The 57,246-nt window shown below is 26.3% G+C and overlaps 2 protein-coding genes and 1 long non-coding RNA gene across 4 annotated transcripts in view; 1 reads left to right on the top strand and 2 right to left on the bottom strand.

The window, feature by feature from the left end:
• LOC135925699 (GATA zinc finger domain-containing protein 14-like) overlaps positions 1–14,862 on the bottom strand; it is a 17,398-nt gene extending 2,536 nt beyond the window's left edge. Inside the window, exons 1-5 of the mRNA XM_065461151.1 lie at positions 14,078–14,862; positions 13,153–13,205; positions 5,370–5,507; positions 4,732–4,816; positions 4,245–4,374 (exon numbers count right to left, since the gene is read on the bottom strand). Of these exons, the coding sequence (XP_065317223.1) occupies positions 4,245–4,374; positions 4,732–4,816; positions 5,370–5,507; positions 13,153–13,205; positions 14,078–14,644 (973 nt within the window). The 5' untranslated portion in view covers positions 14,645–14,862. The remainder of the gene's footprint in view (positions 1–4,244; positions 4,375–4,731; positions 4,817–5,369; positions 5,508–13,152; positions 13,206–14,077) is intronic.
• Positions 14,863–38,587: 23,725 nt separating this feature from the next.
• On the bottom strand, positions 38,588–39,436 carry LOC135927298 (uncharacterized). 2 transcript variants are annotated; one of them, XR_010572031.1, is made up of 4 exons: positions 39,318–39,436; positions 39,178–39,275; positions 39,056–39,136; positions 38,588–38,721 (listed from the first exon to the last, which is right to left on the bottom strand). It is a non-coding gene; the product is annotated as an uncharacterized LOC135927298 (long non-coding RNA). The 2 variants fall into 2 exon arrangements; XR_010572030.1 differs by having other exon boundaries at positions 38,606–39,136.
• Positions 39,437–41,974: 2,538 nt separating this feature from the next.
• On the top strand, positions 41,975–43,898 carry LOC135926117 (uncharacterized). Its single transcript, XM_065461813.1, has 2 exons — positions 41,975–42,049; positions 42,128–43,898. The coding sequence occupies exon 2, from the start codon at positions 42,144–42,146 to the stop codon at positions 43,245–43,247; it is 1,104 nt and encodes a 367-aa protein (XP_065317885.1). The 5' UTR covers positions 41,975–42,049; positions 42,128–42,143; the 3' UTR covers positions 43,248–43,898.
• Positions 43,899–57,246: the final 13,348 nt, after the last annotated feature.

The raw sequence follows: 57,246 nt of genomic DNA, 5'->3' as shown, positions 1-57,246 counted from the left end.
GCGCGACTGAAACATAAAAAATACAAAGAAAGATGGTTCTCAGTTATTCAGAGATTTAACAATAGAAAATAATCTTATAATTAACTACATAAATTTGTTTATTTGCTATCAATACTTTACATAAAAGAAATTAGCGATCTGTATAGGGCCTACGTTTTCAATCCCAGCCCGGCTCAAAATTTTTTTTTAAAAAAATTGCTCGGCCCGATCCCGAACAAATTTATTTATATCCCGAAAAGTCCGACCCCAAATAAAAATTATTAGTCCACTCAGTCCCAATTTAAATATAGAAAAATTTAAAATTTTTTTAATTTAAAAAAAAATATTATACAAATAACAAATATTGGCGCCTTGTTTCTTGAAAGAATTTTAAACTATATCAATTTATTTCACAAAGTTGAGTAATATCATATTTAAGAATTTAAGTCCGATCGGGCCAAACAGATATTATTTTTTAAATAGACCCGGTCCGGATTTGCAGATTTCTAAAAGATATGATTTAATTTTTATGCTATACAATAAAAGAAAACCTATGAGGATGAATGGCCACAATAAAATGGGAAGTATTTTATAGATTATTATAAAAAATTTTGATCCTTTCATTAAAATTATATAAGTTTTAAAAAATTCATAAAAGTCAGAAAACTTTTGAAATTAAAATTTTTTAAAAAATACCTTTAAATATTAAGCGAAAATTATCGTTTGAAATATATATGTTGTATTCCATATTAAATCAACCAAAAAAAGTCGATTCTCAACCCGACCCCCTTCGATTTTTTAAAAAATTTGTATGATGGTAGTATATACACTAACTAGTAAAAATATAAAATTTTAATTCTCAACTCAGCTTACTTTATGAGATATGGCCATCTTTAGAAACGCGGAAATTCCAAAATACACTATATTTAATTTTAAATATCTCAAAAAGTAATTAAGCTAAAGACATGATTTAAATTATTAAATAGTTCTAAAATAGCTCTTTAATATGACATAAAAAAATTTTTTGTGAAAAAAAGTATATTACCAAAAACCGGAAATGGCTATAAAATAAACATTGCTCTTTTTTTTCTTTTAAATTTTTTTTACAGATAGACATTATACTTCTTAATATTTGTACAAAATCCTAGATTGGGACGAGTATTGGGCCAAAAATTATTACACTTTAAATATAAGTAGTATGGCTTAAATCCTATATTATACTAAATGTATAGTAATTTAGGAAACAAATAAGAAAATTTGTTTGGGATCGGGCCGGATATATTTTTTTATAAATCTTTCTGGCCGTGTTAGAAAAATTAGGCCCTATGCAGATCACTAGTAGACATTGTGTCATATTTAGCACATAAGTTTTGCTATTTTATTTTAGAAGGAAAATAATTGTAAAAATATGTATAACTTTATTTAGCTAATTAATGGGAAATTAATATTTTAATAAACATATTAACGTTTGGCCATTAAAAATATATTTTCAAGATTGATTTCCATTCTTAAATATTCTACGTTGCTAACAAATATATATTTAATTCCCGGGATATTGATTCTCGCATAATTATATAAGTCAATAAGAGTTATTATAGGATTTTCATGAGGACGTTGCAGGCTTGCTCTAGCCGCCAGCCTCTTAATAATTCCCCCTAAACTATCGCAAGGAGTTTTGCCATGTGCAGTTGCAAAAAAATGTCATTCTGCCTTGATCCCAAAATCATTAAAATGGTTGTAGAGGTTTACAAAGTTTTTTTTGTTTTTATACTGGGTGACAGCTCCATCAGAAAAATAAAATATTATTGAAATCTTATCAAATCTTTCTTTCAAGAATAGAAATAATTTTATTTGAAATAAATGAAAGGAACAAGTATTGTGTTTGAGACAATCTGATATAATCACGTAACTTAAATGTTTGATGATATCGCCTTCGCGATAATAAATCATAAATGGATGAAGTGTTGCCTGATTATTAGTCCAATGGAAACCCTGAGCCTGATCTTGAACTACAAAAGCGTAGTTCTCTGCAAAATCGGATATTAGATATTCCCCATTCTTCAAATTCGATTTTAATGGCTTAAAAAATGAAGATTGTTCCGAGGAATTAAAATATTTAATTTTTCAATCAAATACTCCACAAATTAGTTGGCGGACTTTGTTAAAGTTTCGAGTGTAGTACAGTCAGCTGCCAACCATTGTTTAAATGTTATATAACCTAAGGCATTTTTATCAAACATAAGTGTAGTCCTTCTTTTTCCAAAGTGCCGGGACACATTTGGCATTTCCTCAAGTAACAGCAAGGCTGGGGTGGATTGCATAGACTTCGTGCAATGTAATGTTTATAATCTTTTAAGGGAGGAAATGGAAAGTTATGCTGGTTTGCAGTTAACTTATCTAATTTACCACCAATTATAATTAACTTAAAATTAATAGAAGGTAATGTTATAGGGATCGTAGAAGTAAAAGGTAAGATGGGATTTGTTGAATATTTTTTAAATTTTTTCCGGCAAGAACTATTTTGATTAATTGATAAGCTAGAATTCACTTGTATCATCCACTATAAAACACCTCTAAGATCGTAACGTACTGAATGAGATTTTATTCGAAATGGGTTACAGCACTTTACAGGAATTGTAGACATTTAAAATATTATTTTTTTAAATTAATAAATAAATTTAATTTTTAGAAAAATGGTTATGTAAAATTAATCAATAAAAATGACGACTGTTCCTGTTGGAATTTATTTTGAATATTGACTTTATGACAAATATAATTATTTTATTTTAATTAATTATAATTAGATTAAAATAATCTTTAAAATGAAAATATATTTCTGACGATCAAAATAATAATTAATTGTCTGGCAATGAAAAATAAACTTCATCATTCACAGAGTTGCCAGGTCAAATCTCGAATTTAAGAAGAAATTTTGGACGAATATAATCTTTAGGTTGGGGTGAAGAGATTATTGAGCTCACTTTTTATTATCATAGTTGTTACTTTATTACTTAATACAAAATCTTATTATTTATTCCTTATAATGCCTCCAAATTAAGGCGTTTTGCGTTATATTTAAAATAATACAATACAATTTGATGAATGTTGTTTTGAGTTTTTTAACATTTAAAAAATGTAAAATAATAAGATTTTTTAGGATTTTAGTTTTAATGCTATTATTCACCTTTATTGCCCACTTTTTTAAAAAATAATTACTCTATATTTGGTATAATATAGGATTTAAGCCATACTACTTATATTTAAAGTGTAATAACTATTGACCCCGTACTCGTCCCAATCTAGAATTATGCACAAATATTAAGTATAGTGTCTATCTGTAAAAAAAATTTAAAAGAAAAAAAAGAGCAATTCTTATTTTATAGCCATTTCCGGTTTTTGGTAATAGACTTTTTTTTACAAAAAAATTTCTTATGTCATATTAAAGAGCTATTTTAGAGCTATTTAATAAAATTTAAATCATAAATTACTTTTTGAGATATTTAAAATTAAATATAGTGTATTTTGGAATTTCTGCGTTTCTAAAGATGACCATATCTCATGAGGTAAGCTGAGTTGAGAATTAAAATTTTATATTTTTACTAGTTAGTGTATATACTACCATCATACAAATTTTTAAAAAAATCAAAGGGGGTCGGGTTGAATCTTCAGTTGATTTGATATACAACATATTTAAAATTTTTTCCATAATATATAAATTTATATTTAGGCAACGATATTAAAAATGGTTGAGCTTAGAGGATTATTTGTAATATTTTGATCTTGTAATAAAATTTGATCATTAAGCTTAATTTTGACTTGACATTAAAAGTTGGGGACCAATTAAATAATTATAAATAGAAAACAGCCTTAAGAAAACACATTTATAAGATTTTATATTCCAGACAGATACCTTTCTTCGCTTTAAATCGAGTCATAATTTTAGTATATACTTAAAATTTAAGGTATTTAATGACAATCTATTTAGAATCCATACATTCAGGACTCGATCAATTGAAAATGATAAAATTAATATAGAAAGAATTTTGTTTTTTCTCCAATAAATATTTCCTAAACATTTAAATAAATATGATTATTTATTTTTCATAAAGCTAGTGTGCAGCAGTAGGGAAGTTAACCCAATTTTAGGTGGTGTGTATATGAGAGGGGATTATTTCCTAGTCTTTAAGAGGCTGAATATATATAGTTTATATAAATCGATCCTAAATTTTACAATCATTAATTTAATATTATAGCATATTTTAAACTTGTTGATGTCAAGTCTAACAATTCCCGCCATGAAATATGTTTCATTTTATCTTGACACAAAGGCCTCATACCCGGATTTATGCCTAAGAAGTATTCCAGCACCGACTCTAAGGAATCTAACATTGGATGCTATTCAAATTATATAATTAATGCGATTTTTTCTTAATATTAGAAATCATCTAATGTTGTTAAATGGCTTGTTTGAACCAATTTTTTTTAAAAAAAACTCAATATTTCAAGAAATATATAATGCAGGCCTCGAGATATTGCTTATAGATCGACAAATATTTGGACATCTATTAATGAAATCTCGAGGCTTAGGCAATATTTTTCTGGTTAAAATATTAAGTTGGCTGTTTTTAAAAATCGGCTCAAATCGAGCCATTTAACAAAACAAAAATCATCTATATTTTGTTTAAAAGAATATAATTTAAAAATAATGAAATCAAGTAATAACTCATAAATATGATCATTTGCTAAACATACTTGGCCTATGACCCTAAGTAAATATTTCTTCTCGCCGGAGTCAAAGGAAAAGCTCGTTACTTCATAATGCCTGATTTCTGTCACCCTTTAATACCAATATTATTAAATTTAATAGGTAACTATTTTAAAAAAGGTTTATATTTTAATAACAAATATTATGATAATATTAATCATAATGTTAAAGTTAATGTTCATAGTTAAATATTAAGATAATATTAATGATAATGTTAAAGTTAATGTTCATAGTTTAACTTCGTCAGGGGACATATTATAAGATAATATATAACAAATATTGATAAAATCATCGTGAAAATATTTGCTTACTTTACTATACTATATCTTTCCAGTTTAAAATAGGATCATTTGATTGTTTATGAAAAAACATAACAAATAAAATAGTAGTTAGATTGAACCCATATAATATAAGATAAATGATTAAGAATCAAGATTCCAGCTTTAAAATATTATCATGGTATCTAACTACTAATCAATCAATGTAAATACTAAAGTTATTAAAAAAAATTTCAGGATATTTAATTTTTTTAAATTTGTTAAAAATGAGTAAACATTAGATTTCTTTCAATCACATAGCCAGTTTCAACTCCATTTCATTTATTAAATTTAAGATATTCTTTTACCCTTTACAATCGTAACGTGCCGAAACAACATAGTTTCCATCATAACTAGTGCTTTTTCTCATCAAAACATTTCCATATTCTTTTCCCAAGGTTAGAATCGCTTCAGAACCATCTCGCGACAAGTTCGGAAAATACCAACTTAAAAAAGAAGTAAAATAAATTATAAAAAATTCCAAGTACATATATTGGAGGAGGGGAGGAAATTCTACATAATTCAGATTTTCTCATTTAGACTGAGATATTTAAGTGAGGTGCAGAGAACTAAGAAAATATAGAGCATGAATTTCATTGGACTCATAAAATTTTTGACTTTATTCCTTAACACAAATAAGCATAATTATAAAGGATCCTGGATCTCGTATATATCGAACTAGGATCTTCTCTATTTGGATCCAGCCGATTCTATTTAAATAGCCGGTTCGGCTCACAGGTTTCTATTTTAAAATATTTGGTTTAAAAATTAATGTGAATTTACAATTTTCGTATTTTGCAGATACGGAGGTCGAAATTTTAGGCCGGGATTAAAAAACATTCATTTTCAAACATAGTCAGAAATTTTTTTGGGAAATTTTTGGAACAATCAAGATTTATATTGTTGATAATTTTTCACCCAGGCCCAAAATTTTAAAAATTTTGTTATTTTGAATAATTTTGGCTGTATTTTGCAAACTTTTTTAAAAGGAAATTGAAAATATGAGCAATGAATATTAAACGTTCCATTATATGATTTTTCAACATTTTCTAATTGTTTAATTAATAGAATTTAAATGGACCGACGACCCAGAATATATTTTTTTTAATTTTTAAGCCAGGCCTAGATTTTTAAATCATACCATTTTTTGAGGATTCTATCTTATAAAATATTAGCGATTTGAATGCACAAATCTTCGCTAGACAAAAAATGTTTTTAGAACGGCTTCAACAAGGTATTACAAACGTTTTTTAAAATATATTTTTATTTGGTTAAATAATCGGATAAATGAACATAGGTAAGGTATATGGTATAACTATATATAATATATATTTAATGAAATTTTCAGATAAAAAATTAGTCAACCCCTATAACCATTTATCCCTAACCTCCCCTACGTAATTTATAAATCATAAAAAATTTTCACTATAATAAAAATAATTATTTTTCTATATATAAAATATACTACTGAGCAATACAAATTAAGATAATTTCAAGATTCTCTTCTGTCAAATTTTATTAAGAAGAAATAATTTTTTTTAATGATTAAATACTTTTAAACGCTAACTTGGGTAACTGGCGCCATCAAATACCAATATTCAATAATATTGAATAATGACAACTAATAAATAGAAAATATTTAATAATAATATTTAAAATAGTTAGTCTGTTAAAAAGGTTCTAACTAATTCACAGACCTTTTTAAAGGTTCAGTTAAGGTTCTGGTAAAAAAAGTTAACGAGATTTATTTTGGGTTGGGAAAATATTAATAAGGATTAATACAATTTTAACGATTTCCTTAGGCTTGTGAATCCCTTATTTTAGTGTTGTAAACGGCTCGATTTAAGTCGATTTTTAAAAACGGCTAACTCAATATTTTAGCCAGAATAATATTGTTTTAGCCTCGAGATTTCGCTAATAGATGTCCAAACCTTTGTTCCATCTATGGGAGAAATCTTCAGGCTTAAGTAATATTTTTCAGAATAAAATATTGAATTGGCCGTTTTTAAAAATTGGCTCAAAACGAGCCGTTTACAACACTACCTGATTTATATCATGAAATCTGCCAACAAGGCCTATTCAAAAATAAACACAGATTGAATAGTGCACTTCAATTTACTATTCGCATTGAATCCGAATTAATCGAGTAATTTGTTTTTTATATTGTAAGTATGTTATTTAGTTTAAAATTCGGTTTCTTTACCGACTGTCTTTGAATTTAAAAATATTGGAGCACATTGATTTGAACAATATGATTAGAATTTTTACAGTTGTTTTTAAAGTTTTTATAATTGATTTTTAAAGTATTAATAAGTGTTTATGTTAAGAATTCTGCATCAAGATTACCAGCTTTTTGAAAGAATATTAATATTTCTAAAATAAATGATAAAATTTTACTTGAAATTAAAATATATTTAGCAGTAAAGTTGCTACAAGTGCAAATAATTTATTAAACCTTACTCTTCATAGAAATATGTTTTTAGATTATACAAAGTCTAAAAAATATATAAATGATTTTAGAGTACTTATTAACGATAATGAAAGAAAATTTTTCGAGTGTGTTGAAAAAAATAAAATGCTAATCACCATTCCTGTTAGTGTTTGTTCTTCAGAATGATCATTTTCAAAACTTGTGATCTACATGAAACAACAACGACTAAATTACATTATAAAAAATTTAACTAAGGAAAAGCAGTAACTTGATATAAAAGCCATAATGAGTATGTTTATTAATAAAAATAAAATTAGACGAAGAATATATTATACTAGTCGTTAGCTCTTCAAGAAAGACAAAGAATCAGAATTCTCCTGTGTTTGATGATGGATGAATAAGAGATTTCCGCTTTATTTGATGATGTATATATCAGAAATCAGCTACCTTATGAAATATGAATCCGACATTAATCTGTATTTTGATGAGAGTTAATTCCAAAATTTGCATTATTTTTTATAAAATATGATAATGAAGTATATATTTAATACCTTCACAAAACATTAAAAATATCGATATTTTGGGTTGGTATAAATAATCCTAAACCCAAAGATCTAGGCCCATCCACTTAGAGTGATAATTACCATCACAATCGAAAGGTGTTTTAATATTTTGTGCTAGTAAAAATCCCCACCCCCACCCCCACCCCAGATCTAGATTTGACTACTTAAAGTGATAGTTATTATTATAATCAAAAGACATTTAATTACCTTTTATTAGATTCCCATATCATTTTGTTTTTTGTTTTGATAAAAATATTCCTGATCCCCTCTAGACTAAGTCCAACCCATTAAGACCAAGAGTGAATACCATTATTTTAGTCAAAATATATTTCAATTAGCTTTTATTGATACCCATATCAAATTTTCATTTTTAATTCCCCTCCCCAACCAAGTCAAACCCATGACCAAGAGTGAATTTCAGTCAGAAGATATTTAAATTAGCTTTTATTTTATATCCATATTAATATTTTGCGTTGATTAAAATAAAAATATTACTAACTTCTTAGCTTAGACTTGCTCATAGGGGGGAGGGGGTTGACCTCCTGCTAGATAGATCTTTCGATTAGCTATCGATTGTTACATATATTGGGCTTATATACTTCATAAGGCCAAAAAAGATAACTTATAAATAAATAACAATAAAAGTTGAGAACCCATTAGGGCATGTGAAGGCATAGCCCTAAGCTGCTGCGACAAATGTTCAGTTATCGTATTTAGTGATAAGTTTGATTCCAAATTCGAGTATTATTAACTTTGTCACAAAATATGACAAAAAGATGTGACAAGCCTTTTATTATCTAAGAGTTACTATATCGTCTCAAAATAAATATATAATAAAAAATATTAATTGGTCATATATGCTTTATAATTGAATTCTATTTATACATATCAAAAATAATGTAATAAGAAAAATATTACTGAGAAAAATATCACAGGAAAAAACCCCACCAAATCTCAGAAATAAAAAATCCAGAAATACTAACTACAAGAAAATTGAAAAAACCGGCCCATCAATAAAATCAAATTTTTTTTCTCAAAGCCAACTTCTTTGAGGAGGGTAAGATAATGGTTAATTAGAGCCATATATGTAGGGTTAAAAAATAATGAAACAAATATTTTATAATAAAATATTAAGGTTAAGTATCCAAATTATAATTACAAAATTAGATATGGAATATCATAACTCTTTTCTGACTTTCTCCTATGTTAATCTACAGGGAATAAATAAATAAAAAAGTTATAAAAAATTAATTATAAAATTTTTACAATTATATTCATATTCTGTTGTAAATTAAACCTCTACTTTTATATAAAAAAAAATATACAAATTAAATTTTTAAAAATGTTATGCTACATCTTACGGAAATTTTCTTATTACTTTATTTTCTTATTATATATTATTACAAAAATTATTTAATATATATTAATTTTTTACATTCATTTATATATAAATTTTTATTTTTATATTATATGATTTTGGAAAATTTTATATCTTAAAAATTTATATTTATATGCCATTTAAATAAAAAAAATTCATAAATAATGTTAAAATTATTATAAATATAGCCTTATTAAAATGAATGTTTTATCATTGCAAATGGCGATTATTTTAAAGATGTTTTTTTTAATCGTTGAGCAGTCTATATTAATATAAGTCTATGCCTATGTTATTAGCGGCAATGTGTTTTTTCCAGAAATGTTTTCAACTTTAAATCATTTTTGAAGTCTTATTTTTAAATTTAAAAATCAAAACTAATATAAACTCTAAGTTCAAAGGTTCAATGGCAAAATTATATGAAATTGATAGAGTAGATATTCCAAAAACGGTGAAATACATTTCTGGTAAATTCTGATTCCTGAATTTTAAAAAAATGTGTTCAATTAATGGTTGAAAAAATAACATATTGCCGCTAACACCTATACCAATCTCATGACTATCATGGTGTAAAGATAAAGACCTTTTCTTACCTATTTTTTTGGTTTGATAAATTGTCTATGTATCAAGATCCAGGAATACTATAAACTCCCTCAAAGTATGCTAATTATGGTGTAATTAAATTTAGCTATTATTAACCTGAGAGTTGAATAAAATGTTAAAAATGGAAAATTTATTCACTCTGCCTACACTTAATTTATAATTTCGATGACTTTAAAAAATTTATAATTGATTAATTTTCGTAAAAGTCATTTAAATTTAAATTAATAAAAAAAATATATTTGAATTTAATTCAACACAATCCATTTTTACCAGTAACATGAGCTATAGATATTTAAAAATCTTTAAAAAAAACATCAAATAGGAATAAAAATACTTTAATCACTTTGAATATCCTTCATAGTTTCAACACAAATAGACAGCATTATTTATCAAGAAGATATTCCCCCTTCACTTTTTATTAATGTTTACCCAATAATGCTTGGAATACCCTCCCCCCCCCCCACTCCCAAATCATCATAACAATAAAGTATATAAAATAGTGAACAAGCTATAAGAAATAAACAAAAATATTTAATTAAATAAATTAATTGAATCACATGCGCAATAATATTTTGACTTATTTAAATAAATTATGAAGACTTGTGTAATTATTTTAAAAAGTTGGTGATTCTCCATACTTTTAAGAGCTTGAAAACCCCTATCCCATAATTACAACACTACGCCAAAATCAAGTGTTAAAAACAACAGGTTGGCTAACTATAAAATATTTAATTACAAACCTACTTGCTTTGTTCTTTTACTCTGTTTTACAGTACGTACGAATCGTTGGCATCAAGTTTTAGTGTGAATAAACAGTAACTAGTAATATTATACATCGAAATTAGACTTTATTCTATAGATTTTTCAAATGACTCTAAATTTGATTTGATATATGTAATAAGAGCCTTACCAGAAGTTCTCAACTAATTAGAACAGTAAAGCATTCTCAAATTTGAGGCTATGAAACTTTTTGAGAGCAATTGGCCTCGAACTAATACATAATATTAATGGTGCAATAAATGTTTTATAAATATTAAGAAATGTTATAAGAGATGTATATATCAGCAATAATATAATTAGTTATAAGTAAAAAATTACATAAGAATGACTGAAGAAATATTAATATGTTGGAATGTTCTGTATCGTTTTTGACCCTGATTTTATAAAGGTAGGCAATGATCAAAATATAAATAATTTGAAATTCTTATAACGTATATCGATGTTGGGATAGGATCTAATCCTAATATATCAAACAATAGCAGTTGTCATTAAAGCCAACACGTTATATAAATATATTTGGCCCAACATTGTGCTTTTTATCAGGGAATTATTCAACAACCCCTAAGCCAATGCAATTTTATCCCCCTCAAAAATGTTACTCCCTACCTGTTTATATTCTTTTATCTCCAACCGCTTTTTACCCCACCCCCCCCCCCTCCCACCTCTTACTAAATTAAAATTAGTATTAAAAAAAAGAAAATCCAAATAAAAAATAACCCTACCCCTCTCCGATTTAATTTAATGATGATAGCGTAGTCATAACTGCCTATGCTACCCCTTCCCCAGTTTTAATAGCGATCTTGCGTCATATCCTCGTTCTCCCTGGGGTAGCTAATTTTTTTATCATGCAGTTGAGGTGCAGGGTTTAAAATATAAACAAAACATTTATGATGTATATGTTAGCGTCAATTTTTTTCGGGAATGTGTAATTTTTACTTTAAGTCATATTTTGAGCGCTTTTTAAATTTAAAATTTGGGTTTACAGGAAATGTATTCCAGCATGTTTAGAATACCTATTTTATGTGGGCAGATAATTTTACCATTAACTTTGTCATTTATAATTTATATGAAAAATCTATGGAAGAACTAATATAAATTTTAGTAAGTTCAAAAGTTAATGACAAAATTATCTGAACGTGGGTTAGGTATTTCAAGCATGATAAAATACATTTTCGGTGATTTTCAAATTTAAAGAAACGCGCTCAAAAAATGATTTAAAGTTGAAAAAATATCACATTGCCGCTAACATATATATTATATGTTTATTTTTTACTCATGGTCATGGTCATGAATAATAAATAAATCATTTGCAAAAAAATTAACATACACCAAGGGTTAAAATTCCTTAAAAGAAGAAGTCACGTAAGTTTTTTTTTATTTTTGGATCAATAAAATTGGGTTGTAAAATCTTGATTCTATATCTATAATGCACTCAATAAATTGATTATTTAGATTAATGATTCAGTTGATATTATATATAATTTTTTTTTATTATTATCTATTTTAAGAATAATATAATATTGCATAAGTCATTTAAAGGGGCACTAAATAATATCAAAAAATGGGTACTTCTGTAGATTTATAAGAAAGCTAGTATAAGAGTGTTCGCAATTCACAAATTCATTTCGCCTATCAAAATTTGAGGAAAATTTAGAGAATTTTAAGAAATCTCTGCTATCAAAATTAATATTTAAAAATTAAAAGACCATAATTTTTTTCATAATGAAAGGTAAGTATGTTAAAATTAAACTCATATACAACTCAAAAGCATAGTTACAAAATAAAATCATCTGGGAGCTGGGTCTGCTTTTTAAGATGTGTCTGAATATTTAATTCTTTTTTTTTTCAATTAAGATCCTCATTAATATTACCCGGGTTGGGCCTAAAATTTTCTTTTCACATACCTGGCATGGGTCAAATTATTTTAAAATAAAACCAATTAGGATCCCAATGTAAGATCGCTTCAATTTACTAGTTAAAAAATCACATGATGATAGATTTAAACATTCATTTTATTTACCTTCTAAAACCATTTGCAAAATATATTTTTATGATAAATTTTAAATCCAGGTTAGGCCTGAAAATAGTATTTTTTTAAAAACCAAGGGATATAAAAGAAATGTACAAATCCAGACTCAGATTTCTTATTTATATAGAACTATTATTCTATTTAAGAAATAATAACCCATAAAAGTGATATATGATATAACACTATCCAAATTGTATATATAGTAATAAAAAAAAACTAGAGAAGATATAATTTTAAACATTAATTACATTTATAAGGATTTTAAAAAAATATATACATTTTAATATAATTTTAAAAATAAAATATTTACTTGGGAGACTCTGCAGCTATCCTTAAATCATGACAACTAGAAAATTTTTCTTTCTATATTTTTTTGAAAATTTTATTTAAACGGCTTAAAAAAAAGATATGATATATAAAATTAACTTCCATTAAAAAAATACATCCATAAAAATATAAAGGATTGGGCGAGATCTTCAATCTTTTACTGATAATCCCATTTTCAAAAAATAGATAATCCCTTCATCTGTATAAGATAAAAATTGAAATAAATATTAAATATATTACTGGCAATGTACGTAATCAGGCAATATGCGGAGTGTATTGCCTTAGTCAATATGCGTATTATCTTTAAAAATGTCTGATACATAAATGGTCTTATAAGTATTCTACTCATGGAATTTATTCTCGTCTTATTAGTCTTATTCTAAACAGTCGCTCGTTTAGATGTCTATATAGCTTCCTCTAAATAGCTTAAAAAAAAGAGGATATTAAGATTTATCATGTATCTGCTTTATTTGTACCAAAGGAATATATAAATAACAAAATTAATTTTCTTTCTTTTAAATAGGGTATCCTAGCTCAAAATCTGTTTAGTGGGCTAAACAGAAATATGTTTTAAAAAGAAGACGAAACAGGACACTGCCAAATCATTTAAAGTTCAAAATTCAGTTGTTATGTATTTTTAAACTTGATTGATATCGCCTAAAATGTATTGTAGTGTATGCGTAGTATACCTATCCTGTAAAATTTCAGATAATTTAGCCATTAATTTTTGAGTCATTTACAATTCACATTTTGCCAATCACGGATTGACTAAAATATTAATCTGAAAATACACGTGTTTCCCGATTACGGACATTGTCGATAACACACACAGAATATTATTTAATATAGTATTATAAATATATATATATGTAATTTATAAGGCCCATTCTTGTTTTCATAGATTTTACCTGATCGGATTTCAACATGCCACTCGTGCTTGAGGCCATATGGTCAGCGAATAGGTCACTGGCAACTTTATTGACGACTCTAGTGGATGAGGGCGAATATCTATTAGATGACATCGCCATATTATCAGACCCCAAGTTACAATAGTTGTTTGTCTTTCGAACCATATTTTTAGAAAATTGATTCTTGCCCACGAATATACCCGCTCTTATTATGTGATCCAAGTTATTTATCTCGCTATCCTCATCCAATAAAACGAAACTTTTATTATTATTATTGTTGGTTATCACTGCGGGATGACAATTTTTGGAAGAAATTTTAGGCGAAGAGTGAGATATTTTGGGTTCTTTCTCCGCTTTGCAATGACGAATAGGGGGTGACATGGAACCGTTTAGCACTATGGAGGACCTAGCACCCGGATAATTGTTGATTAAATGATTGGAACAATTGATGTCATTGGAATTGATCGAAGACATCGGATCGGCATGATTCAAAGTTTTGATCACATCGAATTTGCTTTGGAGTTTTTGTTGAAGTAACAATTTTCGCTGACAAAATGCGGCAGACATATTTTTTATTAAAATATTGTCAATTAAAGTTCCTTTTATTTTCAAACGAATTGGATAAGATTGGAGATGGGGCGATTATATCTGGAAGCATTTTTGTTCTATTGCTAAAATTAATGGATGTAATATAATTCTCCCTCTAAAAAAATATCTCAGAAATTTGAAATATGATGTCCTGAATACATTTTCGTTAAATATTTGATTTCTTAATTAAAAATAATTAAATATCCTTTTTTTATGAATAATTTTTTTAAAATATAAAATGCAAAAAGTGAATTGCGAAGTGTCATATCTCAAATGTGCTATCGAATGATATAATAATAAAGAGAAGATATTCATAAAAATAATAATAATTGTGTTTTATCGTTAATTGTTTAATTTATATTATAAAAGAGAAGTATTGTTGTCACACATTTTTTTCATCCATTTTTGGTTCACATGAAATAATTTTTAAAATATAATTATGAAGTAATATTTAAAAAAAAATTTTCTGAATAAAAAAAAATTAATAAAAAAAATGATATATTAGTTTCATCATTTTAATCCTTTACTTGATGGATCCAGTTAAACATTATTTATATTTTTTCCCTAAGCCTGTTTTAAAAAAGGATATTATTTTATAATAAGCTTGGTTTAAAAACGGCTAGCCCAATATTTGAGCCAAAAAATATTAGCAGGTCTAGAGATTCTGCTCATAGACGGCAGAGATGTTTATTAACAAAATCTCGAGGCTTGCGTAATATTATTTTGGCTAAGATCTAATTTAAAATTGGCAAAATCAAGCCTACCAACAACACCTATCTGGTGTTGTTTTATATGGATCAGTTACTGATTTTTTTGTTGATATATAGATCATAAGATAAAATTTATAACTTAATATTATTATTGCGTGAAATCGGTTTTTTCTTTAAGATGGCTAAAGAATCGAGAGTATTTATATTATAAGGAAGTGAGAAAGTAAGGTAGTGCCAGAAATGCTCTCTTTTCAATATCATAAACTTACTCGGGTTCTGGATATGCACATCTCTGAATATTCTATAGTATAAAAAATCTTTTTTTGTGAGTTGACATTATATCTAGGTTTCTAACATTGAAATTAATTTTATATATTCACTTCCCTTCATTTAATATAAGAAAAATAAACTTTTTTTTTCTCTATTTCAATTTTATTGTTGAAAAAATCATAAGTATAATTTTAAATAAACCATTGGGATTGGTATTATCTTCCTTTTGCTAAGACATTTTAATTAATTTTTCACAAATTTTTTTTTAACCTGACTCAAAAAAAAAACAATTTTAATAATATTTATTTATTTTTGTTTTATCATTTCTTATAATTTCATTTCGTTTAACTACGAACGAGATATAATATTTATAAATGTCAACATTCATTGATTTGTAGGGGAAAAAATGCTTTAAATCCATGAATGTGTTTAAAAAAAATGAGAAATATTTTATGGGAATATAAAGTGAAGGTTAAAGCAAAAATTTTGACTTTCTGTCTCCATTGTCTTCCTAAACAGAGAGACTCAGATTCACCACACCATTAACAAAAATTGGTATTTTTCTATTTATAATAATAATTTTTTGTTTCATAACCTATATGTGCAATAAATATAATAAAGTCAGTATAACAAAATGTTTATTTTATTTTCGTTTCTTCTCAATTAAAAGAGTAGGCATTGTTTTCCATGTAAAAACCATTTTAAAAAAAATTTAAATATAATTTTAGTTAATTTAAAAAATATATTATAATAATAAAATGTGAAGAATAGAACAACAATCCAGGATAATAAGACCAATTTTTTTTAGATAAATTTGACATTTTATATATCATCGCATTATTTGGAATGTTAGTAATTAAAATTAATATTTTCTTGAAATTTCTATAATTATATTATATAATATTATATTATTTCTTTAATAATTAATTGTTTTTAACTATAGGTCAAATTTCCATAATTAAGAAGAAGAACAAGTAAAATATATTAAATTAAATAAAGGAAAATATTTTGTGCAATATTGATATAAATATAAGTAAGCATAGAACGAGAGAAGGGTGACGAGTTGACAAAAAAGGGTAGAGTTATTGCGAGAATTGCCATAATAATAAGAAGGAAAAAATTGTCACTTCTTTCGAAAATTTTATCAATTAAATTTGAGATTAAATTAATTTCCTATAAATAATATTCACTATTCATTTGTAAATTCTTGATTTTTTATAATAAATAATAGAAGATTATTTAATTTAATTTACTGCGGTCCAAAAATAAATACCATGATTTTGGGGAGTTTATTTCAAGGATGTGAACCCGGACCCTGACCCTGAACCCTCGTATTTTGGCTGAACCCGAACCCGGAGCTGGAATTAAAAGTGAAGGGTCCAAGGGTTCTAGGTGTCATAAAAAATTTTAAAAACAAAAATATTTTTTTAAAAAATAATATAAATTTTTTTAAATTTTATTAACTTATTTTGTGGAATCATTTATTTTATCTTCGCGTTTTTCTTCCAATTTTCTTCCTGGACTTCCATTTTATTTAGAGATTGATATCATAAATTATTTTCCAGTGTAATAATATTTTATTATGTAAATTAAATTTATTAATATGCTATGTTATAGAAATACGTTGATTATTTTGAAAGTGAATTATTTTGTAGTATACAAGTAATAATATTTTAATTTAAATGATAATGCACAACACGTTGGTCCTCAATTTGTATTATGCTAGAACGATTATTAAGTTTGAAAGATTTCTGTAATGATTTTATTATAGGAGGATGTGATGTCATTTTGTCGGAAGATGATTGGTGACAAATAAAGGACCTTACTGGTGTATTAGTTCCTTTAAAAATAACAATATTAAGATTAAAATCAGAACAATTATGTTAATCTGATTTTTATGGATATCGATTAGATTTAGGAAAATTTACAGTTCTTTTTATACGAAATATTAGAAATCGTAAAAATTCGAGAGCAACAATATTTGCAAAATAATGTTTTATAAGCTTCTATATACTTAGACCCTCGATATCAAGTTTTATTGAGCACTGAGCAATGGCTAAAGACCATCTTAAGGATTTATGGCATAAGCAAAACTCCATTATTTACAATATATTGGAGGCTACGACAATACCTATTGGTTGTAGTGATAATAATAATAATGATAGCAACATCGATGATCTTGAAATTTTACTTTTAGATAGAGAAAAAAAAATCAAATTATCATCAGATAGAAAGGAGGATCAAAAAAAGCCTATTGCATCTTTAATAGTAAAGTTCTCAGAAGTTAAGATAATAAATAAGGATATAAATATTTTAAAATTCTGGGAAGAAAATTCTTCAATTTATTTAGAATTATATATCTTATCTATGGCTGTACCGGCGACACAAGTACAATAATTTTATAAGGATAACTATCTATTTTAGATAAGGGTAGAACGTGAATTTTCATCTTTTAAATATATATTGTCTACTTTACGTGGAAATCTCAAGGATGATATTTTAAAAGATATTATGATTGTGAGAGAATAAATCATTTAAAATATAAATTATTTCATTTTAAAATTTTTCATTTGTAAATTATGAATATATTAAAGTATAATAATAAATGAATTTTAAAAAAATATTCTTTTGAGTGATTATTTTTATGTTCACTGAACTCGGACCCGAACCCTGGACCCGGGCCCTTTCAAATTTTATTCCTGTACCCGAACCCGGACCTGGACTTTTTTTTTGTCGAAGGGTTCACATCCCTGGTTTATTTCATCAACTTGATAATATGCAATCAATTTAAAACTGACTCGGAATTTTTTTTAAAAAAATGAGAAAGGCTTAACGATATTCAATTAACGTATCCATAGATTGAGTTAATTCAAAAGTTACCATAATATTTTTGATAATGACTAATTATCCCAAACCATGGAAATGTCTGAACAACAATTTTTTTAAAATAACTGGTGTGAAGTTCTAATAAAACAAATTTTATTATATATCTGAAGAGTATATATATTTCCCAATTACTCCATAAGTTAATTAGTATATTCTGCGTTGTACTGTGATTGTCAATATTTCAGAGTAGAAAAATAATATTGATTAATGAAAATGACATAATTATTTTCAAAAAATATTATATAAATTCAACCGTCAATCAAGGGAGACCTGGGCAATTTGGGACAATTTTTATTCAATCCTAAATAAGTTCTATACTATTAATCAGGATTAGCAAGCCAATCAATTAACCAGTCAAATAAGGTCAATTGACTGTAAGTATCTTTGACCTCATATATGGTCAAATACTCTAAAATGTTTTTTAAGCAATATACCGTTTCATATCACCAAAAATCCCTATAAAAAGAGTTTTTTGAAGGAATACTTATTTATAATAACTTAGGGGAGACCGGGGTTATGTAGAATATTAAAAAGCAAACCTTAATAAAATTAAAGGTACTATATCATTAACAAACAATATCTCATTTTGTTCACCTCTATTAATTTATGGTAAGTTTAAATTTCAAAAATATATATCTAATAATCTTTTCAAAATTTTATTTTTCTGGAATTTTTTTTGGGAACTAATGAACCCTACCCGGAAACGAGCCTTTTCTCGGGGCTATTATAAGATCTGCTTAATTTTCCACATAAAAGTTATATATATTTTTATTATTTTCAGTGGCATAGGCATGGGGGGGGGGGGAGAATTTTCTCATGAAAAATGAAAAAAGAAAAATTTTATTTTTCTAATTTGATAACAAATGTTTGAAATTTAAAAAAACAACTATTTTTATGTTTTTAATTTATTATAAATATAATTGATCTACAGTATGTAATTATTTTTATATTTTTTAAAATAAATTTTAAATTATATGCATTGTATAAAACTTGTCTAGTTTGTCATATTCAATTTTATAAAGATATATATTTGTCAATATGAAAAAACAATCATTAATTTATTCCTATTTCAACAAATGTCAAGCACAGACACAAACTATACCTACTACTACGATTGAGAATTTTTATAAAATAAACATTTTTATTGCCCTTATTGATACATTTTTATTTCAATCAAAGAAAAGATTTATTAGACATAATTTTATTTTAAAAAGCTTTTATTTTCTTTTGCCGGTTGAGTCTAAACTTTGATTACACTTAAAACACTAGAGGATATTAAGAAAATATCAGAGTTTTACGCTGATGATTTAGTAGGCTCATATGATAAGTTACTTTGTGATGTCAAATTTTGGTATAAAAATCTCGACAGAATAGAGTATTCTTTGAGACCAAAAAATACTCTGCAGGTCCTTTCCATGTTTAATTGCACTTTAAATTCTCTGCCTAATATCAACACATTATTAAGTATTTTAACTATAATACCAGTTAGTAATTGCACTAATGAAAGTTCCTTTTCAACTTTAGAAAGGTTAAAACCTATTTAAAACCACCGCGGTAAAAAAACGTTTAAATGGATAGCCCCATTAAATATATAGGGAGATTATTCTAGATAAAAATTTGATCTCAGATGGATTAGCAAAATCTCAGAGAAAAGTAGACCTCTCTTTATAAATTCAAATCAAAAAATTGCAATATGATTATATTAGTTTTAATATATAATATTTATGCAAAGTAAGATAATGTGCATGTAAGTAAAAATGTGTTTATTTATATTTAACTTTATTATCACTATCTTTTCCATTTCACACTTCGTTTATATACATTTTTATAAGTCCAAATTAGAATACAAACGAAAAACAAAAAAGTAAAAATATTATAAAATATAAAAAGTAAGGTTACGCCGTAAAAAATTAGATTACAAAAAATAATAAAAATTAGATTATAAAAAGTTCAAATGCCAAAAAACAAAAAGTAAGATAAAGAATTAGATTATAACGCAACATTCTCCCTCTTCTTTCATCGGAGAAGTCATAGAGAGTTTGTTGTCCAAGTGGTTTATCGTTTTGGTAATCAAGTTGTATCACAAATCATCATAACGTTGGCTTGTCCCAATCGTTGGTTTGTTTAAATCGATTTTGCACGTTGGTTTGTTTAAATCGCAAGCTTGATATCCTTATCGTAAGTTGTCTCCATTAATCATAGCTTGTTTGATAGTACTCAGTTGTTATTATTATCATAAATAAGTTGCGAATAATAAGAAATAATAGTTCATCATATTGGATATAAGAATAAATGAAGAATGATAAATCAATAAGATTGTTATAAAATATTTTCAGCGTTTTAATTCTTTGCGTTTTAATATAAGCGTTTTAATATTTAATTTACTTTATGCAATTTAATATTTATTTTATATTTTAAGTTACATAGTCTTTTAAATAAACAGGTTTTTGTTTAATTCGTACAAGTCTAGAAATAGGTGTTATATCGTTATTATCAATAATTTTTATATTTTTGTCCACACTTCCCTCCTTAAAAGAATTCTTAGAGTCATAGTTAATAATTGTGTTAAAACAGTTTCTAATTCTTATTTGATCTAAATGTCTCCTCAAAATACCTTTCTCAGTCTTAATTTGGAACATCATATCACTTTCTTTATGTGTGATTATACCTTTGCACCATTTATCATCTCCTTGTACTTGATACCAAACAAAATCTCCTACGTTTAAAGTTCTATTTCGTGGTAAAGTAACATTTATTTTATTCTCCTTCTCCTCCATCGGTTTTAATAAGTCCCATTTAATTCTAATATCTCGATTAAACATTCTCTGTGATGGTGTAACTCCTGTAGTATCATTACGCGTATTTCTGTAATTAAGTAAAAATTTGCTAAGTGCGATATCTGGGTCTATTTTAATATTCCTTTTCATATGTGTTTTGAACGTTCTAACCATGCGTTCAACCTGGCCATTGGATTGCTGGTGATAAGCAGATGTAAGCACATGTTTAATACCAAAATTGTTGCAAAATTTTTCAAAATCGTTACTCGTAAAGTTAGTGCCGTTATCAGTAACTATAGTTTCAGGTATTCCATATAGCGAAATAGTTTTAAAGATTTCTTTTAAAGTAACATCAGTCGTAATATTTTTAACAGGAATAATAATTGGAAATTTGCTGTAGGCATCGACTATTATCAACCAATTTTTTGTGAAAAACGGACCCGCATAATCTATATGTATCCTTTCAAACGGTTTGGTTGCCGAACCCATGGTTTTTGTATCTTTATAGGATTATCATGATATATATTACAATCGTCACAACTTTTCACTTCCATAACTATATCATTATTAATACCAGGCCACCACATGTAATCTTTGGATAAGGATTTGATTTTTCCTGCTACCAAGTGACCTTCATGTAATGACTGTAGTATATTTTTTCTCATAGAAGACGGAATTATGATTTTGTTGCTTTTGTAAAGACAATCCTTAATTATACTTAATTCCAATTCAATGTTTTTATAAGTATTATTCATAATAGGCCTGTTGTTATTAATATCATTTATGACTTGTTTTAATTCCATATCTTTCAAAGTTTCATCACGAATTTGATCAAAGTTAATAGGTAAATCCTCATATTCATTTATTATGGTTACATTTTCAAAAGTTTCATCACGAATTTGATCAAAGTTAATAGGTAAATACTCATATTCATTTATTATGGTTACATTTTCAAAAGTTTCATCACGACATTCTTGTGGTAATCTCGAGAGACAATCAGGAACAACATTATATTTACCGGCTTTATACTTTATATTAAAATCATATCCTCCTAATGTAATATTCCACTTCTGGAGTCTTAAGACATGGTGCTATTATCCTTAAGACCCTTGGTAAAGATGTGAACTAGAGGCTTATGGTCAGTAATAATTGTAAAATTTGTGCCTATTAAATATTCCTAGAATCTCTTTATAGCGAACATTATGGCGAGAGCCTCACGCTCAATATTGGTACAGTTCATTTCAGATTTTAATAAAGTTCTCGACGCGAAAGCTATAGGTTTTTCTTTACCATCTTTTTCAATATGAAATAGTACAGCTCCTAGACCACATTTCGATGCGTCAGTGGCTATCCCTATAGGTAATTCAGGGTTAAAATATGTCAAAGCAGGTGGAAGACTAATCAACTTCTTAAGATCATTAAAACTTTTAGAGTGTTCAAGGTTCCAAGCCCATTTTTCTTTGTTGACAATCTTATAAAGAGGATCGGCAATTTCCGCAAAATTGTTCAAAAATTTTCTATAGTAGCCAGCCATTCCCAGAAATGTTGATAATTCAGCAGCTGATTTTGGTTCTGGCATATTAATTATTGCTTCAATTTTGTCGTGATTAGCATGAATCCCCTTAGCGTCAATATCATGACCCAGGAACCTCACTTTGTTTTTAAAGAACACACTTTTGTCGAAGTTAGGTATTAGCCCAAACGATGATATTCTATCAAACACTTTTTTATGTTGTTAAGGTGGGCTTCATCGTTTTTCCCAGTTATAAGTAATCATCAATATAAAATATGACGTCATCCATATCACCGAAGATTTGATCCATAATCTGTTGAAAAATTGCAGATGAGGTCTTAAGCCCAAAAGGAAGTCTAGTAAATTGGTAATATCCCTTATGCGTAGATATGGTTAAAATATTTCTGCAACTTTTATCAATTAGTATCTGTAAGAAAGCATTTTTAAAGTCAATCTTCGTAAATTTCTTTCCTTCTGAAAGTTTAGCAATTAGATCATTGATTCGTGGTAGAGGGTATCTAAAATCTTCTAGAGCTGGGTTTACAGTGTCCTTAAAATCAGCACAAAGCCTAATGCTCCCATCATCTTTGTAGACAGCGGTAACAGGACTTGCCCATCGGACATCATTCACCGGCTCAATTATTTTATCATGTATCCATTTTTTAAGTTCATTACTAACAAGATCAATTTTTGAATAAGGAATACGTCTAGGCGGTATAATTTTAGGTTGGGCATCTCTTCTTAAATATAACTTGACACTTGCTTTGTTGATTGGCCCATTAGTCAATTTGGATTCACACTCTATAATCAATTTTTTTATTTCATCTTCGTAATTAGTGTCAACATTTGTTATAAATTTATTTAAAATATTTTTGAAAGCATTGATCCACGTACGTCCCAACAAGGCATTTTTACTTGATTCGACGACTACCGCTTGTAAATATTTTGAGATACCATCATAAGTCACTTTAACTTGAGTAGTGCCGATGATTTTGATTAAATTCCCATCATAAGCGGGGAGTTGTAACTCGGATTTCTTAAGATCTCTAATACCAAGTTTTTTAGCAAGACCATGAGGTATAATAGTGTATTTGGATCCAGTGTCCACTTGCATACAAGTAACAATATCGTTCACTTTTAAAGTAGTCATAAATGCGTTATCTTTGTCATTAATCATGTCACCAGATAAATTGTTGACATTAAAATCATTATCATCTTTGTTCTTTGTAGAGTCAACTTTCTCTTCAATAATTTCTTCAATATTCATGTTGTAATCATTGGTGTATTGTATTTGCTTTCTATTATTGTCGCCATCTCTGTAATTATTTGAGTTGTTGTTAAATTGTATTTGCTTTCTCTGATTATTATCATTACCTCTATAATTATTTGAATTGTTGTAATAAGATTGGTAATTGCTACGATTTCCGTCACCGTATTGGATTTGTTTTCTTTGATTATTATCATACCATGTATTATTTCTACCATAATTCGATTGATTATTATTGTTATAGCGATAGTTGTTGTAGTTAAAATTGTTATAATTATCGTGGTATCTCGAATTATTATTACCATTATTGTATCTAAAATTATTATTGTAATTCCCATTTCTATTTCTATTATCATAATTATTTCTAAAATTATTTCTAAAATTATTATCATTTCTAAAATTATTATTTGGTCTAAAATAATTATTTTTGTCGTTTCTATATCTACTGCAAAAATTTTTATCTTTATCGGACTTTTTATCATTATTTATATAACTTATATCATTATTCTCAGACTTAATATTACTAGAGTCCAGTTTCACCCCTAATTCAACCATCTGGTTTAACGTCAAGTCAAAGTTTTTAGAGAATTTGTATTTTATCTTATCATTTAAGGTAGATGTCCGTAATTTCTCTTTCAATCTACTGTCGTCCAAAAAATTACATTTTTTATGAAGTTTCGATACTCTAATGTACCACAGCATAAAACTCTCTGATGAGTTTTGTTGAAGAAGATTAAATTTATTAATTTATTTATATCTTGCGCTGGTAAAAGGTAAGTTAATTTTTTAATCACAATTTTAAGATCTAGAATGTCGGTATCAGAACAAATTGATTTAATATTGTCAAAAACCTCATCGGATAAATTATTAAGCAAAGTGTTTATTTTAATAGAGTCCGATAATGTACTGGTCGAAAAGTAATTTAATATTCTGTCTAAATAAATTTCGGTAAGAGGACCCACTAACTTAGGGATCTTATGTATAAACTCTTGTTTTATTTCCATGTTTTATTAATAAGACATATATGTAAGCAATTATAACATTTATTATTTTAGCAATTCAAATTTTGATATAGCTATTCATGTTTTGGTAAATATACAAATTAATTCGATGAAGTCACTATAGATATAATGCTTCCCATTTAGCAATTCGAAGCAACTAATCATGTCTCTTAAATTTATGAATTCAAACAAAACGTCCTCTGTACCACTTATTCTGGAATAATTAACGTCACAATTGTGAGTTAAGTCGAAAAGGATATCATAGATTGAAATATGGTAGGGGATATTAATTATCTTGAACGAGAACATAATATAAAAAAATGAATTTACTTTTCAATCTTCTTGTATATATAGGGAGAAAAAAATTTTTATTATTTTTTTTTTTTTAAAAAAGAAAAACATTTTATTATCCATTAGGTGAGATTCTTTTACCTATAATGAAGCACCATGCAAAGTAACATGATAATGTGCATGTAAGTAAAAATGTGTTTATTTATATTTAACTTTATTATCACTATCTTTTCCATTTCACACTTCGTTTATATACATTTTTATAAGTCCAAATTAGAATACAAACGAAAAACAAAAAAGTAAAAATATTATAAAATATAAAAAGTAAGGTTACGTCGTATAAAATTAGATTACAAAAAATAATAAAAATTAGATTATAAAAAGTTCAAATGCCAAAAAACAAAAAGTAAGATAAAGAATTAGATTATAACGCAACAATTTATAATCAATATTTTTAGTAAAATGAATTCTTAGTTATAACATTTATATAATTTTTGTATTAACTCTTAAAATTTATGCAATTAATACTATTTTTAATTAAAGTACTGTGTGTTATTTATATTTTGATAATATCGTCATATTTTTTTAAATACCATTATTTGCATAAGAATTACTTATATTTTATGTAATTGTTAAAAAAAAAATTCCGGTTATGGGTTACTTTATTCGAATATTTATACATATTTTTTTTAAATAAAATTTTTAATATTACAGTGAAACGAGTGTTAATAATCAACTTACAATAAAAGGGGGTAAACATAATAAGATTTTATTATTTAATACATATTGAAATTAAATTTAGACAGCAATTAATTAACAAGATTAATCGTTAAAAATAAAAAAATGTGTTTGTAGTAAAATATTTATTAATTCTTTAAATTTTTCTTAAATAATAAAAAAAAATGTTTAATATAGAATCTTTATTATCCAATAGTAATACCAATTTTTCCAATTTAAATGAAAACTCCCAATCTTCGTCGAGAATTCAAAAACCAAAAAGAATACACAAATATTGGAATAAAGAAAAAATAGTTATAGTTACTAAAATGTTATCAATGCCTGAAAAACAACAGATGGAAATTAAAGGCATCGCAAAATAAGTAGAAATGTCTACAGCATCGGACCATAAATTTAGACTGAACACATTCCCAGATATAAATGGAGATGTTTAAAAAAATACAGTATTCAAAAAAGAGGAAGTAAGGTACTTCCGTTGAAAGACACATCATAAGCATATTAATGGAAAATAATACTCTTACTATCCAGGAGATAATAGAAAATTTATCCCTGGTAGTCCAAAAACAACAATTAGTAAATTAAAAATATAGGTTGGTCGAAAAAAAGAGCTGGCAAGGAGCCAGATAGAAGAAATACTTCTGGGGCAATTAATATTCGTCAAATCTATTGTGTAAAGATCTTAAGTATGCCAAGAGAAATATATATCTTAGATTGAAACTTGTACCAATCTACGCCTGGGCACCATAAAATGTCCGTCCAATAATAAAAATCCCATCCTCTAAAGGTAAAAATGTAACCATACTTTGTCCAATTGGAATTGGAAGGATAATCCATTATAAAATAATAGAAGGAGCTTATAATGGGTTATTATTCCGTGATTTTATGACATAGGTTATCAATGTCTTATCAGATGCAATTATTGTAATGGATAATACATTTATCTATAGAAGCCATATCGATGCCTATAAAGATAGGATTGAATACCCACCACCATATTCACCTCAGCTAAATCCCATCGAAAATTATTTTGGAGTTTTGAAAAATATATATCGAGCAATCAATCCCCGCCCTAATTCAAGAGATGAAATTATTTGGAATATTATTCAGCTCTTACACGGATTTATTCCTTATGATTTTACTAACTTTTGCAATCACATGCAAAGCTATTTGGAGTTGGGTTATCGCATGCAACTGATTAATTAGGTAATCCTTATAATTGATTTGTATTAATAATTATAATAGTAACTCTTTTAATTTCTAAAAAGGTACTATCATCAAATTCATGGAACAATGGAATATTTTGATAAATTATAATTATATTTTTTATATATTTATTTTATCGAAGTTATTATAAAAATTTATGTATATCATATTTTTATCGAAATAAAATAAATGGATACAAAATTACAAAATTGTTTATATTTAAGAAATTAAAAAATATTTATATTAAAAAGACTTTTTACAAAAAATGATTTAGAATTTTAGATAAAATTTATGAGTTCTTAAAGAAGATCGAAAAAAATTTTCATTTTTCATCACAAATCATGTATTTACAACATAAATTTTATTATTTAAAAACGATAAATCTTGTTAATAAATTGCTTGTTTATAAACTAGTGGATACCCCGTCAAGTATGACGGGTTTTATATGAACGGGGTAAATATTAACTTTTTATAAGACCTAATTTGTCATTTTTAAAAATTTGATAATTTATTTTTTCTCTTTTACTTTTGTTTTTAATCTTTGAAGTGTTAATTATTTTTTCTAAATCTTAAGAATTTTGTATTTCTTCAACTTAAAACATAATTAATATTTATTTATTTGTCATTTTTAAAAATTTGATACTCCTAAAATATGGAGGAAAATGATATTTAATAATGATTTTAAATTTAATAATTAAAAATGGTAAATTTTATAAAATAAATTAGTCTTACTACTTTCTTATTAACACTCACAAATCATAATTAATTTATGATACTCTTAAAATATGGAGGTAAATGATATTTAATAAATTATATATTTATTGATTTTAAATTTAATTATTCAAATTCTTATTAACACTCATAAATCATAATTAATTTAATTAAACTTATAAACATTAGTTGAATAATTAAATATGTTAAATTTACCTGATTCATTATAAATTAAATAATATACATTCTTACCACTTGACACAGTAACAAATATTATTAGATTTTTAATTAATTTCTTATTAACACTCATAAATCATAATTAATTTAATAAAACTTATAAACATTAGGTGATTTTTAATTATCCATTATCATAGTATTAGATTTTTAATTTCCAAAAATGCAAATATTTCATCATACAGTTTCAACAAAATCATATTCTAATAATATAGTAAGATTATAAGGTAAAATAAATAATATACCAATCAGTAAGATCAGCCTCATAATTAATTTAATTAAACTTATAAACATTAGTTGAATAATTAAATATGTTAAATTTACCTGATTCATTATAAATTGAATAATATACATTCTTAACACTTGACACAGTAACATACCTGATTCATTATAAATTGAATAATATACATTCTTTTCTTATTAACACTCATAAATCATAATTAATTTAATTAAAGTAATAAACATTAGGTGATTTTTAATTATCATAGTATTAGATTTTTAATTTCCAAAAATGCAAATATTTCATCATACAGTTTCAACAAAATCATATGCTAATAATATAGTAAGATTATAAGTTAAAATAAATAATATACCACATTCTCGAAATTATATTAAATCTCCATCAAGTAAAATTATAAAAATCATTATTAAAAATATTTATTTATTTAATTAATAAAACAAAGATAATAAATTTAAACCAATGAAATAGAAGGAAAATAATTTTAAACCAATATAATAAGACATTAATAAGCACAATCAAAATAAAAAATAACAGTAAAATAATAACGTATATAAGAAAGATTATATTACAAAATTTAATATAGAAGGTGGCTCAGTGTGAAGAACGCTTGCCTTTAAAACGTTAAGGCGGGGGTTTTTCTTAAAATTTAACATTAGTGAGATATAGTCTCCATCGATTTATTTAACATTAGGAAGATAGGAAAGTTGATGAAAAAAATAAAAATTAACATTAGGAAGATAGGAAAGTTGATGAAAAAAATAAAAATTACATTAAGGATATACGAAAACGTTCATTTCTTGATTACGGTGATTATATATATAGATATGTATTAAATTAAAATAAAATCTTATTATGTTTACCCCCTTTTATTGTAAGTTGATTATTAATACTCGTTTCACTGTATAACTGTATTACATATCTACATTTTGCAATTTATTTTAAATAATAAAAATAAATATATATAATAAATAAAATCTATAATGAAATACTATCTATAATTTTGCTATATGCAAATTTTATAATTTTAATATAGTCCAAGATATAAGCAATTGAGTGTTCATAAAAAATGAGAGGAAAAAGAGCCCCAATGCCATCACCTTTCATTACGATCGTATTTTGAAGTATTTTTAATATCAATTTTGTTCGGGTAAATTGATATTCTATAAAATAGGATTTTTCTTTTATATAAGACGATTTTTGGGTGATAAAAATGTAATATTAATCATTATTTTTAAAAAATAGTAAACTTCTAAAAAGTTACTTTTGCAGGTACGAATCATATAATACATTATAAAAATTCTTCAAGCTGTCCGATAGAAATAAAAAATATAATCACATACGCATTACATAATTATATAGTTTTGGTAAAAAAAATAGCTCTTAGAGTTTAATTCTCTAGGAAATAAAGCCATGTCTCGCTTTAATCCCTGGTTTATTATATCACCGGTCGCCTCTATCCAATAGAAAGCAGTTCAGGGGACCTCTCCTAAATAAAGCCTTTAAAAATAAAGAAATGAAGGTTGCGGATATTATACATAAAGCTCCTCATTTATCATAAGCTTCAGAAGTAATGTTGTTAAACGGCTTGTTTTGAGCCGATTTTTAAAAACGGCTAACTCAATATTTATCAAGAAAAATATTAGGCGAGCCTGAAGATTTTGCTCATAGAAGGAACAAAGGTCTAGATATATATTATCGAAATTCGAGGCTTAGGCAATACTTTTCTGGCTAAAATTTTGAGCTAGCCGTTTTAAAAAATCGGCTCAAAATGAGCCGTTAACAACCCTATTCAGAGGATGGAGCAATATCCGAAATGAAAGCATTATAAATTTTATGATAATGACATCGGTTCCCGTATTTTATAAGTTCTAAAATACTCAGGAAAATAGCCATCAGGCAGATTATATTTGTCAACAAATTTAAAAATATAATTGAAGAATTAAATCCTGCAAAAGTGTATTTTTTAATTACGGGTGATGCGGCTAATATTAAAATTGCTTGAAGTATTTTAAAATCCAAATCGGGCTTTAACCATATTCAACTTTATGGATGTACCGCCCCCAAATTACAATTAATTATTTTTTCAAGATCTTGAACGAGTAGAGTTATTTAATTCATATTTTTAAATGCACATACATTAAGTGCAATATCTCGCTACAAAAATCAACACACCATATCATCTACTTTAAATATGATTAGTTAAACGAGTTGGGCTTATTCAATAAAATGTATGCAACGAATACAAATTTGGAAAAATGTTTTAAAGGCGTCCTTTGTGTAAGAAACTATTTGTGTATGCCTTAGAGTAATAAGTGAGGATATTTTAGACAAAGGACAATTTTGGTTATAAAATTGAGAGTTTCTAAATATACTAAAATCGTTTGCTAAACTATTGTTGAGAATTCAAGGGGACAAATGCACTTTGTTCCCAGTAAAACATTTATCTTTAGAAAATCTATTATTCAATTGTGCCAAGACTCAATATTTTCTTCATCATCAGAAAAAAAATGAATTATCCAACTGCTCATAATGATGCCTACTCATTAAATCTCCTATATCAAGGACAATATCTCACGAATAATAAATAAGATAAAGTGTGATATGATAGATAATAGGAATTCTGCATGGTAATAATTAAGCCATCTTGATAAACAAAATATGTGGAATGCGGTAGAATTCATAACCATTAATCATATTTCAGCATCAAGCTGGTGGAAAGAACTTTAACCACCCCTTGACATTTAAGGGAAGTAGCAAATATCTTATTTATCCTTCCAAAGATAATATTCATACAAAGATCCGATGATAAAAACTTTGACAACGGGGAAATTAGCTAGCGTTTATCATAATTTACGATTAATTGAAAACATAAAAAAATGATTATTCAATTGAACCAGAAAGCAACTCGCCATAGAAAGTCAAAATGAAACAGAATTTTAAGAATAAATCAAAATATTATCAAATCTAATAATATGCATATTTATCATTATATTTTTTATATTTGTTAATACATATATACCTAATAAAATGGATACTATCATAAAAACATTTAAATTGAATTTGACAAAATTTGACCATATTTGGTCGTTTGACCATATTTTACGGTATTTATTTATCTGGTCAATACGCAACCCTGCCATTAATACATTATGCATATTATATATCAAAGTATAAGGTATTTACAATAGTTAATATATATTTTTAAAAACATTTACTTTTAAAAATTGTTAATTTTTTACCTATCTCTCTCGTAACTTAGTAGATCCATGTGGTTAGTTGGTCCACCAAAAAAGATGAGGGTCTTAAATATAAAATATACATTTTGATATTGTTACAATATTAGAGGCTTTAAAGTATATTAAAGTAAATAAAATTTAAAAGGATTTTTAGAAATTTTAAAAATATATTCAAGAAAAAAATAAAACAAAAAATCATTTATTAAAGTATATAAGAATAAAAATTAATATTTTAGATAAATAATCATTTAAAATTATTCATATTTGTTTAATAAAAAATAAAATGATTATAAAATCTAACACACCTCAAAGAATCTTTTTTGAATGCTTTTAAAACATTTTTAAATAATATGTTAAACAAAGACCTCCCTGCACAGATTAACCAAATCCTATATGGTGCTCACCTAATCGCTTTACAAAAACCCAGTGAGTAGAAATATCCGCCTCATAGAAATCAGTTCTGTATTCAGGAGATTACTTGCAAAAATAATAATGACACGGGTCAAACTCGAAGGTGTTAACTTACTTAGCACATAACTATTAGGCTCGGAGTCAAAGGAGGTGTGGAATAGCCTCTCCTGCTATTTGAATATATATATAAAATCCTCCACCTAACATTGCGATTATCAAACTCAACAATTTTACAAATGCCTTCAATAGCATATCTCGAGAACACTTCTTAAAATTTTTTCTCACAAATTCTCAGATTATTCAAAATTCCTCCAAACATTCTATGGCATTAAAACTCCCCTTCTATTCAGTCCACACATCTTAGATCAGGCGAATCTTGCAGGGGAACTTATTTGGACCTCTCCTATTCTGTCTTGGTATTAACGACCTTATCCATGATCTTAAATCCAAAGTTGACTTGGACCTAAACGTATAGTATCATGATGATAAAACAATCTGTGGATCCCTTCCAAAAATATTTAAACTTCCTCGAAACAAATTCCAAATGACTTACTCTTAACAAGCCTAAAACGGGAATCTGTTTCCTAGGTAATAATTCCACAGAGTAACCGGGCTATAAAATCGAACTTTATAACCTTACCCTATTAGAATCACCCCTATCAGGCATCTCTTCATTTGAAGCATCATTATCCAAAATTTTTAACAATATCTTTAACATGAAAACATCTTAAATATACTGCCAGCTTCTTTATATTATTCGCGAATGCCTATATACCCCTAAAATTCTTCATTTATTCCAATCCTCTTCGTTTTTATGGAGATTTTGGAAACACTTATTAATTCTTTCTTGGAAAAATTGTAAATCTAAATTTAACCACGTTTAACTCGAAATTAGTTCAATTACCTGGAAAAATGGGGGGGGGGCATCGACTTAATATCACCCTGTACCTTTCCTCTTTCCTGTCTTCCCGTTTAACGAATAAATTACAAATATCTTGTTTCATATCTCACAACGATAATTTACTAGATACTCTCACAATGTAGCAAGACAGTTTCTCCTATTGATATATATTTGTTAATATTATCCAAACATTTTATCACCTCTAATATCAAAATCTTTTACAAACTTATCTTTCTCTTTATCCCTTGAGGATATTCAACTTTTCAAAACGAAGATAAAATCGGAAGCCATAAATGGCTTGAAGTCTTGCCCAGCAAAAACCTAGGGAATCTCTTAACCAATGATCAACTAAGAGTGACTTTAGATAGGATGCGACCTAGTTCACACTCATTTTTGCATGAACTGTAGCCTCCTAATAAATGCCAAGGGGAGGCATGCCCTCAATTGCATCAAAATCCATGGTAACACAACGTCACTCCTCAATAAACAAATTATTAAGCCTCCTATTAAAAAAGGCCCGCATAACTAATATTATAGAACCCTACCCTCTCAAAAGATGACGGCCTAAGACCATACGGTCTGACCACTATCTCCTGGGCTATAGGAAAATCTCTTGTGTCTCATTCTTTTCCACTAAAATCAATAGCAACCTGCTCACTTAAGCAAGGACTAAAAAATACAATTGCAAAAGTCTGTGCAATTTTATATTTTCACCATTAGAAACGTCTACGAATGGACAGTTCGCGCTACAATTTTAGTTTTATAAAAAAAATAACTCACAATATTAAATCGCAAACATTTGAACCTGGGAAATTCCTATTCCTTAGGCAGTGCATACAAATATTTTTAAATTTAACTGTTCCTTTTAAGAACTCAATTATGTTTTTCATAAAATTATTTTTTATTTTAAAGTTTATATTTTTTTAAACATTTTTATAAAAATTTTAATAAATAAATCAAACAATTATTAATAGAACCCATCCTTAGATCAACCACCAACATGCCCTCTACTTTTATAAATGCTATTTAAAATTATACAAATTCAGGTTTTATAATTTTAAAAAATTGTCATATTTAAAAAAAAGGGTTTTATTTTAACTTAAAATCTATTTATTAAGATTTTATTTATAAATCTATATCATAAAGTTTGCATTCATTTTTTTAAACTTTTGATGTGATAAAATAAAAAATTAAAATATTTTTAGTCAATGATGTATAGATATATTAGGTTTTAATTTCCTCTTATATAATTGTTATAATATGCAAATGAATACCATTCAAATAAATAACTATATAAAATAAAAGTATTATTCAAATTATTACAATATTATTATAGACCATGTAAATGAAGGAAAGATATATATATTTGAGATTTTGTGGATATAAAGTTATTTTTGTTACTTTTTTTGATTTTTCTTATTTTTTAGTTTTTATTTTTAATTTTTATAATATTCTATAATGTTAATTGAATATATTTTACTATAATTTATTATTTTATAATTAATAGAGATTAATAAAGTAATCAGAAATTATGTTATTTTTTTAAATTTTATATCATTAACAATTGTATTATCTTTTTTTATTTAGATTCAAACTCGCAATTCAACAATGGTGTCAAAGAGAGGATGCATTCCGGGACAATTTTAGGAAATTTCAAACTAATGCCAAGCAATGGTCACATGGGGACAAGGAGTGTTGTCAAACTGCATTCTAATGCAAAAATTCCAAAAAAAAAGGGTAAGAAAAATAGTGAAATTTGATTAAAATTTATAGGACAATAAAATTTATCTTTTAAGACTGAATTTACTTTGGATTTCAAAGATATTTAGAGTTATTTAAACCAAATATTAAAGAATTATGTTGAAACCAATGACATATATAATACCTAGACTGACGATTCATTCATTAAAAGTGTACGTCAATGCAAATCAGCTGGAGACGCCATCTTGGTTACACTAATCATTGCTAAAATTTTAAACGAGAGCCTAATTTATTCCTATATCTGATGCAAACGTTATTAAAGAATTACCGGATCATCGAGATAATAAGGAAGCAAGTTATCGATTTAATAGTAGGTTTTAACATGAGAATAATTACTATATGTTACCAAAATGGCGGGTCCAGCTGATTTGCTTTTAACGACTGAATCGTCAGTCTGGTATTATATATGTCATTGGTTGAAACAGAAAAAAATTATTTTACGGTAGCTCATTTAGATTTTGTACTATTTTTGTAAATATCGTTAAGATTAAGATACAAAATTGTGTAGGAATATGATTATCTAAAATGAAAAAAAAAAGAGAATTATAAAGGTATCATTCATAGTAGATGAGATATAAATAAGTTTGTGTTATAGTTATTTTAAGGTGATAATTTATGAAATTAACAAAGTTACTGGTAAACTTAGAAACCAACAGAATCTAATTGAGACTATGACTAAGATATTTTAGATTTTGGAATTATTATAAGTTATTATAAGTTATTATATAATTAATAACTAGAGATAACTATGACAAATAAAAAGGAACATTGTAGGATTAAATCAATTTAAAAATATAGTATAATTGAAAATATGCGAAACATTTATTATTAGATAATATGTTGATGTTGTAATATATGCGAAACATTTATTATTAAATAATATGTTGATGTTGTAATTAAATTCTTATTAAAGATTTGCGTTTAACTTTTATTTTAAGGATTGTGAGAGATAAAACAGCCTCAATTATCTGATATGTGAATAAGTTACGCATAAGCTGATAATATTTAGTAAAATATTAGGTTGTTGATTAACCAAAATCTTTATAAAGAAAACCGGCTTTCAACATTAGAAAGTTTATGCCGCAATCGACTCTACTACACCTATTCTGCGTAGTCTTTAATGCCTTCTAAAGTTCTAACGATGGTTGTCCATTGTCTAGTATTCTTCATTCCAAGGACTGTTTGTATCCGATTACAGCCTGAAATTCTTGAAACCTATCTTCTGTTTCTTGTTAACCCATGGCAAACGATTATCTCTTGATCTCTGTATGCAATTGACGAACTCGATTAACGCATGCTCTCAACTATTCACGATTAATTATAGTGTCTTTTTCAACATATCTGGTAAACGATTGACGATAATTTGTCTGCTATAAGATAACTTCCACGAATTCTTGTGCCAATGATTATCAACTTCCGTATCTTAGACTAAAGTTTTAGTAAACAATTGGCGATATTGGTAAGCGATTAACGATTGCAGCATGAACGTCTCAAACATCTGTTATATCTAGTCTCTTGTTTCCAACATTCTCTTGTAATTGATTAGTTCTTTTCATCTAATTCTTGTAACCGTATCGATCTTTTAGATTTCCATGTCTTCTACGACAATTTGCACTTGCCGAGATATCGATTTAGTCTTAAGATTTCTTTATTAACACTTGATCTTTGTTTTGGTCTCAGGTAATAGCATCTAATCTATTTCTACCTAAAATAATCTATTTAACCCTTTATAACTTCATAATCACTTTTTCTTACATTCGTTCTCAAATTTAAAATACATAGTCCAATTTACCAATAAAATGTATAATTATGTCAACTTCGTTTTAATGTATAAGGTAATTGCTTCTAATCTAATTCTTCCTTACATAATCTATTAAATAACTTAACTTCGAAATATTTGCTCACTTTTTCCTCTAAATTAAATCTTAAAATTATAATACATAGACAAAATACGCTAAATGAATTAAACCATTATGTCAAATTCTATCATCCCTTTACCCTCAATGAAGCCCAGACCCATATCTTCATTGAGCCATTTATAGGTAAAAGTCCTTTAGCTATCAATCCACATCCTTTGTCAACCATATCTATAGCTGAATCTAAATCTAAAATTATCTTGAATATCTTGAATCTAAATAAATCTTAGTTCTAAATTTTTACCCAAAAATCTTGTCTTCTTGTGGTATTACTTATTTATTTCGTTTATAAATTCCTGTACACGCCTGTTCTTTAAAGAAAAAGAAAATATCTATTTCTTTTCTTATTTATGCGGTTGCCCATTGTTCGAAAACAACTGGACTTAATAATATCTTTTCTTCTTCTTTTTTACTCACTTTGTAAAACAATTTAATTAATAGTGCGCACAAATTGAACGTTGAAACGCAGCGTTTCAAAACGCATATAAAAAAACGTAAACGCAGCCATTTATAAATTGATACGTTAAGTTTTATTTTTTCAATAATAAGCATTTAAATTTAAAACAAATAATCACTACAAGACCTTTCTTACCTAGCAGGGAAAATAAATCTTATTCAATAGAATCAAAAATTCTTAGAGACAAATTTATAAATTATTAAATATTTATTATTGTATAAAATTTATTTTTGAAAATTTTTTATATTAAATTATGTTTACATATTTAATTTTTATAGAATATTAAGAAAAATTTAATTGATATTATCCATTAATCTCTAAAATGATATAAATTAATTGAATATTAAGAAAAATTTATTTGATATATCCCTTAATTTCTTGCATGTTAATTTGGACATGATTCTAGATGTAGCCCATTGAGCTATTTTAAAGCTTGGGGAATGAACCTCAAACTTAAAATAATATTAATTGTATTCTCTTTGATACAATTAAAATTTTCATAGAATTGTGTAAAAACTATCTAAATGAGATTTATCTGTTGTTTCTATAAATAGTTTTTCAATATCAACCATAGTAATTAAATAATATAACTAAATTAATTGAATATTAAGTAAAATTTATTTGATATATCCCTTAATTTCTATTGCATGTTAATTTGGACACTATTCTAGATGTAGCCCATTGAGCTATTTTAAAGCTTGGGGAATGAACCTCAAACTTAAAATTATATTAATTGTATTCTCTTTGATACAAATAAATTTTCATAGAATTTAAGAATAATTTAATTATTTTATAGTGTAAAAACTATATCTAAATGAGATTTTTCTGTTGCTTCTATAAATAGTTTTTCAATATCAACCATAGTAATTAAGTGATATAACTAAATTAATTGAAAGTAAAATTTATTTGATTATCCCTTAATTTCTATTGCATGTTAATTTGGACACTATTCAAGATGTAGCCCATTGAGCTATTTTAAAGCTTGGGGAATGAACCTCAAACTTAAAATAATATTAATTCTATTCTTTTATGATACAATTGAAATTTTCATAGAATTTAAGACATATAATTAAATTATTTTATAGTGTGAAAACTATACCTAAATAAGATTTATCTGTTGCTTCTATAAATAGATTCTTAATATCAACCATAGTAATTAAATGATATAACTAAATTAATTGAATATTAAGAAAAATTATATTGATATATCTCTTAATTTCTATTAAATGTTAATTTGAACACTAATATAATTTGAATGTTAAGAAAAATTAAATTGAAATATGAAAATAGAGACAAATATAATATATAAAAATTTTATTAAAAGAATCTAATGTCAATATAAAAATTAATATAAAATATATAATATATTTTTATAATAAATAAATAATTTATATAATGCTAATATGTCAATGCAGATTCATTTGTAAGTGTTGGTAAGGTACCATTTGTCTTCAGATAGTGTAGAAATTTTAAAACCTCAGTTTTAAACAGCACTTGGTTGTATAGACTCTACAAGGCTATTTATAAAAAGTCTAAATAAAATATAAAAATTAGCTTTACTGCATCCCAGATGGCTTTTCTTCCAAAATTTATTAACGTATTAGCATTTAGTACTTAAAGTTTCACATGAAAATTAACATTTCAAATATTTTAAAATTAACTTTTTGAGAATAAAGAAACAAAATACACTTATAATTTTTTATGAATAGTAAAATATTTTGTGGGATTTATTCAAATATAGATGGTAAATAAAATCAATATAAATTTTGGATCAGTATTGTATAGGCTTTGTAGTAATATCAGAACAAAATTTGAGGGTTGGCACAGCCTTACTCTATATTTTTTAAGTAGTTATTATCAACTTACCAGTAAAATAAATAATAAGTAGGATTTCCTATTTTCTCCTTATTCAGCTTATCCTTGAAGTTTGTCAATTCCAATGATAATCTAATTATTTTATTATATTTAACATTCTTATATATTTATACCTGCAAATAATAACTGATAAATGTTCCATAACAATGAAACTTTTTTTATGGTAGTCCAGGATTTCTCCAAATCTTCTGCTTATTTCATCGTTCCATATCTTAAAAATATTATTATATCATTTAATAATTATTATTCTTACAATTTAGAAGAATTTTATCACTTCAAAATTTAAAAAGTTTTGAAAAATGCAAGCAAGTTTATATTTTAAAAAATAATTTAAAATGAAAAATGGAAATGTTCTCAATTTGAACGAATGCATTTAAAATGCATTGTTTGCGTTTTGAAACGCTGCGTTGCAAACGTTCAATTTGTGCGCACTATAAGATCATAACTTTTAACCCATAATTATCTAATAACTCTCGCAGACCTGTTAAAAAACAAATCCATTATGTCTATCATCAACAACTAAAATTATGATTCTCATAATTCTTGTTACAAAGACAATTCAATTATGGTTATCAACAATTTTAAAACTCCTACAGTTATGATTCTTATAATTTGATCCAACTTGTTAAAAAAACAAATCAATTATGTTTATCATCAAACTTAAAATTAAGATTCTCATAATTATCACTTGCTTCACCATACAAATCGATTATGTTTATCATCAATTTTAAAACACATAAATTTATGATTCTCCTAATTCTAGCACAACTTGTTTAAAAAAAACAATCAATTTCACCATTATATATCACTATTTTACACTTAAATTCTTTTTTTTAAACTTCTTAAATTCTCCTACTTTTTTTTTTATTTTACACTCTAATATTAAAATTAAATATCAAAAAAAAAATTATTTTTCTCTTCCGAAGTATTTCGTATCCATATCATCATTTTCAAAAATAATTATTTCTTCAATTTGCACTATATTTTCTTATATCTAAAACCCCATTAAAACAATTTAAAATAGACTTTATCATTTTTTCTTTAGCATTGGCCTATTTTCTTCTTACTATTATTAGAATAATGTTGCCTAATTGACTTCAATTATTATTGATCAAAAATAAAAATCGGACCTATAAATGAGCTCGATTGTGGCATAAATTTTTTAATGACGAAAGCCATTTCTCTTTATGAAGATTTTTGGTTAATCAACAACCTAATATTATACTACATTCAATCAAATCCTTGAGGCTGTTTTATCTCTCTCAGCCCTTAAAATAAAAGTTAAACGTAAATCTTAAATAAGAATTTAATTACAACATCAACTATTTTCTAACAATAAAGGTATACTCGTCTTAGCCTCTAATCTTATTCACCGAATTTTTTAAATTATCATATCTTAGCAAAACTATTTGTTTAAACCTTCACAATTTATGTTTATTTTTCTTAATCATAGTTATCTCTAGTGATTAATTATTTAATAACTTATAATAATTTCTAAATTTAAAATAGCGTATAGTTTCTATTATATTCAGTTGGTTAGCCTAAAATCTGCTAAATTCTACAAAAACTCGTCATTTTAACATGTAAATATTTTTTTATGTCATTAAGTAATGCTCTCCTCTGTAACAGCCATATCTTATCATCTGTAGTTGCTTAATTTTAGCGATGCTATCTATTTCAATGCCTTTATAATTTAACGATCTATAATAGAAATCTCTTTAATTTTGGGGAACCAGGTAAAAAAAGATTTTCATCTACGTGATGTTATATTTATTCATTCAAATTAAATCAAACATGTTTTCGATATATCTGCTATCTAATTAATTTCTTCCGACGAAAACATCCTCAGTTATCAGTACTTTGGTAATAAAAATATTGAAATTTCAAGGAGCATATTTTTTTAAATATTTACTCAATTGATTTTAAGTAACAAATAAGAAATTGTTACACCAATAGTTTTAACACGCCCACCCGTCCGCCCGTGGGCTTGAGATGACGAAAGGGCTTAAGACAAGCAATGCTGCAAGATTGTATGACATCTTATTTTATATATTGAAATCATTTTTAAATAAACCATAATAATGATTAATAAGAAAGTTAATTAATATTAAAATTAAATGATAGTTAATTAATATGAAAATTATAATTAAATTGAAAATAAATTAATTAATAAAAAGTTATTTCATATGAAAATTAAATTAAACTGAAAATAAATTAAATTGCAAATTTCCTTACCATGATTAATTTAATGTTTTCTTGGTATATTCTTTGCTACTAAATATTTTCTTGATCTTGGTCTCTTTATTGATTTCGTAAATAATTTTAACAAAAATCAAATCTTCTTCTTACAAAAATCAATTAATGAAATAAAAATCCTTTTCCTTTGTTGCCACTGTATTTCTTTTCACAAAAATCAACAAAATACATGGCTAACAACAGGTTCATAATATATATATATATTATAATAATTAATTTTATCGTTTTAATACAATTATAAATAATCATTTTAGATATTACAACAATGATGATATTATAAACAAAAATTTGATAGATAGAATATGGTATATATTTAATATATGTTCATTTTTGCGATGATTTTTGATTATACAAAATCTTCTGCCCATTTTCCACTAAATTTAGTGTGTATTTTTGAATTATTCGCATTTTAATTCTGGTTAACTGGACATTCGCAAAAAAAATTTCTATGTTTATTGATAAGAAAATTTAAAACTTAAAATTTTTTGATTGTGGTTGTTTACTTTTATTTTGGGTTCGAGGGTAATTTATTTGAGTTAGTTCGCATTTGTGTCAGATATTTTTTCACTGGCGAATGCATGTTTTTTATATTAAATATAGTATTTATATATAAAATTTGTTGCAATAACTAGAACTGCCTAAATATCTAGTGGTTTTAATAAGTGTCGATTGCCATCTGACATGTACGTCAAGTATTTTTATGGTAGCTTAGATTCTTGAATTGCTCATGTAACTTTTATAAATTTTAAAATATAATTACTATATATAAGATGTCTTCTTAGTCATATTTTATTTTTTTAAACATAGATTAAGTGTGCATCCAATGTTAGACAATAATGAATTAAATAAAAGTTCAATAAATTCTGAATTTATAAAAAACGACCCTTTGTTAACCAAAAGTGATTTAAAAAATATGAATGAACCAATAAATAGCTCTAATGGAGATGAATTAAATAACTATGTTTTATCATCTGCATCTTCTCTAGCTGGTTTTAATAATGATATAGATAAAGATGAGTATCTTATGGTTCCATCCATAAATTTTCCACCTACATACTCTCATAGCACTCATAGATTAGATGAAAAATCTGAAGATCATTACAATAATGATAATGAAGAGGACAATAAATATTGTACTATTATTTATCCTCAGTCATATTATATATATCATAACAGAAATAATAATTTTGGGTATGCACCTAATATTCTGCAAAATAGAACATCTGAAACTGATTTAGAAGCTGCATTTGACTCTAAAAAGCCTGTTATATTGATTTATGATAAGCCTCTAGGTGATTACACTGCAAGATGGATAACATTTGGTAACTTCATACATAAAATGGCTGTTATATCAGGATTATCTTCCTTGATTATTCAACCATTTTTACTCAAAAAAATTTACCCAAGACTTAAAAATAAAATTTTAAGTACCTCAATTCCAATTTTGATGAGTCAAATTAACATAGATTCTAAAGATAAAGGTATATTTACTATAATGTCTTTATCAACTGCTGGTGTTTCACTAATATTCACATTAGTTTATACTTTGTTTTGGAGTTGGGATCCCTGTTGTAAATATCAGATTCTCAGATCACTAGACAATGTTTCCATACCCGTAAAACAGGCTATTATTCACCATTTTATGGATAGTTATTTTGGGGATTCCGATTTTGTAGTAGGCAAAGGTATATATAATCAGGGACATACTGGTGATACACATAACATAATGAACAAAGATCCTTTAAAATTTATTTATAGCAAAAATTTTGACCAAAATATAAAAAGTCAAGTTAATATTGCAAAATCTGGTCAGGAGGAGGATTTTAGACCTGTTGTACTAATTTACAAGGATGACATTAGAAGGAAATATTTACATTGTGCATTAAGTATTCTCTCTCTCAGCTTTAATATATTCTATTTTATATGATTACATTTTAATTAAATATATTATTTATGTATAATAAGCACCATTATATTTTTGTTTAAGATTTGTTCAAAAATATTGGTTGATAAAATTGAACATGAATAATTAACATAACATGGTATTTAGTGGAGTACAGATGCATTAAAAACAATCTTTTTTTATAATATGCATCTTGTCAAATTTCTATGTGATATAATCACATTGTTTAAAATTTGCTCATATTAATATTTTTAATACTTATGCAAAATTAATATTACATGTTTTTTTGGCAGATTCCATATAGAATACTATACAATAAATTATTTTTTAATTAAAAATGTGTAATATTTTTGATAACTTTTGTCCATAATAGATTTTTATATAAAAATGATGATTATTTCTTTAAATATTGATGACAAAATCAAAAATAGATACAAATTTTTACAATTGTTTATCTTTTTTATAATATTTTCCATTTTAACGAGTTGTTAAAATATATTAATTTGTTTTTATGCTAATTTATAAACTATATATTATAATGGCCTTAATATCAACCAACAGAACAAAATATGTGGGGAAAAATTACTTATTTTTAATTATATAAATACAAAATCGATTTTAATGTTTGCATTATAAAAAAATTTTTTAAATCACCTCTCAATAAACATAAAATGATGTAAATTGTTTAATCATGTTATTGAAAAAATTAAATTAACATTTCAATAAGTGTGTTAACCAAATCAATCAGAACTTATTTCTCAATAATTTGAGTTATGATTTATTAAAATCACCTACATTTTATTCTTAAATAATACTTGATGTAGGAACTAGGACCTTATAAAGGTTACCAGTTGAGGCTAATAAAATCATATTAGATCAGTTCCATGGTTTTGGATTAAGATTTAACATTTTTAAACAGCATTGTATGAGATGCAAATACACTATTAAAAGTCAAATATCGGGAATATAAAATATCAGGGTGAGTTCTAGCTGGGTTCCTACTAAGGGGCTTTAATTATAATTGAAGGCTTCTATCTTCATTTTTTGTTGAAGATTGAGAAATTCTCTCGGGTTTTAAAATGCCTTGCAGATTTTTTTTGTACAACTTGACTTTTTTTGAAAGACTTTTGACCAAACATAAAATAAGATCTATTCATTCCGCTCTAAAATGGCTTAACCAAGTTTTCAAATGATAGTCTTGCGAATCAGAGCTATTTCTAAATGAGCACCTCCAAATGTGCCTGGCTGAGGTCATAATTATTTTTTTAAATTTTTTGGCCCAAATGGGTACAATTAGATATTTTACACTAGTTAGTAACATTCAGTTAAAGGTGGCAATTTAAAAAAATACATGTCCTTGTTTAATGTGACTTTTTTAAAAAATTTATAACAATTTTAATATTAGGAAAAAAAGTTTCCATTTTTTTGGAAAATTGACTTTTGATCCTTAAATTTTGTATAAATTAACATTACTAAAAGAAATTGTAAAAGCTTAAGACAGGGCTAGGCAGTCCGCAAATTAATTCTTGCTTTGCTTTTGGTTCGACCTACATTGACAATTTGTCATTTTCTAGTATATATATATATATGTGTACATCACTAAGATTATATCAAAATTTAAATATATTCTATAACGCCCTCAACCCGCCTCAATGTGCTCTCATTTCAAATAACCTTTAGGCATATTTGGCTTATTCGAGCTTACGCCTTTCAAACCCTCAGGGCGTGAAAAGTTCTTTTTGGTACCTTTTTGTAGAATCTTCTAGGCGTGAGACCAGAGTTGGGTTGATTTTCATCGATTATAAATACAAATTCATTTCAGGAAAAATTATATAAATATAAATACACTTTTGAAAAAACTATATAAATACAAATACATTTTTAGTATTTAAAATATAAATATCAGAGACCAGCAGGCCCACCCGGGCCGGGCCTTAATTTTTTGAAAAAAATATCCGGGCCGAGCCGTATATTTTAAAGCCAAATATTTGAAATCCCATTATTAGCTATAAAAATCAAAAATAAATGAAATATATTTTTTAAAAATCCGGACCAAGCCTGAAAATATAAAACCAGGGCTGGGTCGAAAAGATTTTTGAAAAAAAATTCGGGTATGCCGTGCAAATTGTACCTCTGCAGGTCTCTAATATTAAACATTTGCAAAATTAGTATTTTCAAATGCTTTGTAAATATATACTTTGACGAATACTTTGTAAATATATACTTTGACGAATACTTTGTAAGACGATTTTATAAACCACTAATATTTTTTTACCTAAATAATATTTTTATTAACCATTTTCTAATAATTATGTAAATATCATCATATCGATCCTATTATATTTTATAACATTATAAATAATATATTTATTGAAGCAGCATATCAGATAAATTATATTATAATTGCAAATATCATTGCACAGTTTTATAGAGATAAAACATAAATTTGAACATAATTATTGTACATAATGAATTATAATTCAAATACAGAATTATTATATAACTTAATATTTATTAAAATAAAATAAAGCAAACATAAAAATTCAAATAAATCACATTTTAAAAATAAAAAATATATAAAGTTAAATATAAGATTTTCAAATAAATTTCATTAATCTATGCCCATTTGGCCTATTAATTAAATTTTCATAACTGACTTTCGGAGAAGAATAGGTAAAATAAAACTATATATCATATACAGGTTCGTAGCCAGGAATTTCTTGCCGGGTATGGGACAACTGCTTACTTAGAGGGAGGGGGGATATTTTTTCGAAATAAAACAAATAGTTAGGAACTCAGAAATTTTTTGCAACTGAGATTTTTACTTTTAAATTTTAACATACATTATATTTGCAAAGCTTATCTAATGAAAAAATAAATTAAATGTTAAATTTTATGTTATTTTTTTTCCATGGGCCATTAAAATATTAAATTTTGTTTACATCTATCTTTCATCGATTCTTGTCAGAACTCTTTTTAGTAAAGAGAACGAGGTCACTCAAGAAGCCTTTGATACCCCAATTAGAGGTGGGCGCGGGCCTAATTTTTTATTTACGGCCCGCCCGCTCACGGTTTTAATAAAAAATATTTACGCCCATTCACGCTTACCACTAACAAATATCCGACCCGCCCGCTCACTTCACGCCCATCACGGCCGAAAATTTACGGTGTTTTTAAATTTTTCAAAACTTTAATGCTTTAATTTTTTTTTTTGAATTTATTTCTTTAATTCCATAATCCATAATAATAAAAAATAAATGCATATTATAAATCCAAATTTTTACTTAGAAAAAGAAGACGTCTATTTTTTTTATGAATTGTGTACGCCTTTCCTCTAATAGGCGATTGGCTACAGAAAATAACCTTTCACTACAAGCCGAATTTGCCAGGGCCGACAAAATCTTACTTTCTAATTTTCTCAAAGGAAATAAATTTTTCTGCTTCCAAAACTTCAATATATTGCCATTGTTATTTGTTTTATGGGATGAATCTTTAAAATTCAACAGCTTTCATCGGTAGATGTTGATGCTTCATCAGAATTATCTAAAAATATGTTTCATTTAGAATATATGGTTTTTATGAATGTAGGATGAATTAGAAAAGTTTGACAGTTGGCATTGACTTCTGCATATCATCTAATTTTATATCATTTCACATTTTTAAGATTGTTTTGTAAATATCTTCCTTTTCTTCGTCTATCTAAAACTTAAGGCTTTTGAAATTAGGATCTAGAATTGCCTACCTTAAGTGCTTGAGAATAAATTTTAAAATTTAAGTAAAAAATCTCGCGAAAAACAAGAAAATAGAACTAGGAGCGTGACACCAGATGTTGTTTATAAAATGCCTGAATATTTTTTGTTTTCAAAAATTTTTCCTTTTTAAAAAATAACTAATTAAATTAGAAAATATGTAATTATAATTATAAAATTGCAAATTTATATTTATAAAAACAAATAAAATTTCCGTGATTCACGGGAAATTCATGTTCATGCCCGATCACGCCCGGGAAAAATTTTGGGAAGGCCCGTCACGCCTAATAATTTAAAATTTATTCACACTCACGTCGTGACACGATGGGTCACGCGTAATTTCACGGCCCGCGCCTACCTCTAACCCCAATGATGATGGTTGTTGTGTTGAGTAGCCTTACAATTCTTTAAATGCTAGATGATAATTTTTACGAAATTTTTAAAATTATGTTTTCTTTAACTTCAGCAGCTAATGATTCTTTTGATATTTCATTTCATGATGTAACGTCTCCAGTCTATTTAAGTTAGATTATGATTCTAATGGGGCCCGGGGACATTATTAAAACAAGATAGAAGATTATAATCATCTTGTGTAAATCTATCTAAAAACGATCTACTATAATTTCATGATAATTCTGTTTTAAAGGATTCATTTGAAGTCCTTTTCACGATCAAATTGCAATTTGGTATCGCTTAAAAAAACTTGAAGATTTGTAGATGTTTAACGTACCCTTGATAATTTTTGAGTGGTGAGATTAAATTTTGATATTCAGCCATAATATCAAAAAGAATTATTTTTTTTTTATTTTAATATATTAATTGTAGAATCAATGCAATTTTTAGCATCCACTATATTAGTTCCTATTGACTATAGATTATTCATTGGATCTATGGTTATTAATACTTCATAAATTAAAAGGCCTATATAATTTGCTTTTATATTAACGTATTGAGATAAAAAATAAAAGGCTTCGACTGAATCATGAGTGGAAACCTCTGAGTTAAGAGTTCTAAATAAAATAATACTTCATAAAGGATACAAGATTCTAAATCACCAGTCCACCTCTGGTCTAAGAATCTTTCGGCCTGAATATTTATATTTTAAAACGCCTAAAAATATGATACAATGCCTTAGATAAATTTAAGAAAATTAGAAATGTTAACAATATTATTATATCAAGACACTTTTTTATTGATTTTTTTTGAAGGAAGGTTTGTAAACCTCCATTTCGCCAGACATGAAATTTGCATCATCATTGTATACTGTGCATTTTTGGTTATTCATTTTATAATATTATTTAATTCTGGATCCTTTTGGATGGTGTATGAAAATTTTGCTACAAATAGTCCAGAAGAATAAATTATTTTATTATCTTTTGCAGCATTCTTAATTTTTGTTGAACTAGCCCCATGAAAATGTAGCTCCTATATGCTAAAAATAGCATCCATCAAATATTTATTTAATATAATAACGATTACGGTTAATTTGTTGGCTTAAGAATTATTGTTATCTCAGTCTTATTTATATTAAGATTTTTATCATTCATGTTATAGCAACCCCTTCTTTGAAGCTAACACTTTTTCCCAATTGTTGGATCCCTTTTGTCAAAATTCATCACTTGGGCGACTAATGAGATAATGGATATTTTATAAATAATATTTTTATAGGTATGTTCTTGTTTATTAATTTTTATAAATTAAATAAATAACATTTTTCTAAAAATTTTGTTGCATCTTCATTTAGATTTATTTGTTAATTGTGAATTAAAATTTAATAACTAATAATTTATTTTTAAATTTGGGGGCCGGAAAGGTAACCATTTTTTTCGAAGCGCCATGTTTCGGGCCAAATTTTTTTTTTGGGGGGCGGGAGGGTGGTCTGTTCTCACTTCCCCTCGTGGCTACGGTCCCGATCATATACTATATATCTATGCTCATTTTTAAATAATTTAATACTTATAACATTATAAAGCGTTAACATTTTATAGAATTTTCAAAAATAATTTAATGGTTTTCCTTAACATAAGAGAATGGAATATTATATCTAAAATAAGTATAACTTTAATTCAAAATTACATCGAGATTCAATCTCATTGATCTTGTTGTAGTTACTATAAGCAACCTCCGGCTTTATCCTGTTATTTTCCCCACAAAAATAACTAGTTCCTGGATTCTCATCTATTTCACTAAAATGTTCCTCCCTCTCTTGACTTTGTAAAATGTGAATTGGAATATTACAATTTTTTATGAGGTGTCCATAAGATTGACATCTGAAACACCGCTGAAATTCCTCAAATTTCGTTTTTTTAATTCCCATTTTCTTTTTTTTAACTATTTTTACATATATAATCTGGCCACTAGTTTCTCTCTTATAACTCATTTTATTATATTATTTTTTTTTAAATTAATACACAAAAATTAAAATTTAATTATTTAAAATAAAAATATAATTTAAAATTTATTTATATACAAAAAATAATTTTCTTCCCTTTTTATAACATACACTATTTACATATTTTTCTTTCTCTAAATAAGCCATACACAAAACATGTTGTTTAATTTTGATTTTATTTTTGTGACATATATACAATATTCTGTTAGACATATATACAATATTCTGTTAACATGGAATACACTACAAATTTAATAATTTTTCTCTTTTTTATCACATAAATTATTTACATATTACCACTATGCAATTCAAATAAAAGAGAAACAATTTTTTCGAAAACACCACTCGTGTTATTTTCTTTTAAAAAATATTTTACTCTTCACTTTTCCTTCCCTAAAAGAAACGCATAAAACATGTTATTTAATTTTATCCTCTTTTCTTTTAAAATAACATAAAAAAAATATTCCCTTATACATAAAATGATTTATTTTCTGTTTGTCCCCACAAGTGTACATTTCACGAAAATTCGATTTAAATCAAATTTAGTGATATTCTTTTGGCTCACATAGCTTTATATTAATTTTTAAAAAAATGATACATATATCAGATAATTCCAATTAAGTATTTTACTTTCATCAGCAGAAGTATTCACTCTTCTCTAAGATGATATGTACCCTCTTTCTTTAAATATTTCTTCTCAGTTCTTCATTCATTTTTTTTTAATATATATATACTTTTAATTATCTAGGGTATATTTCTCATTGTTTTTTTTTATTTGTATAAACTTTACCACTAAAATTATTTAAGTACACAAAGAGTTCTGTCCTAAGAATTCTGTCCTAAAAAATTCTAGGAACCACAATTCCGTTTTTTATGGACTAATTTAATTCCCCTCTTTATTATATACCCTAATAAAATCGTTATGATACTCCCACAGTACCATCATCAAATCGTATGTTACATAATTTATTCCCAATATTATCTATCACACAACCTTTCTCCCACTTTTTATGGTCAAAAAGTCTTCCCCAAATAATTTTCCCCACAAGAAATTTTACATTGATTTTTTCATAAGATACTATATTTTCTATCTCTTTTGACTTAAGAAAATCTAAGGGTAATTTGGTTCTTCTACCCAAAAACAATTCAGCAGGAGTAACCCCCTTATTATTCCTTGAATAACTGGGCTAATCAGACTTCATTTTTTTCTTGTTTAGATTTTCTTAACCAATTTTTCACTATGGCTACCATCCTTTCAGCCTGGCCTTTTGAGCTAGGATGATAGGGTGGAGTAAGTATATGTTGTATTTTTAATTCATCACAGAATTGTTTAAAATTTTCACTTATGAAGGCTGGACCTCCATCAGACACTATTTTGTCCGGCAAACCAAATTTTGCAAATAATTCACTTAATTTATTATTAACAATTTTAATTGTATACCCATGTACTTCGGTATATTCTATCCACTTTGAATATGAATCCACCACTAAAAAATATGAATATGATTTTTTATCCAAATCAAAAAAATCAATATGTAAACGTTCCCACGGTTTCTTTGATTTTGGCCATACTTGTCCCATCTCTTTACGGGGCATAACGGCACAGGTATTACATGGAACACATTCCCTTGTAATTTTTTCTATATTATTACCCATCCCAGACCACCATACATATTCACGAGCCCAAGATTTCATTTTAACTTGACCCTGGTGTCCTGCATGTAATAAATTAATTATTTTAGCACGTAATTTCACCGGAATTACTGCCCTATTTCCCCTCATTACACAATCATCCACCACGGATAATTCTTTTTCACATCTGATAAATTTTATAATTATTTTTCCATGGTTTTTTTCCCTTAAAAATAATTTTATTTGTCTCGATACTTTATCTTTTAAAGTATATGATTTGAGATCTTCCCAAGTTGTAGGACCTCCTTTTAACATATACGATAGATTTCGCACCAATGCATCTTCTCTATCTATAATCATGTTATCAATTATTTCAGGAGTAGCACAACCTGCCCCTAATCTCGACAATATATCTGGCAAATGATTTTCTCTTCCTCGCCTTTATTTTATTTTCCACATTAAAACTTCCCACAAGTAACAACCATCGTTGTAACCTCGGGGACATCATTGATTCTTTTTTATCTTTCTTGAACAAATGAATTAATGACTTGTGATCTGTATAAATCACAAATCTTTTCCCGATTAAATACTCGCGACATTTGGTCAACCAAAAATAATCGCTAAAGCCTCCTGTTCTTTAACAGAATATCTAGTTTCCACTTCATTAAATATTCGTGAAAAAAAAAATTGGTCTCTCTAAACCATCAATGACATGTAATAATGCGCCTCCGACACCTTTATTTGATGCATCAACAGCAAGAATTATCTACAAATCATTGTTAAAACACACTAAAATTGGTTCCTCACCAGTTTTTCTCTTTAAATTTTCAAAAGCACTTCTTTGTTCAATTTTCCACTCAAAATTAACACCTTTTTTTAATAAGTCATATAATGGAGCTGCTATTTTTGCAAAATTATCTACAAATCTATGATAATAATTTATCATGCCCATAAAAGATTGTACTTCAGCTTTATTACTAGGCTGATTTATGTTTAAAATATTTTTTAAATTTTTATCAAGTGGTTTCACTTCAATTCCATTAATTTGATGACCCAAATATACTATTTCGGTGACACCAAGAATGCTTTTCTCTTTACTAGCTTTTAAACCTTTATCTTGAATTCTCTTGAAAACCTCTTCAAGACGTTGATTATGTTGTTCTGGCGTCACTCCAGTTATCAACACATCATCCATATAATAAAATACACCTTCCAAACCCTGAAAAACTGATGCCATCGTTCTCTGAAAAATCGGTGCAGATACACTTAACCCAAAAGGTAATCTACAAAACGCAAATAATCCTTTAGGCGTTGTTATTGTCAACAATTTACGAATTTCTTCTTTCAAAGGCAATTGTAAATATGCTGATGAAAAATCAACTTTTGAAAAATATTTGGCTCCCTTTAAATTTGCCAAAATTTCTTCAATTCGAGGTAATGGATATTTCACTTCCACAACCCATTTGTTAAGTGTTACTCGAAAATCTGCACATAATCTAAGTTTTCCATTAGAATTTTTAACAGGTACTAATGGTGTAGCTCATTCACTATATTCCACAGGAATAATAATACCAAATAATACCATCATTAACCCATTTATCTAATTCTTCGTTGATTTCCTTTTTCCACTCAAAAGGAACTCTACGACATGCTAAGAAAATAGGTGAAAATCCCTCTTTTAATTTTAAATCCACTTGATAATCATTTAGACATCCCAAAGTGTCTTCAAAAATTATATCATATTTTTCAACTAAAATAGTTATAGCATTTTCAACTCTATTTAATTCATTAATTTCATTATTAATTTTTTTACCATTATCAACTTCACTATTGATCTTATATTGATTTGAATCTATTATTAATTTTGCGGGATATTCACAAATATTATTATTAACTATAGATTCTTTCACTTGACTCATTAATTTATTCATTTCCCTTTCTTTAAGCTTTTCCCTGACTTCATTAGCCATTATTTTTCTTTCGGCATTATCTCTAGCCAATTCGCTATCAATTATAAATAAATACCAATAATTATTTCTAGGTCCAAGTTTCTTTATCCAATCCCAACCCATAATTGTCTCAAAATTTTTTTTTACTATCCATTAATCTAAAATAATGCGAGTACCATGGAAAAGAACATCCCACTTAGTTTTACCCAAAACTTGGATTTCAGATCCATCAAATTGTTTTATTCACATATTTTGTCTCTCGACAATACCATTCGGCCAATTTATAAAAATTTTCATTAGACATTATTGATATACTTGCTCCAGTATCAAATAACATTTCAATAATATGTCCTCCATCAATTTTCAAATTTATATGAGGACATGAACCTTGTTCAATTGTTCCCTCATCACTTAACTTTTCAATTACTTTCATTGGCTGTATAGTATTTATTATAATCGAATTTCCACTATAATTAATATTCATATTTCCCACTTGTTTGATTATAATAATCCTTTTTATTCAGATTATTGGTTAATTTAAAATTTTTTATTTCATCAGAATGACAATAAAAATTTCCCACATTACAACTCTTTTTATTCGAGTTAAATTTCAATGTATAATCATCATTCCCATAATGATTATCTATTTTATTATATATATCCACAAAATTTTTAATAAAACTATATATATCACAAAATTTTATATTCTCTAAATATAATTTATCTATTTTTATATGACTCTCTTTCAAATCATATAGTCACTGTGACCCACTCACACTTTGAATACAATGTATTGCAATGTGTCCCATTTTTTCACATCTGAAACACATTCTATCATGGTCTGTATTGTATATTTCTGTTTTATCCATATTTGTAATACTAGGATTTTGTATATTTCGAACCACTGGATTTATCACTACCGATGTTCGTTGCGGAAATCCACTTTTGAAATTGGCTTCTTTCACCATGCAATTTCTTTTTATAGTCCTACAAAACCACATCTATGACACACTATATCATATTTTCCACTTGGTTTTGCAGTCACATTCTCATTAGTTTTTCGGTCTCTTGAATAACAATTTTTACCGATATGTCCTTTTCTTCCACAAAGTTCACAACTTTCAATCACATTATTACTTTTGATTTTTAAGTTGGAAAACTTCTCTGGACAAATTTTTCATATTTTCTCTCATTTCTCTAATTTCACTTAAAATTCGAGATTCCTCGGTACTTTGTCTCAAAGTATTATTTGTTTTATTATTTTTCAAAATTTCTACTGGTTTCTCGATTAAAACCTCATATATTTGCTTTTTAAATTCTATCACAATTGAATTTAATTTTTATTTATATCCTCCGATATGTCAATATTTTGAGGAAAATTAAATACTTCACCCGTATAATATTTTCTCTGATGGTTCTTCCGGTATAACAATTTTTTTACCATTTAAATTTTTTAATTCTAATAATATTAAATGTAAACTATTTTTGATATCCTCAGAAATATCTAAAGATTTATTACTATTTAGATCACCTAATTTAATTATTTTATTATTCACTGATCTTCTCTGAATTTTATTAATTAATTGTCTGAAACCAATTAATAATATATACAATATAAAAAAATGAAAGCTGTAACCGCACTATTGGTCACATCCAATTCATTAAATTTCTTATCAAAAATTTTATTAAAATTATTCTTAAAAATCGAAATTTTATTAAAATCAGGCTTCCTATACACAGTAATAAAAGGATAAACCATGATTTCATAAATCTATATTACAAATAAAAAAATTTTAAAATCCTTAAAATTAAATTTAAAAAAAAAAACTTTTCAAATTGCGTTGTGTATAATTTATAATACAAAAAAAAAATTTTTTTTACCTTTATATATATCCGGAATTACTATTATTTTGAGGAACCCGGTCCTAGAAATTGTTCTTCCTTTATAATATCTAAAATTCTCTTAACAATAATATTCACTATTTTTTTTTTTTTAAATTTTCTTATTTTTTCCTAATAAGTGTTCACTGATCCTGGTCGGTCGGTACCATTAAAATAAGTATAACTTTAATTCAAAATTACAACTCTTTTTTGTAATCGTTTTTATTCAAATATATTCCGTCGAAAAGTATATCAAGTACTAAGTTTTTTTTTTTAAAGTAAAAACTAATTCTTAATTATCAAACAAAGAACTACAATTTTTTTTTATCCATCCGCGATATTTATCAATATCAATAAATATGTAATAAACAATCAATATCTATATTATTTTTCTAATTATCAACTATAAATTGATTGACATATATTTATAATTGTTAAATAAATGTATTATTATTTGATAATATATATCAATATCGTTTTCTTTTTGAGTTAACATCACTACATGTTATCCATCTATTTTTAAAATAAGGATGTAAGAACGTTGCTAAAAAGGTCCTCTTACAGCTTCTACCAAAAATTGTTAAATGTAAGAGGATATGGACGTTGTTAGTTTTATAACTTTGAATTAATTTATATATTTGATAATTTTTGTAACATATAATCAAATTTAAATACAAATTAATTTTAAAAAAGTCAAAGTTACATTCTTAAGCGTTCACTTATATAGATAAAAAAAATCATAAATTTTATCAATTAATATCTTTTTTTTCTGAAAATGATTAAATTATGTTTATAAGATATCTCTGGAGGGATTCGGTGACAACTTCAAAATACTCTAAATCTAATTTAACAATTATGGATGGATTGTTTTTCAAAAATTAATAATATAGTGAAAGCTAAATGTAATATTTGCTCAACTTTAAAATCAAAATCATAAAATTTATCCTCCAGCAATTTATTACATGCTATGCAAGACCTTGATACTAATTAAAGATCTGCCAGCCCCCCCCCTTCCACGGAGTCAGAATTTATTTTGATATTAGGTGAACTTAATTTTGGTTCCGGACTATGACAAAAAAATTTCGGCATTAGGCCCTATATAGATCTCTAATATTAATTATATTTGCAATTATTACATAATTTATGTGATACTACTGCTGCAATAATAAATTTATAATGTTCATTTATTTGCAAATATTTGATAATTTTTAAAATGTAATAAAAGTATCAAGTAAAAAAAAATTGTTAGTGTGGTACAAAAGGTATTTATTTGTGCAAAATGTTTTCGTCAATTTTACGGCGCTTAAGATTCTTTTTAAAATGACCTTTTTTTAAAACTAACATTTCTAAAGTAACCTTTTTTAAGCTAAGAAGGTATAAAATCTTTTTTTAATTTTCAGGGTGCTCGACCGTCCCCCACCTTAGTGGCCCTACTATTGAAAATATTTTAATAGGCATTTAGTATTTATATTTAGGAAGCACTTTTTAAGACGTATTACTATTTATATCAATACCATTTTTGGAGTGTATTTATATACGGATACATTTTTATTGAAATTTGCCTGATTTTCAATTTATATCTTCAATTTCACATTCGTAAATAAACATAAAATAAAATGGAATTAAACGCGGATAAGATAAGAATTTTTTCGCCAACAATTGTAGATTACGATTTAAAATTTTACCTATAAAAAAAAGTATTTATATTCGCCTGAAATCGTAATAAATATAAAATACTTTTTATTTTTTAGTATTTAAAATATAAATACTACTTTCGAAAATAAATTTAAAAAAAGTATTTGTATTTTCAGGATATTGCCAAACCAAGCGTGGGATGCCTATTTTTCGCCTCAGCCTCAAGGCGCCTTTTATCATCTTTGAAAGTTGAGTTCTTTGCTTCAACCACTTAGGGCTTTCTCACGAGGCGTAACGATTCATCAGCACTAGGTATCCAAAAAAGAATAAAAATTTTATATAATTATTATAACTACTTGAATTTAATAGCATTAAGACAAAACAACTTAGATTTTTGGCCGAGATTGGAAAGAATATTTCTGTCAGCTGATTGAAATATTTAAAATCAAGGTCAACTTTATCTGAAAGAATTATTGGGGGGAAGGCGACTTGGTGTTCGGTCATGCTAGACTACCAATTTAAGGACATCTAAAACTTTACTGGTTCAGTGTAATTACTTGTTTGGTTTACGGGACAAGATTCAATGAAAATAACATTAATTGGTTACTTATATCTACTGACCATACTGATATCCTAAATTAACGTATTATTCATACTACAAACATACTACAATTTTTATGATTTTTAATAGGTTATCTGGAAGCCTTTCCAAATGTCATTGAATTGTCCCAATAATTTTTCTAACAATCCCAACCGTAGTTTCTGGTGAGCATATTTTCGCAATA

Source organism: Gordionus sp. m RMFG-2023, chromosome 3 (assembly GCF_954871325.1).
Source record: "Gordionus sp. m RMFG-2023 chromosome 3, tfGorSpeb1-WG-v2, whole genome shotgun sequence".
Lineage (NCBI taxonomy): Eukaryota > Metazoa > Nematomorpha > Gordioida > Chordodea > Parachordodidae > Gordionus > Gordionus sp. m RMFG-2023.
This window is presented reverse-complemented; position numbering and strand designations above follow the sequence as displayed.

Bases quoted from the DNA above. Each gene is read 5' to 3' on its own strand.
- LOC135926117 (XM_065461813.1), top strand. From the start codon at position 42,144: ATGTTAGACAATAATGAATTAAATAAAAGTTCAATAAATTCTGAATTT.